General features: G+C 41.8%; 4 protein-coding genes across 5 annotated transcripts; 2 read left to right on the top strand and 2 right to left on the bottom strand.

Moving 5' to 3' along the window:
* Window positions 1-25,343: 25,343 nt before the first annotated feature.
* Window positions 25,344-27,823, bottom strand: LOC143016670 (cerebellin-1-like). The gene is made up of 4 exons (XM_076171111.1): window positions 27,730-27,823; window positions 27,047-27,226; window positions 26,483-26,614; window positions 25,344-25,648 (listed from the first exon to the last, which is right to left on the bottom strand). Exons 1-4 carry the CDS (start codon window positions 27,821-27,823, stop codon window positions 25,344-25,346), a joined length of 711 nt encoding a protein of 236 aa, XP_076027226.1.
* Window positions 27,824-31,146: 3,323 nt separating this feature from the next.
* Window positions 31,147-36,576, bottom strand: tppp2 (tubulin polymerization-promoting protein family member 2). Its single transcript, XM_076171165.1, has 5 exons — window positions 36,495-36,576; window positions 33,986-34,108; window positions 32,362-32,553; window positions 32,097-32,250; window positions 31,147-31,891 (listed from the first exon to the last, which is right to left on the bottom strand). Exons 3-5 carry the CDS (start codon window positions 32,550-32,552, stop codon window positions 31,700-31,702), a joined length of 537 nt encoding a protein of 178 aa, XP_076027280.1. The 5' UTR covers window position 32,553; window positions 33,986-34,108; window positions 36,495-36,576; the 3' UTR covers window positions 31,147-31,699.
* On the top strand, window positions 35,498-41,835 carry LOC143016704 (tripartite motif-containing protein 16-like). 2 transcript variants are annotated; one of them, XM_076171164.1, is made up of 7 exons: window positions 35,498-36,148; window positions 36,532-36,627; window positions 36,851-37,084; window positions 38,083-38,239; window positions 38,338-38,394; window positions 38,534-38,587; window positions 39,027-41,835. In XM_076171164.1, the coding sequence occupies exons 1-7, from the start codon at window positions 35,573-35,575 to the stop codon at window positions 39,578-39,580; spliced, it is 1,728 nt and encodes a 575-aa protein (XP_076027279.1). In that variant the 5' UTR covers window positions 35,498-35,572; the 3' UTR covers window positions 39,581-41,835. The 2 variants fall into 2 exon arrangements, with proteins under 2 accessions (XP_076027279.1, XP_076027277.1); XM_076171162.1 differs by having other exon boundaries at window positions 38,080-38,239.
* An 11,181-nt stretch (window positions 41,836-53,016) lies between these two features.
* caly (calcyon neuron-specific vesicular protein) lies at window positions 53,017-55,956 on the top strand. The gene is made up of 4 exons (XM_076171040.1): window positions 53,017-53,145; window positions 54,143-54,262; window positions 54,355-54,468; window positions 55,714-55,956. The coding sequence occupies exons 1-4, from the start codon at window positions 53,017-53,019 to the stop codon at window positions 55,954-55,956; spliced, it is 606 nt and encodes a 201-aa protein (XP_076027155.1).
* Window positions 55,957-71,635: the final 15,679 nt, after the last annotated feature.

Raw genomic sequence — 71,635 nt, 5'->3', positions numbered from 1 at the left:
GTAGACAACCTGCAATGCTAACTTCATAATCCGGTCTATAATGTAAACATCTTAATCAGGGCACATGTGTTTGGTTGATATGCATTTCTTACGTTGATGTCCTTCTTTCTTTCTTTCTTTCTTTCTTGAATTGAATTGAATTGAAGTAAAGCCTTGCCACTGCCCAGACTGAAGTGGAACTATGTAACCCTAAAGATGGAAGAATCAGTTCATTAGTGCACAGCATGGCCGAGACAATGCAGTACAAAAATAATATATGTTATATGACAACACCGATAATGAAGCAGTCTGGAGCTGCTGCTGTTTACCATCAACTCCATGACCTGGAACAGTTGAGAAGGCAATTAGACAGCGTGCATAAGAAGGACGGCGTAAAAGCCACAACACTGTGAGACAAACGGCAAATTGGACAAAGGATGCAGGGAGGAGGTAGAGAGAGAAAAAGAAGAATGGAGAGAGAGAGAGAGAGAGAGAGAGAGAGAGAGACGGATGAGAGAGATGAGAGGCGACGTTATGGGCTGGAAAACTCAGCACCATGCAGGATGTCAGTCAGCAAGTTTTTCCACATACTGGGACACATTCCAAATCTGGCTACAGTCTCTCTAAGGAGGACAGACATGACGGATTGTGTTCCAACAAGGAAGAAATGTAGCCTTTTATTAGCCATTTAAGGGAATATGCAACACATACAGGAGGGATGAAGAGTTTCCAAGGTGGAAACACGGAGAAGCCACAGGGAAATATACGTTTCCTTTGCTGCACGGTCTTATCAAGGTCATTTATATATAACAATGGGTTAAAAACACCACCACCACCTTCTGCTGCTGTGTGTGAGCAGTAGTAAACACACTGGGACGTGTTCCAGTGCTAGCATCACATCTCATCCAGCAGGATAGAGATGCAGCCCGCCTCTCAGCATTTATACAATCTGGGGCACATTTCCAAACGAACCCCACACACTCCCAAAAGTGAAAACAAACATCCAACATGCCGGTTATGTAGTTCACCTCTCACCGCTCTGCTGTGGAACTGGGAAATTCTTCAAACGCACATCTATCTACCTCACATCCACCTCACCTTGGACCTTTCTGTGGCCCCTGGCCAGATTCTGTCTCGGGGGGGCCCCCCTCAACATCCAACTATTAATCTGCCATTAGAAAACCCATGGAATCACAACAAGCACACAGCAGTGACTTAATAACTCACGCAAATGACCAACAATCGAATAAAAACGTTAACATTATTATACATTATTCCCCTCTAATGGCGTCACGTAGGCAACACAGCAGGAGTCTTCCTCTTGAAGTGAATTCTTCTTGGGTGCTACAGAAAGAGCATTTACAGGCTTATTTACATGTTTTTGGGATTGGTACAAAGTTAATGCAGTGCAAACGCAAACGAAAAACATGAAAGTCCATCCAGGATCACTGAACCTTCAAATCTGGAACGTGAGCGAATTATCATATATAATCCAAACTTTGTCTCCATGCCATTATGCATCCATCTCCTCACTCTGTCTTTCTGCTTGACTTCTTTGTGTGAAGGAAACGTGTTAATCATTTTATTTCTGTCAAAGCCTCCAGACACCTGCCCATCTCTCTCCATGGGGTGTGGCAGATGAATCCCAAATCAAATCCAAACCACAATCAATACAAACCAAACCCAGTGTTCCCTCCGGTGCAGGCACAGTCTTGTGGAACACTTGGACTCTGTGATTCACTCCCAACCAAACACAAATCCAAACTAAACCCCCTAAGAGTCCTCAAATGAAATGACAAATCCCAGTCGCTGTCTGGAATTGTGCGCTCACTGTGTGACACATTTCAAATGAACCACAAGGCAATACCAGTCAACAAAAACCCTTTCACCTCCTGAAAGTAGAGCTCCAATACAACAACACGTCTAAAAAGTTTGTTCTAATCTGGCACCTTAGAAGACTTCATTTAGTAAGTAAGTTCAGTGAAGTTAGAAAGCTGTGTGTCATTTTTTGTAGGCTGCCAATGGTGCTGTGGTGTAGCATGACCATGTTTGTGTCTATGTTAGCTTGATAGACAAATAGAGGCAAATAGAATCATGTAACGTTGCACTTGTAACCTGTCTGTGCCGCCTTCCAGTGCTTCCCTTTGGTCAGAGAGTGACTGGCGTGTTTAAAGAGGTGCAGTGTCGTCAAACAGCTGAAGGAGACAGGTTCACGTCCTTCAGCGTTCTACAAAGGGCACGCAAATTGACCACAAACATAACCATAACGGTTTGTGTCATATAACAAAATGATGTGAAGCCACGTGTTTGTGCTTTCAATGTCAAACTAAAGTCTGTGCCTTATTATCTCATATCCACTGCTGTTAGTGCCGCACAGTCACTACAATGTCACTACAGTTGCAAGCAGATGCTGCGTTCAAGTGCCTTTGGAAAGGTCCTCATTATCAGAGAGCACACTTGAATGGCCAAATGAGGCGTTTAAGGCAAATGAGACAGCTGGATTTTACATGACACAGACCGAGCCAAGGCGAAACATTAGGTGCCAACATTATGGGCTATGCATATTTAGCCAATGAACTTACTCAATTACAACAGCGGTAAGTGTTGTAAGGGAATATGCTTACTTGGCTTACCTTGACGATGTGGAGTCGCTCTGAGTGAAATATTCGCCCTTTTGCTTAATTCTAGGGTGAATTAAGTTTCCCAACAAAAGTATGGTCAGTTTTCACCCTTAACAAAAACATGCTGTACATTTTGCTTTTAGTTTCGCTTCCTAAGTGTGTTAAGGGACACACTGGCTGCCAAGTCTATAATTGGATTATGGCAAAGTTGTAGTGTTTGGCCGAACTCTTGCGTCTTTACTCCTGGGCTATCCACCCACTTCCCACCCCCATCTCTGTGGCAGAACAGTATCATCCATGTGGAAATGTGACCCTCCGAAATCACAATAATGTTGATTCCTGCAGGACCTAACTTTATAGATAAACACAACGCAGACGATTACCCTGTCTGGGATATTACTCTGTCAAACTGGGAAAGACTCCAGACTTCACCACAAATTGCAGGCTTGGAGCCAGGAGGAAGTGAATGGAATGTTTTTTTATTCTATAAATCAAAATAACCTCCTGTCCGGTGCATCTAAGTTAAACTCTTAATGAGATCTATTAACAAAAGCATTTTCTCTAGTTACAACCCAAATGTACTTCACTAATATAAGCCTAGAGATTTAAAGGGGGATCAATAAGAACGCATAAATACTGTATTTGGTGGTCTTTTGTTGTTGTGCGTCACCAGAATCTACTCTCTGATGGCTGCCAGCTTGGACACACTCCAGTGAGAGGGTGATAAAGTCCAGGGACAGCATCCAATTTAACGGCCATACAGCTAAGCATCCATGAATATACGGTCACACCGATGTGTGTAGACACAGTTTGACTGTCCGCTACTAAAGACGAGCTCAGTTGAACAAGAGATATGCGGACAGAATAAAAAGTGTAAGGTTGGTAAGTTGGTTAGAAGCTGATTTCCCACGAGGTTCCATGTTCGTGTGACTTTGTTATCCGTTTCCAGTGCCTATAAGCCTCGGCTCCTGCTGGCTGTTCAATACATCTGAACCAGGCTATTTGGAAAAAACAAACAAACACACACACGCGCAAATACACACATATGCATGCATGCTCACACAAACTACTTCATTACTTACTCTGGAAATGTGTGTGTGACTCCTGAGTGCGACTGCAGCTACTGTCAGAACGGTTCATTTGAAGTGCAGAGTGAACTACTGCACCTATGCTAACGAATGCTAATGAAGAGACAGAGACAGGGACAGGAAATGAAGAAAAACAGAAATGGGAAGGGAAAAGGGAGAGAGCATCAAAATGATACAAAAACAACTGAAGTCTAACAACTTTGATGTGTCCAATGGTTTCTAATGACGGTGCTTGGATGGAGGTGTTTGTGTGTGTGTGTGTGTGTGTGCGTATGCGTATGCGTGTGCGTGTGCGTGTGTGTCTGTGTGTACTGGGGGTTAGAAAAATGCCTAACTAACTAAATTATAAACTGACTCAAACCCAAATATGGAGAAACGATTCTTTTTTTTTGTGGATGACTTAAATGTGACAGAATGACATGTTTCTCATCTGTGGCTTTGCTGATCGATGCTTTGTATACATTTTGCAATTCTGTGACACATTGTAAGACGTTGACCTTAAACACTGTACAAGTCGTATCCGGACAAATAGGCGTGTCGCGTTGTCCTGCTGCGTGGAATAGACTTTGTGAAGAGAAGATGTTGAAGGGTCATTTGGAGGGCTATTAACATGAAGCCCCCAATGAATACAAGCCCCACGTGAATGCAGTCAAAGTGTGAGGAGAAAGGGGTCAGTTCAATACAAAGGCCCAGTTAGTAGAGAAATATTAGCAAGGGATCTCCAGTCATTTGTAATAAATACAGAGATTACAGTTTGCCATGTCTGTAATTCTTCAACTCAAATTGTCAGTTAAACCTTCCTAATAGATTTACCTTTTAGACGACACTAATCCCATCCTCTGTCGCTGAATGAGGATTATTTTCTTCCCACACTCTGCTTGTTTGTTTATGAAAAAAGGCGAAGCACAGTGTGGCTGAATGGTTGTGATGGCACGTCAATTAAAATGATGCAGTCAGGTGTCCTGTTATAAGGAGATGATAGATGAGGTGAGAGACGGCACGCAAATCCAGGTGTCATCTGTCAGAACGGGCTTATTCTCTTCCCTGATAACTTGTCACGCAACATGAGGTCGTCCTCTCCTGTGACGATAACATGGCCGTGTGCTGTATGTACTGTACCACACATCTCTCACATAGCTCATAAGATGTGTCCCTTGATAGATTCTGATCCTATCATAGCATGATCTAACTCACAGGTGATGGATTTATTGATATTTCTTTCAATATAATCGACTCTCAATTCAACAAAGAGATTTCCTTGTGGCGTCGCTGCGTTTCTAAGGCTGTCTGACACAATCTGCCGTGGCCGATTTGACATCGTAATCCCAGGCAGAACGGTTTCCATCTGAAAGCCTTTTTTGAGTTTGGAAAGAGGTGAAAGCCTGAGGGAGGTGAATCGGGTGAATGGGTTGGGTGCTGAACTCGTTCCAAACCACAATCCTGGTAACTGATGTGTGAGCAGGCACATTGTCCTGACAGAGCTCTGTGTGCCTGTGCAGCTTAAGTTATGACTCAAAATCTCAAATGAATGCCACCAGAAAAGGAGAGGCGACATTCCACGTTAATAAAAAATCCAACACATGGCCACAAGTTATTAATGTGTGTAAAGGAGACTAATAATAAGTTGTGTTTCCTGTTCCTTCTTCATATCCCAGCCTTCCCTCTGCTATTCCATATTAATCACACATTCTCTCCTCATATTCCCAATATTTCCATGGAGAATGACGCGGCTCCCGGCTGGAATCAAATGGTTGACATCTCAGATTCTGCAGGCACCTGAGCGTCCTGTATGATTTAATTTTTTCTTAATTTCCTCTACGCTGGGTGAGGGATTATGTGCTGGAACTCACACAGATGTAAGTGTGAGAGGAGCGCTGATGGAGGCATCAGAGAAGGAGACATCTGTGTCCTGTCAAATAACATGCACACACACAATATTTTATGTGAAGTCAGGGAAACAATGGAGAGATTCACACACACGCACACACACATGCACACTGCGCGGCCACGTATGATAAATGTCTGTTTCTGCAGCCTGTGTGACCCACATGAAGTGGATTCACACTACTGCGTCTGCGTCTGGCACTAACTCACTGAAACACAGGCACATCCTCTCTCTCTTCCTCCCACTCATCACTGCTTGTGTAATGTATTCACTGGATCTTAATCACTGCCCTTAAAGTATTAGCCTCCATTTTTTTCCTTTGAGTTCTTGAAAACATTGCAAAGCAAACAAAACATTGTCTCCAAACACATCTCCACTGTCTTCTGCCGCGTTCCTACTCTGAGCTTGAGGTATGTCACTGAAATCTTGACTATTCGCCCTACGTCTATTTATAGTTGTGTCTGAATCTCAGTCTCTGCACTGGAATATGTACAGAAATATCCTCTCTCTGCAGTAAAACACAATCACATTCCCTGCTGCCTCCCGGTTCTTTCTCTCACTATTCCTGCAGCTTCCTCCCTCTGCCCTGCTTCTACTGTATATGCACTGAACATGTTAACGTTCAATCATCTTCGCAAACTTCACCTAACCGTCGCCGGCTGATGCCTTTCGTAGTTTACCCATATAATCTCCCCTTTCAACGCAAACATCCATCTGTGTTACCTTCAGAGGAGAACAAGATAAGGGTTACTGTTAAGTAACGCTATTATTATTTTCTGAAGTAAATGCAAAATATAAAGCATAATTTCAAGCAAGTACCCTACAAGTAAGTTTATTAACAGTATAAAGTAACAATGATATTTGAATTTAACTTCACAAATCGGGTAAATGATTAAACAATGACTATAGATGACAAAAGCTACACAGTACAAAGTTTACAAAAATGCATGAAGGTCGGAGATTAATAACATTCCTGTAAAACATTAACACTATTACTCATTTTCACCTCAGGAAGCTTATCAGTGGTAATGTATAACTCTACCGTTTCACCTTTTGGACAGGGAGAAAATGGCGTCCGTGGCGAAAAAATGGAAGACTAGCTGACTGACACGTTCCTCGTAATGTTATCAAAACTACGGTGACAAACCAAAGAATAGAGCTGCCCAGATGTTGGACTTTCTTCACCAACTCCTCGTTATGTTGGTTCTCTGTTGTGCGCTGCTGTACGAACAGTTTACAGTTGACTTGTCGCAGCTTTTTATTGGGAACAGCTGCCTCCTGGAAACTGGGTTAATGAGAGCAACTAAGACAGTAAATGTGATGCTGTAAAGCTAAATAATGAGCTAAAAGAGACTAAAACCTCCACAGAGCACCAAAATGGGCGATAATTCAGTAGCTCCGTCTCTACTGGCAACCCTGTGGCGCGACTGAGGTGATTAATTATGTCGAGAGTATTGATTAATGCCAGTTTTTAAGGAATGAAATGTGTCGCTGTGCCATTATCTCCCCTATGAATCTCTTTCTCAGATCCTTCACCTGGAGCTACATGGCTGAATTTGACAGGACATGACACCACCCATCACTCCATCATCCCCGTAGTAGCAATGTCTTAGTTCATCTTCATCACTCCCTTGTTTCTCTCGGTCCTTCATCATTTTTCTCTTTCTTTTACATCCTTCCTCCCAAAGCTTTCATTTCCAATTGAAGACTTTGCCGCCTCTCCTTCCATCTACTTTCCAAATCCTACTTTCACCCCACTAAATCCTTCCTTCCTTCCTACCTTCCTTCTTATATATCCTCATTCCTTCTCCCTGACTTAGTTCTTTCATTCCTTCCCTTACTACCTACACTTTCCCCAATTTCCTTAGACTTTTCTCCCTGTTTTCCTGCCTTTATGACCCATTTCATCCCACCATCTCTCCCATTCAACCCCCCACCTTTTCATCACTCTCCTTTTCTTTTTTTCTTTCCATCATCTGATTTGTCTTCTCCAGGATTTCTCTCTCTCTCTGTCTCTCTGTCTCTCTCTCTCTCTCTCTCTCTCTCTCTCTCTCTCTCTCTCTCTCTCTCTCTCTCTCTCTGTCCCTCCTCTCATCCATACTAAGTCTTTCCTCTGTATGCCTTATCCTGTGCTGGGTTTATTCTTATCCTCCCTCCCTCTCTGCTGTATTGCTATGTTCTTCCCTTGCTCTCCTAGGTATGCTACAGTTAAACCAAAAATCTACCTTCAGCTCTCTCCTCCGGTCCATCCGACCTTCCTGCTGCTAGTTTTTCTTTCTTTTTTAAAATGTTTTCTACATTTTTATTCCCTGCTAGGTTTGCCTGCACTCTTCGCCCAGCCCGTGCTCCTATCTTTACATCATCTTCATCCCTGGCTCTCTGCCCATAGTGTAACAAGAGACCAATGCTCTCTCTCGCTCTCTCTCTCTCTCTTTTGCTGTGGTGGTGAGACTGCAGAAAGAAGACTGACGCTTTAAGGTTGAATAGTGGGATGATGCTGCCACCTACTGGAAAATAAATTATACCACATCTAAGAAGAAACAGCCATCACATTTGACTTTGGTCACTGAAGTGTTCACAGTCCTAGGCCCTGACCCCGCTATCCACGACTGGCAGCACTGTATCATTACATTACATTCCATTACATCATTTTACACACTATCATTTTTAAGCTCCTCACTTGCTCCTGGGATGCTGTTTGTTTACTGAAATTTGCCTTGTTACATGTGCCAACGATCATTTCTCTCAGTTTTCAAAAAGGCCATGATGCTAAGATATAGCTTTAAACATATTTTAACACATTGAGAATCGGAATCAGTAGAATTCGGCGACATCTTAAACCATGCTATAAAGTTCACAAACACCACAATGCAAATTCATTTCCACATCGCTGTGACAGGAATCACAGCTGTGTTACTTGGTCTTGAGCTGGGTGAGAGATGGGTCAAAATAAAACAGCTTATCTGTGCTGAGCCCATTCACACCTGAGCCCTGTTAGAAATGACCCGGCTATAAACTTATTCTGCATGTGTGAACGGAGTTATGGAGAGAGCAGTTAGGCCAGAGAATGTTGTTTCCTATCATTCAGTTCAGCTGTTTCATGACAGCACAGCACTGCCATGACTGAAAGCAGTGATGGGTGCAGCCAACATTTAGATTAGATTAGATTAGATTAGATTAGATTAGATTAGATTAGATTAGATTAGATTAGATTAGATTAGATTAGATTAGATTCAACTTTATTGTCAATGAGCAAGTACAGGTACAAGCCATGAATGCAGTAGCTTATGACAACGCCTCAGGTAGTAACCACCGTGTGCACTGATACCTGATGCTAACTACTGCTAGCTGCCTAAGTAAGAGCTCTCTAACAAGCACATAGAGAGAACTGTTAACGTACAACGTACTTCCAATTCTCTTTGCTTTTTTCCCATCTTCACTTTTGTTAGTTTTCGTAAATCTTAACTTTGTGTTTCCTTCCTGTAATGCCCTCTTTCTTGAGCTACTCTTTATGCTAAGTTTACATGCTTTCCCTGGGTACTGCACATACTTGTTCCTGTCTATTTCCAGTTCATGCTTGCCACACGCACAGATAAACACCAAACTCCCATTTAGTCAAATGAATCACACACATCTACAGGTTTTGCAAGTAAGCAAATCTCCTGTGGGCATCATTTGATTAGGGAGCATCAGGTGAAGCTGTGTGTGTGGTGTGATTACAGCTGGACCTCCGTCATTCTGGAATAAACCTCATTTTGTCACTACCAAAGGTTTGTATACTTTATCTTTTGAACAACAAATAGTTTGTAATGATAGTTTTTTGCAATCAATCAATCTACTATAAATTCTACATTTTATATTCACTTGTTCACATTTGTTCTTGTGATGTTTGGCACTAATGTGGCGCAAAGTTGATCTGAGAAGTAAATTCAGTGATGATTACGTGATTCTGGAGGCATTTGGTTGAGATGTGAGTTACTAAGTTTGTGAAATCAAAAACAATTTGAGTAAATGAATGTGAAATCACATTTTATAACCTGAACCTACTTATTATCTAACCCTTTCATGCACGAATTATGAAAGCCCCAGTCAGGATTTTTTTCCCCTAGTGTTTTTATTTATCTTTAGGCATAAAAAGAACAAATAAATTTTTTTTATTTTTTTTTTTACACCAATTATTTAAGGAGTTACTGAATTTTCCACTTAAGTGGACAGTGTGCATCTAAGGAACAGAAACAGAAAACGTGTGTATTTAACAAATCAATGAATAAAATGATATTTTTTTGGATATAAACATTACAACATACATAAATTATAATTAATTTATTCTAATAAAATCTGAAAACATTTATTTATATCCTAAAAAGTTACTGTAGATGAAACATTTTCAAGAAGAAAAATTCTTGCATGAATTGTAGTCACTGACGCGCAATGTCCACTACAGCGGACTACACTCAAGTGGACATCGTGCATGAAAGGGTTAAAACACAACAGAGTTTATGCCTGCTTGTAACATTTTTGTTAACACGTGTAAGTTGAAGAACTTTAGTTTTTTTTTTTTTTTTCTTGCAGCATTTTCTGGCAAACATGGACGACTTCACATCAGGAGAAGGAAATCAATCAGGGATTTATTCCTGTTTGCACTCTCCCATCTATCTGTATACAGTGACGCCTTATTTGCTGATCTCTCTGCCAGTTAATGTTCGAGTGCTGATGCTGATGATCTCGTCCTCAGTCTTCTTGACAGACAGAATGGAAGTGTTTGAGTTCCACTTGGTCTTCACAGAGCTACTTTTTGAATTCCTGGCGGCATTGGTACTCATACTAAGCCTCTTAATGGAGAGTTCGGGACTTATGATACTTTATAAGCTCTCAGCCACGACATTCATATGCAGGATGAATTTCCAGTGTTGTATTTGTGTTGAGCGCTACTTTGCTGTGGTGCATCCTGTGCTGTTCCTCAGGTATAAACTCCTCAGGTACAGAATGGCCTGTTCTTTTGCTATTTGGCTGGAAACCATCCTCCTCGCTGTCGTCCAAATATTGTCTTATAGTGATGAGCTATACGTGGGCATTGTTGTAACTTCTTTCATTGCTGTGTTTGTTGTCAACACGTTCTGCAGCTTATCAGTTCTCTGGGCTCTCAAACAGCCCTCACCAGGTGAAGGAGAGAGAGAGGGAGCCAATCAGCTTAAGAAAAGGGCTTTCAATATAGTTCTGCTCTTCCAGGTGACCACAGTGATCGGCTTCATGCCCTTGATTGTTCTGCACCTTCTGGTTAAGATAATGGATTACAACACATTTTGTATCTCACAGGCCATTTCTTTTTCACTCACAGTTTGGTTTGGCCTTACATATCCTCTGCTTTATCTCCGTAGGGCTGGGAAAATACCTAACATGAAATCATTAATGTGTAAATGATTTTATGGAAACATTCAAACACTGAATAGTCCTCCAGTCATCGTGTTAGCATCAGTCCAGTTTGTACCTATAGCTGTAACATATTAGCTATTTTAGTTTTTGACTTACAAGGTTGTCATTAGTTTTCTTTAAAGAAGCCTGCAGTACTTTTGTTTATTGTGATGATTATCGTTAATATTACTTTAAGTTTTCTTTGGAATGTCTCTTAATGCTAATGACATGATAAGTTTAAGTGAAGTTGTATAATTTCCCACGGCACGCCTGATGATCTCTCACAGCACACTGACTGGCACCCCGGTTGAAAAACACTGGTTTACAGCATAAAAAAATCACATTTGAAAAAAATAAATGCTGATCACCACAAAGGGGCGTCTCTGAGTCACTTACATCCTCAAGTTCCAGACTGCTGCTTTAGACTGTGTGCACAGCTGGTGTTCTATTTCTTTGTTGATAGAAGAGCAGTGAATCCCAGCACAGCTCGGTTTTACCGACGTACTCACGTTCAACCACATTAAAGTGTGATGATCCAACTGGTGGTCCAACTGGTACTTCATTTGAAGCATGGGGACGTCTTCAGCTAGCCACATATGTGCTCCCCGCTTGGGAGGAGCAGCTTTAAGATCAGGTCAGGTCACATGCAATTCCCAATGTTTATCACAAGTAACTAGTAATTTGTCTCGCACCCCCTCTTACACATCACACACACAAACACATGCATTACAGAGGGGGTTCAGGGCAGCCGTTCTACGGCGCCCCTGGAGCAGTTGGGGGATCAGTGCCCTGGAGGCAAACTGGCTACTCCCCAGCTGCCAGTCCACTTTCTTGGTCCACACACGGGGACTCGAACCGGTGCCCTCCAGTTCCCAGCTGAGTCCCCTATGGACTGAAAGTACGTTAGGAAAGGGAATGTTATTTCCTATCATTCAGTTCAGCTGTTTCATGACAGCACAGCACTGCCATGACTGAAAGCAGTGATGGGTGCAGCCATCATTAAACTTATGACAGCCTCTCACATAGGAACCACTGTGTGCATTGATACCTGATGCAAACTACTGCTAGCTGCTAATGGTTTAAGTAAAAGCCCTCTAACACAAACACACAGAGGGAACCGTTAATGTACAAATGTAGCATCTTACTTCCAATTCTCTTCTCTTTCCTTTTTTCCCATCTTCACTTTTGTTAGTTTTCTTAAATCTTAACTTTGTGTTTCCTTCCTGTTATGCCCTCTTTCTTGAGCTAATCTTTATGCTAAGTGCACATGCTTTCCCTGGGTACTGCACATACTTGTTCCTGTGTATTTTCAGCTCAGCTTGCCACACGCACAGATAAACAACACAAATCCATTTAGTCAAATTAATCGTACACATCTACAGGTTTAACCAGTAAGCAAATCTCCTTTGGGCACCATTTGGTCAGCGAGCATCAGGTGAAGCTGTGTGTATGGTGTGATTGAAGCTGGAGCTCCATCATTCTGGCATATTCCTCATTTTGTCACTACCAAAGGTTTGTATACTTTTTTTACCTTTTGAAAATCTCATACGTTTGTAATGATGATAGTTTTTGCCCCTCTGTTACATTTGATCAAAGTTATCAATCACATCTCAGTTTCTTGGCCATCACCTTTATTCTTCATGATCATGGAGGCAACAATTGCCTACGTTAAATTCTGCATTAGAGATTTTTTTATATTCACTTAGTGACATTTGTTCTTGTGATGTTTGGCACTAATGTCGCACAAAGTTGATCTGAGAAGTAAATTCAGTGATGATGACCTGATTCTGGAAGTTTGTGAAATCAAAAACAATTTGAGTGAATGAGCATGAAATCACATTTTATAACCTGAACCCACTTAGAATTTAAATACAACAGAGTTTATGCCTGTTTCTAACATTTTTGTTAACATGTGTAAGTTGAAGAATTAAATGTTTTTTTTTTTCATTTTTCCTTGCAGCATTTTCTGGCAAACATGGACAACTTGACAACAGGAGATGGAAATCAATCAGGGATTTATTCCTGTTTTCAGTCTCCCATCTATGTAAATGCAATTCCACCTTACATGCTGATCTCTCTGCCAGTTAATGTTCGGGTGCTGATGCTGATGATCTCGTCCTCCGTCTTCTTGACAGACAGAATGGAAGTGTTTGAGTTCCACTTGGTCTTCACAGAGCTACTTTTTGATTTTCTGGGGACATTGATACTCATACTCAGTTTTTTTAACAAGAGGTTAGTTCTAGTGAAACTTTTTGAAGTCTTGGCCTTGACATTCATAAGCAGGATCAATTTCCAGTGTTGTATTTGTGTTGAGCGCTACTTTGCTGTGGTGCATCCTGTGCTGTTCCTCAGGTATAAACTCCTCAGGTACAGAATGGCCTGTTCCTTTGCTATCTGGCTGGAAACCATCCTCCTCGCTGTCTTCCAAATGTTGTCTGATAGTTATGATCTATTCCTGGGCCTTTACATTACTTCTGTCATTGCTGTGTTTATTGTCAACACGTTCTGCTGCTTATCAGTTCTCTGGGCCCTCAAACAGCCCTCACCAGGTGAAGGAGAGAGAGAGGGAGCCAATCAGCTCAAGAAAAGGGCTTTCAATATAGTTCTGCTCTTCCAGGTGACCACAGTGATCGGCTTTATGCCCTTGATTAGTCTCTTACTTCTGGCTAAGAAAATAGATCACAACACATTTTGTGTCTCACAGGCCATTGTTTTTTCTTTTACAGTTTGGCTTGGCCTTACATATCCTCTGCTTTACCTCCGGAGGGCTGGGGAAATACCTAACATGAAATCATTCATGTGTAAATTATGTTATGGAAAACATTCAAACACTGAATAGTCCTACAGTCATCGTGTTAGTATCAGTCCAGTTTGTACCTATTGTTAACTATCTGCTGGCTTTGTATCTAAGGTACTTCCTGCTTCCGATTTATGATATAACGGACTAGTTACCAGCCCTCCTCCATCCTTTACCCCACACACACAGCTTTGAGAAGTGTACTTAGCCTCAACTGTAAGTGTGTAGATGAAAAATACAATCACTTAAATTTTGATAAAATTTGCTGCAATATCTATCTGTAACCTATTTTCTATTTTCAGTTTTTCAGTAAGTTTGTTATTTGTTGACCTGAGATGAGCTGGCAGTCTTCACTTTTCCATCCTGTTTTTTGTCATTATTGCATAATGTTTTCTTTGGAAAGTCTCTTTTGTTTATCCTAATTATGTGAAAATAAAAAATAAAATGTGCAAACTACACTCTCAAACTGTGGATACTTAACAAAACCTTCCATGGGACGATTTATGCATTGGTGTTCAAAGGCTTAATATTAAAACTACAGTTAGCAATCACATTCGTTTTAATTTCCTAGAAATCAATGAAATCCGTACACAAATCTATAAATGTTGTGTTCTTTCAAAAAAAAAGCTGTCTGTCCGGCACTTCCTAGTGTCAGAACGGATTTAGAGAACTCCTGTGAGCCCCAGGCGAGAAGAGCAGATTTGATAGATTTAGCCGAAGGTGCCACTCCTTCATCCAGACTGTAGGAGAAAGAGCTCTCAAAGACAAGGACAGTGAGGAAACTGTTAACATACAAATGTAGCATTTTCCTTCCTCTTCTCTTCTCTTTTTATTCCCATCTTCACTTTTGTAAGTTTTCTTTAATCTTAACTTTGTGTTTCCTTCCTTTTATACCCTCTTCCTTGAGCTACTCTTTATGCTAAGTGCACATGCTTTCCCTGGGTACTGCACATACACCACTTACTGCACTTTGTTCCTGTGTATTTTCAGCTCAGCTTGCCACACGCACAGATAAACACCAAACTCCCATTTAGTCAAATGAATTGCACACATCTACAGGTGCTTCAAGTAAGCAAATCTCCTGTGGGCATCATTTGGTCAGCGAGCATCAGGTGAAGCTGTGTGTGTGGTGTGATTACAGCTGGAGCTCCATCATTCTGGATGATCCTCATTTTGTCACTACCAAAGGTTTGTATTCTTTATTTATCTTTTGAAAAACATGTACGTTTGTAATGATGTATAGATGTAATTTGTTCTTATGATATTTGGCACTAACGTGGCATTGAGTTGATCTCAGAAGTAAATTTAGTGATGAATAAGTGATTCTGGAGGCATTTGGTTGAGATGTGAGTTAATAAGTTTGTGAAATCAAAAACAATTTGAATGAATGAATGTGAAATCACGTTATTTAAACTGAACCTACTTGTAATTTAAAACACAACAGAGTCTATGCCTGCTTGTAACATTTTTTTCACACGTGTATGAATACATTTTGTTTTATTTTTCCTTGCAGCATTTTCTGGAAAACATGGACAACTTCACAACAGGAGAAGGAAATCAGTCAGAGAGTGATTCCTGTTCTCACGCCTCATTTTATCTGTATACAATTCCGCCTTACATGCTGATCTCTCTGCTAGTTAATGTTCGCGTGTTGATGCTGATGATCTCGTCCTCTGTCTTCTTGACCGACAGAATGGAAGTGTTTGAGTTCCACTTGGTCTTCACAGAGCTACTTTTGGATTTTCTGAATACATTGACTCTCATACTCAACCATTTTATCAAGAGTTCGGGACTTATGATACTTTATAAACTCTTGACCACGATATTCATAAGCAGGATGAATTTCTAGTGTTGTATTTGTGTTGAGCGCTACTTTGCTGTGGTGCATCCTGTGCTGTTCCTCAGGTATAAACTCCTCAGGTACAGAATGGCCTGTTCTTTTGCTATTTGGCTGGAAACCATCCTCCTCGCTGTCGTCCAAATGTTGTCTTATAGTGAAGAGCTATTCAAGGCCCTTTTTGTAACTTCTGTCATGGCTGTGTTTGTTGTCAACACGTTCTGCTGCTTATCAGTTCTCTGGGCTCTCAAACAGCCCTCACCAGGTGAAGGAGAGAGAGAGGGAGCCAATCAGCTCAAGAAAAGGGCTTTCAATATAGTTCTGCTTTTCCAGGTGACCACAGTGATCGGCTTCATGCCCTTGATTATTCTGAAACTTGTGGTTGGGATAATGGATCACAAGACATTTTATGTCTCAGAGACCATTTTCTTTTCTCTTACAATTTGGCTTGGCCTTACATATCCTCTTCTTTACCTCCGGAGGGCTGGGGAAATACCTAACATGAAATCATTCATGTGTAAATGATGTTATGGAAAACATTCAAACACTGAATAGTCCTACAGTCATTGTGTTAGCATCAGTCCAGTTTGTACTTGTTGTGTAGTATCTGCTTGCTTTGTGTATGAGGTACTTCCTGCTCTTATTTGCACTATCAATGATATAATGGAACAGTTACAAGCCCTCCTCCACCCTTTACCCCACACACGCAGCTTTGAGGAGTGTACATAGCCTCAACTGTAAGTTTGTAGATGAAAAATACAATCAATAAATCTTGATGTAATTTCCTGCATTATTTATCTGTAACCTATTTGCTATATGCAGTTTTTGTTTTACAAGTTTGTCATTAGTTTTCTTCAAAGAAGCCTGCCGTACTTCTGTTTATTGTGATGATAATCATAATTATTACCTTGAGTTTTCTTTGGAATGTCTCTTAATGCTAATGACATAATAATAAAGAAACACACTCTCAAACCATCGATACTTAACAAAATCTTTCACTGGTCAATATATGCATTGTTAATTTATAGGCTTGAGATCAAAACTACAGCTTATAGCATAAAAAAAAATCACATTTGGAAAAGAAAATGCTGATCAACACAAAGGGGGCGTCTGTGAGTCAATTGTATCCTCAAGTTCCAGACTGCTGCTTTAGACTGTGTGCACAGCTGGTGTTCTATATTGTTTATTGGGAGAAGAGCAGTGAATCCCAACACAGCTCGGTTTTACCGACGTACTCATGTTCAACCACATTAAAGTGTGATTATCCAACAGGTGGGCCAACTGGTACTTTATTTGAAGCATGGGGACGTCCTCAGCTAGCCACATATGTGCTCTCTGCTTGGGAAGAGCAGCTTTGGAATATTTAAAATAGGTTAGGACAGAGAATGTTGTTTCCTATCATTCAGTTCAGCTGTTTCATGACAGCTCAGCACTGCCATGACTGAAAGCAGTGATGGGTGCAGCCATCATTTAACTTATGACAGCCTCTCACATAAGAACCACTATGTGCACTGATACCTGATGCTAACTACTGCTAGCTGCTAATGGTTTTAGTAAAAGCCCTCTAACAAAAGCACACAGAGGGAACTGTTAATGTACAAATGTCGCATCTTCCTTCCAATTATCTTCTCTTTTTATTCCCATCTTCACTTTTGTAAGTTTTCGTAAATCTTAACTTTGTGTTTCCTTCCTTTTATACCCTCTTCCTTGAGCTACTCTTTATGCTAAGTGCACATGCTTTCCCTGGGTACTGCACATACTTGTTCCTGTGTATTTTCAGCTCAGCTTGCCACACGCACAGATGAACACCAAACTACCATATAGTCAAATCAATCGCACACATCTACAGGTGTTTTAAGTAAGCAAATCTCCTGTTGGCATCATTTGGTCAGCAAGCATCAGGTGAAGCTGTGTGTGTGGTGTGATTACAGCTGGACCTCCATCATTCTGGAATATTCCTCATTTTGTCACTACCAAAGGTTTGTATACTTTATTTATCTTTTAAAAAACACATATGTAATAATGACATATAGATGTAATTTGTTCTTGTGATGTTTGGCACTCATTTGGCACTCATCTGGATGAATACGTGATTCTGGAGGCATTTGGTTGAGATGTGAGTTACTAAGTTTTTGCGAAATCAAAAACAATTTCAGTGAATCAATGTGAAATCATATTTCATAACCTGAACCTACTTGTAAATTAAAACACAGCAGAGTCTGTGCCTGCTTGTAACATTTATTTGACACTTGTATAAAAAGTTGATGTTGAATATATATATATTTTTTTTTCCTTGCAGCATTTTCTGGCAAACATGAACAACTTCACAGAAGGAGACAGAAATCAGTCAGAGAGTTATTCCTGTTATGACTCTTCCATCAATCTGTATACCATGACGCCATACATTCTGATCTCTCTGCCAGTTAATGTTCGAGTAATGATGCTGATGATCTCGTCCTCCGTCTTCTTGACAGACAGAATGGAAGTGTTTGAGTTCCACTTGGTCTTCACAGAGCTACTTTATGATTTTCTGGGTACATTGGTTCTCATACTAGTGTTTTTTATCAAGAGTTCGGGACTTATGATACTTGTTAATCTCTTGACCATGACATTCATGAGCAGGATCAATTTCCAGTGTTGTATTTGTGTTGAGCGCTACTTTGCTGTGGTGCATCCTGTGCTGTTCCTCAGGTATAAACTCCTCAGGTACAGAATGGCCTGGTCTTTTGCTATTTGGCTGGAAAATTTCCTCCTCGCTGTCGTCCAAATGTTCCTTCGTAGCGATGAGCCACAATCCAAGGGCCTTCACGTTACTTCTGTCATTGCTGTGTTTGTTGTCAACACATTCTGCTGCTTATCCGTTCTCTGGGCTCTCAAACAGCCCTCACCAGGTGAAGGAGAGAGAGAGGGAGCCAATCAGCTCAAGAAAAGGGCTTTCAATATAGTTCTGCTCTTCCAGGTGACCACAGTGATCAGCTTTTTGCCCTTAAGTGTTTTATTATTTCTGGATGGCATAATAGATCACAACACATTTTGTGTCCCCCAGATCATTTCTTTTTCACTCACAGTTTGGCTTGGCCTTACATATCCTCTGCTTTACCTCCGGAGGGCTGGGGAAATACCTAACATGAAATCATTCATGTGTAAATGATGTTATGGAAAACATTCAAACACTGAATAGTCCTACAGTCATTGTGTTAGCAACAGTCTAGTTTGTACTTATTGTGTACTATCTGCTGACTTTGTGTATGAGATACTTCCTGCTCTTATTTGTTCTATTAATGATATAATGGAATAGTTACCAGCCCTCCTCCATCCTTTACCCCAAACACACAGATTTGAGAATTGTATTTAGCCTCAAATGTAAGTGTGTAGATGAAAAATACAATCAATAAATCTTGATGTAATTTTCTGCAATATTTATCTGTAACCTATTTTCTATTTTCAGTTATTGTTATACAAGTTTGTCATTAGTTTTCTTCAAAGAAGCCTGCAGTACTTCTGTTTATTGTGATGATAGTCGTAATTATTACCTTGAGTTTTCTTTGGAATGTCTGTTAATGCTAATGACATGATAATAAAGAAACACACTCTCAAACCATCGATACTTCACAAAGTCTTTCACGCGTCAATGCATGCATTGTTGTTCATGGGCTTGAGATCAAAACTACAGCACAAAGAAATCACATTTGAAAAAAGAAAAATGCTGATCACCACAAGGGGGCGTCTGTGAGTCGATAACATCTTCAAGTTACAGACTGCTGCTTTAGACTGCGTGCACAGCTGGTGTTCTATTGTTTATTGGGAGAAGAGCAGTGAATCCCAACACAGCTCGGTTTTACCGACGTACTCATGTTCAACCACGTTAAAGTGTGATTATCCATCAGGTGGTCCAACTGGTACTTCATTTGAAGCATGGGGACGTCCTCAGCTAGCCACATATGTGCTCTCTGCTTGGGAAGAGCAGCTTTAGAATACTTAAAATAGGTAAGGACATTGAATGTTGTTTCCTATCATTCAGTTCAGCTGTTTCAAGACAGCACAGCACTGCCATGACTGAAAGCAGTGATGGGTGCAGCCATCATTTAACTTATGACAGCGTCTCACATAGGAACCACTGTGTGCATTGATACCTGATGCTAACTAGCTGCTAATGGTTTAAGTAAAAGCCCTCTAACACAACTGGGTACTGCACATACTTGTTCCTGTGTATTTTCAGCTCAGCTTGCCAGACGCACAGATAAACACCAAACTCCCATTTAGTCAAATGAAATGCACACATCTACAGGTGCTTCAAGTAAGCAAATCTCCTGTTGGCATCATTTGGTCAGCGAGCATCAGGTGAAGCTGTGTGTGTGGTGTGATTACAGCTGGAGCTCCATCATTCTGGATGATCCTCATTTTGTCACTACCAAAGGTTTGTATACTTTATTTATCTTTTAAAGAACACATATGTAATAATGACATATAGATGTAATTATTTCTTGTGATGTTTGGCACTCATTTGGCATTCATCTGGATGAATACGTGATTCTGGAGGCATTTGGTTGAGATGTGAGTTACTAAGTTTTTGCGAAATCAAAAACAATTGGAGTGAATCAATGTGAAATCACATTTCATAACCTGAAATTACTTGTATTTTAAAACACAACAGAGTCTATGCCTGCTTGTAACATTTATTTGACACTTGTATAAGTAGTTGATCTTGAATACATTTTTGTTTTTATTTTTCCTTGCAGCATTTCCTGGCAAACATGGACAACTTAACAGAAGGAGACAGAAATCAGTCAGAGAGTGATTCCTGTTCCTCTCCCATAAATCTGTATAACATGACGCCTTACATGCTGATCTCTCTGCCAGTTAATGTTCGGGTGCTGATGCTGATGATTTCGTCCTCCGTCTTCTTGACCGACAGAATGGAAGTGTTTGAGTTCCACTTGGTCTTCACAGAGCTACTTTTTGATTTTCTGGGGACATTGACATTTTTTATCAAGACTTCGGGACTTATGATACTTTATAAACTCTTGACTATGACATTCATGAGCAGGATGAATTTCCAGTGTTGTATTTGTGTTGAGCGCTACTTTGCCGTGGTGCATCCTGTGCTGTTCCTCAGGTATAAACTCCTCAGGTACAGAATGGCCTGTTCTTTTGCTATCTGGCTGGAAACTTCCCTCCTCACTGTCCTCCAAATGCTCCTTTGTAGTGATGGTAAACTATCCATAGGTCTTTCAACTACTTTCATTGCTGTGTTAGTTGTCAACACGTTCTGCTGCTTATCAGTTCTCTGGGCTCTCAAACAGCCCTCACCAGGTGAAGGAGAGAGAGAGGGAGCCAATCAGCTCAAGAAAAGGGCTTTCAATATAGTTCTGCTCTTCCAGGTGACCACAGTGATCAGCTTTCTGCCCATGATTGTTCTGCACCTTGTTGGTTCGAAAATAGATCACAACACATTTTGTATCTCACAGTCCATTCTTATTTCTCCTACAGTTTGGCTTGGCCTTACATATCCTCTGCTTTACCTCCGGAGGGCTGGGGAAATACATAACATGAAATCATTCATGTGTAAATGATGTTATGGAAAACATTCAAACACTGAATAGTCCTACAGTCATCGTGTTAGCATCAGTCCAGTTTGTACCTATTGTTAACTATCTGCTGGCTTTGTATAAGGTACTTCCTGCTTCCGATTTATGATATAATGGACTAGTTACCAGCCCTCCTCCATCCTTTACCCCACACACACAGCGTTGAGAAGTGTACTTAGCCTCAACTGTAATTGTGTAGTTGAAAAAGTCAATCACTTACATTTTGATGTAATTCGCTGCAATAGTCATCTGTAACCTATTTTCTATTTTCAGTTTTTCAGTAAGTTTGTCATTTGTTGACCTTAGATGAGCCTGCAGTCTTTGCCTTTCCATCCTGTTTTTTGTCATTATTGCATAATGTTTTTTTTAGAAAGTCTCTTTTGTTTATCCTAATTTTGTGAAAATGAAAAATAAAATGTGCAAACTACACTCTCAAACCGTGAATACTTACCAAAACTACCATGGGGCCATTTATGTATTGCTGTTCATAGGCTTGCTATTAAAACTACAGTCAGCAATCGCATTCATTTTAATTTCCAAGAAATCATAATGAAATCTTTGTACAAATCTAAAAATGTTGTGTTCTTTGAAAAAAAAAAAAGCGGTCTGTCTGGCATTTCCTTGTGTCAGATCGGATTTAGAGAACTCCTGTGAGCCCCAGACAAAAAAAGGTGGGGCTTATTTCTTCAAAACTGCCTGCAGTACTTCTGTTTTTTGTGATGATAATTGTAATTATTACCTTAAATTTTCTTTGAAATGTCTCTTTTGTTTATGCAAATGTTATGATAATATAGAAACACACTCTCAAACTAACTATATTTACCAAAAACTTTCACAGGTCAATGATGCATTGTTGTTCATAGGCTTGGCACATTAGATTTTTAAATAAAATAAATTTGCATCACAAGCTTGTCCTAGATGGGAGTCCGTGATGTTAACCCACATACAATATTGAAATCTTACATGAATCTAAAAATGTTGTGTTCCGTTGAGAAAACTGGTCTCTCTGGCATCTCCTTGTGTTATATTGTATTTGGAGAAATCCTGAGAGCTCCATAAAAAACTATGCTGATCACCACAGGGTGGCGTCTGTGAGTCAATTACGTCCTCAAGTTCCAGACTGCTGCTTTAGACTGCGTGCACAGCTGGTGTTCTATTGTTTATTGGGAGAAGGGCAGTGAATCCCAACACAGCTTGGTTTTACCGACGTACTCATGTTCAACCACATTAAAGTGTGATGATCCAACTGGTGGTCCAACTGGTACTTCATTTGAAGCATGTGGAGGTCCTCAGCTAGCCACATATGTGCTCTCTGCTTGGGAGGAGCAGCTCTAGAATATCTCAAGTACGTTAGGACAGGGAATGTTGTTTCCTATCATTCAGTTCAGCTGTTTCATGACAGCACAGCACTGCCATGACTGAAAGTAGTGATGGGTGCAGCCATCATTTAACTTATGACAGCGTCTCACATAGGAACCACCGTGTTTACCTGATGCTAACTATTGCTAGCTGCTAATGGATTCAGTAAGAGCTCTCTAACAAGCACACAGAGGGAACTGTTAATGTATAAATGTTGCATTTTACTTCCAATTCTCTTCTTTCCTTTATTCCCACCTTTGCTTTTTTTTTGTTTTCCTGGACTTTAACTTTGTGTTTCCTTCCTGTTATGCCCTCTTCCTTAAGCTACTCTTTATGCTAAGTGCACATGCTTTCCCTGGGTACTGCACATTCTTGTTCCTGTGTATTTTCAGCTCTGTTGCCACACGCACAGATAAACACCAAACTACCATATAGTCAAATTAATCACACACATCTACAGGTGCTTCAAGTAAGCAAATCCCCTGTGGGCATCATTTGGTCAGTGAGCATCAGGTGAAGCTGTGTGTGTGTGGTGTGATTACAGCTGGAGCTCCATCATTCTGGCATATTCCTCATTTTGTCACTACCAAAGGTTTGTATACTTTATTTATCTTCAGAAAAACACGTACGTTTGTAATGATGTAATTTGTTCTTGCGACATTTGGCACTAATGTGGCACAGAGTTGATCTGAGAAGTATATTCAGTGATGATTACGTGATTCTTGAAGCATTTGGTTGAGATGTGGGTTAATAAGTTTGTGAAATCAAAAACAATTTGAATATACGAATGTGAAATCACATTTTTTAAAACTGAACCTACTTGTAATGTAAGTGCTTTGCGTGCTTGTAAAAAAATCTGTTGACACATGTAAGTTGAAGAATAAACATTTACTAAAAATTTTCCTTGCAGCATTTCCCTTGCAAACATGGACAACTTGACAACAGGAGAGGGGAATCAGTCAAAGTGTGAATCCTGTTTGCACTCTTACATCTTTATTTATGCAACTCCTCCTTATTTGCTGATCTCTCTGCCAGTTAATGTTCGAGTGCTGATGCTGATGATTTCGTCCTCCGTCTTCTTGACAGACAGAATGGAAGTGTTTGAGTTCCACTTGGTCTTCACAGAGCTACTTTTTGATTTTCTGGGGACATTGGTACTCATACTAAGCTTTTTCAACAAGAGGATGGTTCTAGTGAAACTTTTTAAACTCTTGGCCATGACAATAATAAGCAGGATGATTTTCCAGTGTTGTATTTGTGTTGAGCGCTACTTTGCTGTGGTGCATCCTGTGCTGTTCCTCAGGTATAAACTCCTCAGGTACAGAATGGCCTGTTCCTTAGCTCTCGTCCAATTGTTTTTTTGTAGTGATGATCAACTATCCATAGGTCTTCACGTAACTTCTTTCATTGCTGTGTTTGTTGTCAACACGTTCTGCTGCTTATCCGTTCTCTGGGCTCTTAAACAGCCCTCACCAGGTGAAGGAGAGAGAGAGGGAGCCAATCAGTTCAAGAAAAGGGCTTTCAATATAGTTCTGCTTTTCCAGGTGAACACAGTGATCAGCTTTCTGCCCCTGATTGTTATGTACCTTCTGGTTGGGAAAATAGATCACAACACATTTTGTGTCTCGCTGCCCTTTATTTTAGTTTTTACCATTTTGCTTGGCCTTACATATCCTCTGCTGTACTTATTGTAAACTATCTTCTCGCTTTGTAAATGAGGTAACGTCCTGCTCTTACTACTACTATCAATTTTGAAATGGAATAGTTACCACCCCTCCTCCATTTTCACCCACCACAGACATCTTTGAGAAGTGTACTTTGTCCAAAATTCTGTAAATGAAAGGTTTTTGTGCAATTTGCTGCAATTGTTTTTATCTTTAACGTATCTGCTATTTTCTTGTAATTTACAAGTTTGTAATTTTTTTTCTTGACATGAGCCTGGAGTTGTTGATTTTCCTTCCTTTTTTGTGATGATAATTGTGATCATTTTCCTCCGGTATGTGATGTTAATAATCAATCTATGTGAATCAAAATCCACTAAATTTTTCGCCATTTCAACAGTTTTGTTTGTTCATTTTGGGACAGTTGTCATAAAGTTTGACGTGTAGAAATTCTGGATCAAACCAGACAAAAGTGTTGTCCTTGTTTGTTTATTTTGCTCAAGGTTTTTCTATTATTGGTTCTCAAAATTTGAGCATGGCTCATTCTTCAAAAAAGTGCCATTTCTCATGATGAATGAATAAATCTTCTGTAACCAAACCTGATGTGCACTGACGACTTATGCAAAAAAAAAAAGAAACATCAATCCACCTGGTCCTGGACAACAAACAATATTAACATTTTGTTCAGGAATTTCAAATCAAAGGTGAGTTGGAATCGGAGGGAGGAGGGGGGTGATTAAGTTTCATCATTGCATGTGATAATTGGAGGACTTTTAGGTCTTGGTGGAGGTTTGCGCTCTAATGAGAGTTGTTTTAGATGGAAATGTTCGTCAAATGTTATGTATGATCACAACCCAGCAAGCCTCACAAAACCATCACACTAAGAACGATAATTGCATTTAATCTGTTACATTAAAACTGAAATGCCCTGAATTATAAGTACCTTTATTAAACATTACAAATTTACAGTTACGGTTATATTATAAAGATTAACGTACATAGCAGTGAATACATTCTTTGAAATTCATGGTTATCTCTATATTCTTTTCAGCTTTACTTTTTACAAAGGACCAGTTGTGTGTTGTATTTCTTATTGGCAAACAGTGGAGCAGATCATTACTCAGGCAGACTCGGGTAAATGAGGAAACCAGAGAAGGTGTTTCTGCCCTGTGAGTCTCCACACAGATGCCTGCCGGTCCACAGGGCTACATACACCTGACCTCCTTTCTCCATTTGCAGGACAATCGACTGGGAGCTGCTGTCTTCTGAGTCCTGCCTGTTGTCCTCCCATGTAGACGTCATCACCTCTCCGTTTTTCATCAGCTGCACCTTATAGTACATCCTGTCATCATAATTGGCCATCTTGGAGTACACCGTGAAAGAGAAGGAGTAAAGTCCATTGCAGGGAGCAGTGAATATACCTGGAGGATAAAGTTTAGAGTGAGAGTTAATGGATTTTAGGAATACGTATGTTAGGTTGTTTAAATTCTTACCAATATCCAGAAGTTTCAAGAGGCAGTGTCACAAGAAGATGTAGAAACCAAAAAAGACGGAACGGATCAGAAGCCGAGGCAGTAAATTATTCATTATTTTTAATCCGATGAATCCCAAATTCCAGAGAGTAACTTGGGAAACCAGGTGAAAGCAATTATCTGATGTAAGGTTACAGGCTCAGAGAGCTCATGAGAGATCATCGTGGAGAATAAGACTCACCTGGGTTGATTGGCTGCTAAGCTTTATAAGGTTGTGTCAGGTAGTCAGTCTGTCAACCACTGTCTTCTGGATTTATTAAGAGGAGTTATTTGATTTTGATGCTATTTTAGCTGCGCAAAAAATAATTCTTTCAAAGGATCTTTCTCTTTTCGTCTGAACCTTGAGCAAGTTCATGATAGTAGACATACTGACCTCTTTGAATTCTCTTCACGCACTGTATTCTCAAAAGCACATTTGACAACAATGTGTTTGTGGGGTCAATTGTGACACATGGTATGTTCAGGCACTCATCAGAAGATCGTAAATACCAGTTAGAACTGTTCAGTGCTCCTCAGAAGACGCTTCCAAAACAGGGAATTGTAAACATGGAGATACAGAATATCACCATAGTGCTTTTGTGATTGTTTTGTTTTTATAGAAATGGATAGAAATGTTTCAGGCATTGTCTGTCTGAGAACAACAACAGCATCACCCCAGCTTGTTGGTAAACTTGTGTGTTGGTTATACTTCTCCATTCACGTCTGTATGACATCTGGGCTTACCAAGGCCAGGGTTGTAGCCTCTGCCATGGTTGAGGTAGACATCACTGTAGGGAATGGAGACTCTTGTAGTAAAAGGGCCAAAGCAGGTTGTTCTGGGACTCATGGAGGCTCTGAATGCAACCCGCATACCTCCTGAGACAAAAAGGGTTAAGCACAGTTGCAAAGATCAGAAAGAAACATCTGACTTTCAAAACTTGATAGATTTCAGTGAAACTTGGTGGGCAGGTTGGACGTGATCCAGTGCCCGGCCTGATGGTGGGATTATAATATCTGTCAACATTTAAAATAAACATTAACCTTGGAACCGAGGGAAAACTATAACATTAACATTAAGATTCCATAAAAACTCCATCCAGGAGGTTTCTATAGGTAAAGGTAAGCACTGTGGCAGTACTTTTAAAAACAAGTACTTCAGTACTTTTACTTAAGTAAACATCTGACTGTAGTACTTTTACTTGTACTTGAGTAAAATTTAACAAGCAGTATCTGTACTTTTACTTAAGTAATGAAGCTGTGTACTCTGTCCGCCTCTGATTATATGTCTTTGCCCAGGAGCTGGGTTACCTGTGACATCGTTGATGCTGTTTCCCAGCTGGTCTATATTCTTTGACAGGCCCCACATCCTCAGGAAGGTCTGATCCTCTAACTCAGAGAGCTGCTCACTGGCACAGGTGCAACCTCGCTTGCTTCTGAGCAAACACTCACAGTCCCACTTTCCGCACGGCAGCTCCCCCCCCCACGCTCCTGCCAAAGCAAAAAGAAAGAGACAGGGGAAGTGGATCCTCAAGTCAGCTGCTGCTGGAATAAACATTGTTGCTCCAGATATAAAGGAAAATGACATTACATTACAATCATTTTGGCAGACGCTTTTATCCAAAGCCACTTACATTACATTACCACCCTTTGCAGAGGGGGGAGCAATTGAGGGTTCGGTGCCTTGCTCAGGGGCACCTCGGCAGGAACTCGAAACCGGCGACCCTCCGGTTCTCAAGCGGAAGCTCTACCCACTGAGCTACTGCCTCCCTACCCTTTAAAATGTAACCTTTACTTGGTGTGTTTTCTACTCAAAACAAATGTCTGGTTGATGATTGGAACAAACTATAGAAATATATATAACAGAGTATATAAGAGTGTGTCCACATTATTTTCAGTCTCTAGCATCTGAATCTAGATTAAGTGTGTTTTTATATAATTCTTCCCACATAGATTTTTTAACCTGATATTTGTATTTGTAGTGGATGATTTACCTGCTGCCGCTTTCAGGCTGTTGATGTCACTCTGGGATCCAACGCTGTCCCACAGCAGGACCAAAACTAACACAGTGCACGGCGTGGCTGTCATCTTTAGAGAGTAAAACAGTTTACTTAAAGACTTTACGGAAAGGCCTTGACCTGGAAATGGCAAAAACATTTCTTACATTTTTGTGATAATTATTTAAATTTTGTTTAATTTTTAATAATAATAATGAAAACACAAAGCATGTTCATGCAGATTTCTTTCCATTCATGATAAGGTTACACTGGTGAACAACACAATTCTATAAATGTGTGTTATCCAGTTTTCAATGTAAAGTATCCAAAATCAACTAAGGTCAAACAAGCAGCTTATCCAAAGAAAAAATGTAAAATAACAATATATGTTCAGGGCTAATCTTATTGGATATGATTCACAATAACAATGAGTTGCAAGAAGAATTCAAATGATTGTATTTCACTCCTGGATGAGACATCCGTTACTCACTGCAGTATGTCGGCAAATCTCCAGCATTCACCTCAGCAAACCACAAAAAATCCCCAAGAACGATCAATTAGAAAATAGAAAGGGCGATGAGCTGAAAGTTTGCAGCAGTGAGAGCCGGTAGGAAATTCTCCCTTTTTAAATCAGTTATATTGAACACTCAGGTGGGTGGAGAGATGTTTGTCCTGCTCCTCAGGATTGGTGTGAACTCTGGGGCCAGCATTCAGCAGGGATAAGCCCCTGGTGTACAGCAAAGGATAGTTTCCCATGAGTGTATGCATAGCTAAGGTGTGTATATGCGAGTCAGTGGGTCAGAGGTATCAAGTGAGTTGATAAGATCACTCAGGTTGTTGTTTGAGATACGACAGCTCAACCCTGCCTACCGCATTATTCCACTGAACTGGAAACTGATGACTCTGGATCAAAGAAAGGCCTACTTTACTTCTCCCTGGGGTGTGCATGTGTGTGTTGCAGTTTGCAATTCGAAGCAAAGGATATTCAAGACTATGATCGTTTCACTCTCCTTCGAATCAACCAATGAGATGTTTATGTGTGCTAGATTTTGGTTCAGTTTGATTTCACGGAGCAGACAATTTAAGTGAAACAATATACATCAACAAAATCTGTGTAAGAACGCTCAGTTTGCTCAAAGGTCCGAAATGTGTGGGGATGGAAGTGATCAAGTAATTCAGCTGCATGAAACATGGTACAACAACAGGCCTGATACACTGTAACTTCCTGTTTGTAGTCATCAGCTGGCTCCTTGCAATGCACATAAAAAGACAAGGTAACCTTCAACAAGTTAATATGTGAGTGTTTGGATGTGTGAGGTAAGATGAATATGTTAGACTTATACTGTGAGACTTTCTCACACCTTTAGTTTGATTTGTTTGGTTATGACTAATCAACAGTGTTGTTTACTGAGCCACACACCCCAAGACCGCTCTGGATCTAGATCAATCAATAGATCAAAACATGACCCTGTAGTTGATTCTGAATTAGGTGGACAGAGGTGTCAAGATTATAGACACAAGTAATTAGTAATTAGAAGTGGACCTCACAAAGCAGAAATTAGCTTTGATTTATTTGATGACACATATATAGACGCTACAATAGTTCCACATTGATTTAGGTGCATCCATTGTGTATTGTGTGACTCGTCAGTGAGCATGAAATGGCATAGAATACGTGAACTATATTCACTCTAAACCCTGCTGATGCCTATCAGCTCAGGCCTATAGATTGTACACATGTGCTTCTTTCAGGCATTATCAGATGTTCCCTCAACACCATTGGTGTCACATCACCAGCAGAACCCTCATGTCCCTAGCACTTTATTGTTCTGCAGCACAAGGATTCTTTATGTTGTGAAACTGTATCCAAGCTGTTTTTGAACTAAGCAGGGCGGGGAAGGGGAAGGATGTTATATCTCAGAGAGAGATCTATTGTCGTTTTTATTCTCTGTTTGGTGTTCTTTACTTTAAATAGTTTAATGTAATGTAATTGTTGTATTCTATCGAATCTTCTGCTTTATCGAAGCAGCCATAAAAAGTTTAGTTTCCCCCCTGTTGATCTTAAATGATCTTTATCCTTACTGTTTTGCATTAGTTGGTCAAGTGGCATGACAGATTCTTCAAAAAGTGCTGTGTCTCATGATTGAATTTGTCTACTGTAACCAAACTTGGTGGTGTGGTGGGAATCTGTCAGAAAATGACTTGGGGAAAAGCACAAATCTGTGATTTGGTAAGGTTTCATTTCATGAACCGGATTCCAGACCAAAGATTAGCATAGAGCGCCTCTCCCACTGAGCCGCAGTTAAGAAGCTGTGCAGTGGCGTTGTATAGATTACATAGATAAAGACAAGGCAGACAAGGCCATATCTGTTTAAGACAGAGGCATCATGTAATGCTTAGACTCAATGAATGGTACATTGTTGAGATAGATATGATGACGATTCAGTCAAGTTACAATGACACAATGCTATGCTGGCGTAGTTTAAGATTGCGTAAGAACCCAGTGACCGGTCAGTATTTACATGGAGTACGAGGTAAACCTATCAAAAGTCACCAAACAGCCACAGCAAAGTCAGATGTGTCCTGTCAGTAAACAAATGGGATTTTTCCATGAAAGTGGACATGAGACCTCATTGCTCGTGCAAAGAATTAACCATAAATCGACCTAAATTGTGGCGCTATAACCAATGTTCCCTCAAATTTTTCATGTGTCTGGGCATACACACAAGGTCCTTGAGCACACTGAGGACCACTGTGAGCAACATCTGAGGGGGGGGGGGGGGGGGGGGGGGGGGTTGCTGTCCGCGATCGGCGACGGGGGGGTGCTGTCCGCGATTGTCGCGTAGCGTAAGTGACACCTGTCACTCACTGAGTTACATTGCAAAATGCTACAGAAAGAAGGTTATTGGTCTAATTCATTTACAGTTTATGTTGAATTTTATTTTATGCGCAGCATAGATTTTCTTGTGCGCTGAGAATGTGCGAGTAGTGCGCGATTGCGCACGCGCACACTTAGAGGGAACATTGGCTATAACCAAAGTAGAATGAAAGCTTTGTTAACTGGAGGACTACTTGGCCATGATGGAGGTATGCTCTCTCTGAGTGGCTACTAGTTCCTGAATTGTTTAACTCCTGCACGCTCTCAAACTCTCACATGCACTATCCAACTTGCACACACGCACTTATGTCCTTAATTTTGCTGCAAAGAATAGGTATTAAATGAAGTGTAAAGGCCATACTTTGAGCATTAAGTTTGGCTTCCTTTGTTAATGCAGGATAAGGCTGTGGTTTTTGCAGTCTGTCCGTCATTTCCTGTGAATACACATAATAACCTATGAATAACTTGACATTTTTCGTTTTGAACAAGTTAATAAGTATTTATTTGTCAAAGCAAAGCAGCACCAAGGTGCATGAAGAGTTAAATAAAAACAAAAGATTTAAAATAGTAAATCCAAATGCATGCTCACTATTGGTTGAATGGCTAAAAGGCACTAAAATGTAGGCATAAGGGAAGTGCAACAAGTTTAGCAAGTGATGATTTATTGCCAATACTAAAGTCACATTTATTGATAGAAGCTAAATTATCTTTAAAGAGGCACAAAGCTGAGTGTAAGAGTTTTTCAAAGCAAGGGGGCTTGGGGGCATGGGCTAAGAGTGCACTTTCCTGTTTTGGTCTCTGTGGTATCAATGAAAATATATACACCAATTTGTCATGCTAAGGCCACGTTTAAAAATATCTCTGTATTGATACTTCTATATTACTATATATTCTTTCACTACCTTTTGGATTATTTTCATTAAAATTACTTTTAACTCACCACATTTGTTGTAACTGACACATTAAAAATGACCTACAGTATTTCTGTATTTGTGTTTGGTAAATTCCCTTATCTCTTTCTCTACAAAAAACTTTAAACTGCCCATATTAGACTTATTGGCATGACAATATTCTCATCTGTCAACAGGATTATGCATCTTTCACTTTTTCGTCATAAGTGCCGCTGCCTTTGTAGGCTCCCACGTAGCCGCTGGTGTCTTGCATGTCCACACGCCCGGCCTTTCCTTTTCCTTTGCCCGAGTCATCAAAGCGTTCCTTGTGGGACCCGGTGTACTTGGTGGCATCAGTCAGTCTGTCCACTGCACCTGCCTTTGCCACTTTCTAAACAGAAGGACAAAAGAAATACGGTGAAACTATGACCAACAAAACAAGACAGACAGCTTTAAATGATTTGATAATACTCGTGATTGGTTAGTACTGTACGTTCGGCAACCAATTACAGTGCGTCTACATGAAACCCTGCAGTGTTAGCTTGGGTGCTGGTACTAAATGACTACACCGGCTTTATGATGTGTCAAATACTCACAGTGACTCCAGCATTCGTGGGCTCTTTCCCCACGATCAGACCATAGAGCTGCTGCAGTGCCTCCTCCTGGCTCTTCCCTTTGAAACGCTTCGGAGCCAATTCTGCCATGGCCTGCATGAACTGCTCAAATGTAACAACGCGAACTGTCTTTGCCCTGAGGAAACCAACAATCATAAATGTCAAATGTCACATGTTGGCTTCTGTGTGTGTGTTGGCCTGCTCAACCTAAAGTTCCTTTGGGACGAAGTTGAAGTTGAGATCTTACTTGACTTTGCTGAAGACGATGTCGACGTCTGTAGTGGTGATGTTCTTGCCGTCGATGATGTGGCAGTCCTTACACAGTTTAGCAAAGTTCTTGCCGTTCATCTCCTTCCCCCTGGCCTTGGTGTCACCATGAATGGCAAACTTCTGGAATGACGCCTCCACATCGGCTGCAGACACTGAGCCTTCTGCCATGCTGTGACACAAACACAGGATATACTTTTGTTTGCTTCATCAGCCACTTATACTTGATGATTGGTCCGCACTTTAAACAGGATACTTTGTCATTGTCGGCTTTAAAAAGTTGCACAAATTTGTATACTTAATCTGTTTATTTATTCGCTTCGATTTCCTCTTCACTGTAAATGTAGCTCTGCTTGGACTAAGTTCTGCTTACAGTGTTTTGCACACGATCAGTTAAGATCACTTATTTAACTCTAGAAGCCTATAAGAAAGAAATTGCATTGCTTCCCAAAGTGTGTGACTCCAAATCGACTTAAATATTTTACAGTGATGTCATGAGACTAACAAAGTTACAGCATTGATGTCATCCAAACTTAGAAAGTGACAACATATAAACCTCAAGGACTTCAATGAAATCATCAGTATCGATATGAAATATTTTTTAACTGAATTATTCCTGAACATCTTTGGCTCTAGCATGTGAGGAAAGAGAGATGTTCTCTCTTTGGAGGACGTTCCTTCACCTTCATAAGAACAAGAGGAAAACACAAATTTTTTAATGTTTCTATTAGCTGATTGACTGTGCCTGCCAAGAAATGGCTGCCACAATGGTCAGTGTAAATGAGCATCTCTCTCTCTCTCACAAACACACACACACACACACACACGCATTCACATCCATCACTGACTTGGTAATGCCAGTGAAGCTGCTCTCTGAAGCCAATTTAATTCAATCAGCTCACTTTGCAAATGGCAAGAACTTGCTCCCTGTTTATTTCCCCTCGTCCCCCCTCTCTCTCTCTTTCTCTCTTTCACCCTTTCTCTCTTTCTCTCACTCACTCACTCACTCACACACACACATACAGATGGAGGACATTAATTAGGCCTGAGTAATGCAAAGTGAAAGAGTAGAGCAGGAATCATTGCATCTATACACAAAGGCCCGTTATGAGAACTGCTGTTACTCTACAATGCAATAGAATCTATGTCAAATATGCAGTCAATTATTACATTTGCTTATTGTAATGAAGCCCTGTAGCAAAAGCATCAAGCACCTGCTTCTCCACGAAACGAAACACGCATTTTACTTTGACTTTTTATCTTATCAACTGTAGCTACTAGATACGCTCAGTCAGGCATGAATATTTTATAATTGTTGAATAAATGAACATCTACAGCTCAGTCACTATCAATTCTACAATACAGAGTGGACGTAAATACAACAGCTAAAGACGGTAAACACAATTTAGCACACGGATCGTTTGACCTTGTAAATACATCACATTTCTGCACATGCCATCAGCATCAGCATTTTTCTGCCTGCAACATAGAGCAAAATGACTGTGAAATGAAAGTTCCTCTGCTATGAGCACTGTGCTTTGAGATAACATTAACATCAACATTATAACAGCATTGCTACAAAGCCACGGTGACGTGAGGTGTACCTGCTGCTTTAAATGGGAAGATGCTGAGCAAAGGTTCAGGGAAGTCCTGATGAGCAGCTACTTGATCTCCTCCTCTTTCTTCTTTTGCTTCTTATACCTCTTCCACTTCCTGCCGCTCCCAAGCTGCTTCGCAGTGACGGCAGGGATGCAGAGATGCAGAGAGAGGGAGAGACAGGGAGGGGGGAGGGAGAGAGTACCAACCAGCACAGTCTATGACATCATCGGCATCAGCAGCCAGCCTCTCTTGTGTCTATTCAGTCTCGCTGGTGTCGCTCTGTCCGTACTTGCTTTATCATTTACTCTATTTTGCTCTGTGTCATTTGTGTCTCTTTTAACTCATTTATTCCATTTTAATTCGACATTTCTTCATATTTCTTCATATATCAACCACGTGTTCAAGAATATAAGACCAGGATTATTCTCCATGCGCCTCCCCTTTGCTTCACTAAGCCTGACACACACACTCTCTTGCTCTCCCTCTCGAGCTGTCCTCGTCACAACAGCCCTCTTGTGTGAGCAGACATGAGAGCGGCCCTTCAAAAAGTCTGAGCCACAGCCAAAACAATTGACTTTTCACTTCTTCACACATTAGCCTAATCTCATCAATTAATGACACTTAATCAATCTGTCGAATCAACTACTCTATTCCACCTTTCATTCAGGCCCAGTTGCGAGTCTGCCTGACTAACAAAGACACAACTTGTGCTGTAAAGTGTGTCAGTGACAGATTTACATCTGAACTATATTGCCTCCTCTGTTTGGTCTACACAGTGCATTCAGGCACTGAGTCACCTTAAAGATCTCCACTTCAATGTCTGACATGGATGATCTATTAAGATGAGAATGGACGCGTCTCAAAGTGGTATATGAAATATTTGACCTTGGATTTGAAACATTTCCAGTTTTCCCTGTGTCTCTGGGTACCTGCTTACTACTACACATTGTTTTGTTCACAGGACAAACGGGATGGACTGTTTTGACATCACAAGCCCCCATGAAACTCCCCGGCAAGGTCACTGAAGGACGATGTTATTCCCACTGGTACTTGAAAATCCCTCGTCCTTAGCAACAGTGGGTTTTGTGGAGAAATTAAAGATCAAACACCAGCAGGATGTTGAAATATCTGACATTGGTGTCCAACTCTTCACATTAGAGATATGACCTTTTGGAATATTCTTTCCATCCTTATCTGACTATACTTATCTGAATATTATTATTATATATTATTATTATTATTATCATTATTATTATTATTATTATTATCATTATCATTATTATTAAGTATATTAGGTTTTGATCTCAAAGACAGACGTGGGTAGTAATGTGATGTTTTGCTGACAAGTATACGTTTCACTGCAATCCTGCTTGTTGAGCACATTCCTTCATGGTTTCAGGTCTCTGTACTTTCACCCAGATGCTGTAAACTTTGTTATGTGGGAAAATATCACCTGTTTGTTTATAGTAGAAACAAAGCCTCCACTTTAAATATCAGCAGAAAGCAACCCTGACTGGTTTGAGCGTAGTTGATGTTTTCCTTCTTGGTTTGCCGTAACTGATACTGAGTCGCATTCTCTCATCTGAGACACGATGGCCGAGTCTGGTTTTCCTTTTCCACTGGAGCCTTTCAGCTGCCCACTCTGCACGGACATGCTCAGAGACCCAGTTACCCTCCCCTGTGGTGACACTTACTGCCTGGATTGCATCAAGATCTACTGGGACCAGTTTGACCATATGGGGGTGTATAACTGCCCCCAGTGCCGTACAACCTTCACCCCAAGGCCCGCACTCAGGCGTAACGTGCCGGACGTAAGCATTGAACCACTGCGGCAGCCTCCCGCGCTCACCCCTTTCCCCGACCTGCAACGAGAATCCTTCTGCGATTTCTGTGTAGGTCGCCGCAACAAGGCCGTCAAGTCCTGCCTTATGTGCCTGGCCTACTACTGCGAGACACACGTCAAGCCACATTACGAGTCGTCTACCTTCAAGAGGCACAAGCTGGTGGATGAGACCGGCCACCTGGACAGGAAGATCTGTCCCCAACACGAGAAAGGCCTGGAGCTGTTCTGTCGCACTGACCAGATGTGTATATGCGTGTTGTGTACGGTCAGAGAGCATCGCAGCCACAACATCACCTCAGCAGAAGAAGAACGCATTGAGAAACAAGTGAGTTTTTTGTGAGTCTTTCACTGTCTGCCCAACATATCGTACCAAGAAATGTATGTGTCATGAGTAGGGCCACAAAACTTGAATCCTAAAAGTTATTTAAGTAAAAGTATAAGTAGTATATCTTAATTGGCAAGTAAAGTAAAAAATAGAATAGAAAATGTCCAGGTGTCGATTCTTGTAATTGTATTCTGGAGGAGGTTTGTGCATTCAGATCAGTTTAAAAGGGTAATGGAACGACAGAAAAAATAAAAAGATTAAACAAAGAATGAGGATGAGGATGATGGTAGGATGTTTCTCTCAAAGAAGCTGCTGAATCCAAACAGATCATGATCAATAACCGTACCTGTTGGTGTGTTAAGTTCTTCTTTCTTCCCTGTCAGAAAGTGCTGGTGGTCACCCAGTCTGAGGTCCAGCACATCATTCAGGATAGGATGAAGGAGTTGCAGGAGCTCAAGCATAATGTTGACGTTCTCAAAGTAAGATGAGAGGTTTCCATACATGTCGCTGTCTACAGGACGGCAGAATGTCCACACTGGTTCATTTGTCTCATATCCAGGTTACAGTACAGTTCTGTCAGTGTTCTGTTGGCTGGCTATTGTGTAAATACAACTTTAAGACACAGTAAATAAAATTAATTACACAATGAAACAATTTAATAGCATTAAATGTGAAGAATAACTAGAACTCCTTCATTTTTAGAGTGCCGCCCAACGAGCGCAGACAGAGAGCAACAAGACATTCCACGAAATGCAGCAGGCGGTGGAACGCTGGCACGCCGAAATCAATCAGATGATAGAAGCCAACATGAAGGCGGCGATGTCCCAGGCTGAGGGCTATGTGGAGCGCCTAGAGCAGGAGATACTGGAGCTGCAGCGCAGGGACGCCGAGCTGAGACAGATCCTGGAAACGGAGGACAACATTCACTTTCTGCAGGTGCTGCAAGAAATATCAGCTGCTGTGATGCTATACATTTATATATACTGGTATAGTCTGGTTTGTGTCCTTCTAACTTCCTCAGGCTCTCAGGCAGAGAAACCATTCAAGTATTTTCAGGCCTTCAGACTTCAGGCTTTCAGTCACCCATTCTGTGTTTTCAATTATTTCATGGCTTTTCAGATATCGAGAGTTTTAAATTCTTCCGATTATTCCTCATCTAGCCCATTGTATAATTTTCAGCTGAGAAAAGTAGTTAACATCTTCATCAATTCGCTGGTTCTTTCTTATGTTCTGTCCTTTTTTGGACCATATTACATCTCCACATTCTGGAACTTCTTTTGGTTCTCACGGTCCAACCCGTTTTCAGATAGCAGTTACAGTTTTTGTGTGAGAGCCAGTTGTTCCACATGTGGTCTTCAGGCAGGTTTTCTGCCTTCAGACTGACTCAGATCTGTGTCTCTGCTTAATTGGCTGCACCTGTTGTTTACAAACAATCTGCAGCTTTGAAGGCTTCAGGCTTCAGGCAGGGTTTTTTTTCAGCATTTTCCCATACTTCATTTTTTTTCAAATGGTTGAAAATGCCTCCCATTTTAATGTTATTTCCCCTATTAAAATACATTCAAATTTTCCCCAGGCCATTCATACTTCCAGGCCTTTCTTCATACTTTCAGATACAGAAATCAATCAGACCTTCACACTTCAATCTTTCAGGCACTTCTATATTCTGCAAAACCTTTCAGCAATTGCAATAACAACACATTTCTTGTTTGATATAACATTTGGTATCACTTCTGATTCATGCATGAATGCACTGTGTGAAGTTGGAGAAACTAATAGAAGTTTCTATGTTTGAACTAAAAACACATTGAAGCTCTGGCCAAACTCCTGATCATTGACCCGCCATCATAGGAACTATGCATATGGTCTTAGGTCTTTGCTGAAGCAGCACCAGGGTTTGCGACGTGTCCTATTCCTCTTCTATTATTGTTCAGCAGAATTTTCCCACACTGTGTATTCCACCTGAGCCCATGGTGCCCAAAGTTCTGATCAACCCTCAGTTCTCCTTTGGAGAGATGAGCAAGACAGCCACAGAAATGAAGGAACATGTGGATGACACCTGCAAGAAGGAGTTGAGCAGAATCTCCAAGACAGGTTGGTCCTGTAACATTCACATAAAGGCTAATTATGACATGAGAGCTATCCATGTGTGCGGCTTCAAGCCAATATAACGCTCTATATTATCTTCACAGTAAGTGAAACTCCTGTGTACATCCTTTTGCCAAGAAACGGGGACAAACGCCTGAAAGGTAGCCAATATTCAGCTCTACTTTGACGTACATGTGAAAGTAAAGGTTCCGGAGTACAAAAGTTGAATTATAATTCACCTTGACAATTTTAGATATTTAATGTGATTTTGAGCTTCTATTTTCCATTCTGTTCTAACAGTTCCCTCCAGGATAGATTTCCACGAGCCAAAAACCAGACCAGACTTCCTGCGATGTAAGTAGCGTGGTTTTTGTCTTCACAATGTGCTTCATTATGTAGTATGGTTGTTGATTTGGTAAACAAGATCCAGATATGTTACATGTCAAAACTTAAGTCAGGCAAGACACAAAGGACACAGGAGAAGAGCTTTGGCTTTGGCAACGCTGTAAAGTTATTGATGTAAATTCCTCAAGGCATGGTGATTCAGACTGTGTTTTCAGGACAGAGCCCCAAAAGCAACATTTGTCTTTTGTGGCTCTCATAGGTGCAGAGCTTGACTCTGGATGGTGAAACTTTGAAATTAGCTCATCTTCTTAGGGAGGAATCTCCTGAAAAGACACAAGCTTATTTGATGACACACATTGTTTTCACAGAATGAAATGAAATGATGCTCATCACAAGTTTTGTAAACATAAATGATCAAGACTTATTCCGTGTTTCCTTCTTTCTCCAGACGCCTGCAAGATGTCGTTCGATGCAAACACAGCGTATAAAGAGCTCTCCATATCAGAAGGGAACCAGAAGGTCACCCGAAAGAAAACCGTCCACTTTTACCCAGATCACCCGGAGCGCTTTGACGGCTTCTCCCAGGTGCTGTGCAGGGAGGCTCTGACTGGTTTCAGGTTTTACTGGGAGGCAGAGTGGAGTGGGGAGTTTTCTGTAGGGGTGGCCTACAAGAGCATCAGTCGCAAAGGGAAGAATTCTCACAGCCTACTGGGCTACAATGACAAGTCCTGGAGCCTCCTGTGCTCAGACTCTGGCTACTCCGCCTGGCACAGCAAAGCAGACCAAGACCTCCCTGCTGCCCCGCAGGCTTCACGTATCGGTGTGTATCTGGACTACGCTGGCAACACTCTGGCATTGTACTCAGTGTCAGAAACTATGGAGCTCATCCACAGATTTAAAGCCCAGTTCACTGAGCCTTTGTATGCTGGGTTTGGTGTTGGCTCCTCAGTGACCCTCTGCCAGCTGAAGCACAATACAACAACACACTTAGCACCTTACTAAGATGAACAAGCAGTTCATCTTAGTAAGGTGTTATAAATTTTGTGTTGTAAATTATGAAATTGAGAGTGGCCTTACTGTAAATTCCTAAACAACAACCAACATTACCAGTACTGGTTTGAATTTATTGTACATCCTGTATGTATGTAATTGGCACGATAGTAAGCATGATTCCATTTGCCAGTGCAAGTTTGAGTTCTATACATATTTAATATAGATAAGTGGCAATTCAATTTCAGCTATTTAAGTGTGTTATTGTTTTTCCCATAATATATACCATATATATATATATAACTGTAATATATATAGTAATATAGAGTATATATAGTATGTAAATTGTGTGTGCGATTCTCTGCGATATGGCGGCTGGACACATTGGTCATGGTTGTGTGTTGTAATTTTATCTGCTCAGGCTAAACTGTTGACTGTTGACTGTTGAACTTTGTTTGATGTGTGCTGATGTGATTGTAACAAACCTCTGCCAGTCAATCAGAAGCCAGTGTTTGTTCACAGCAGGGGTGTAAATATGAAAGTGACAAATATAAAATCTCTGCTGAACTACAGATCACCTCACAGATTAGCTTGTCATTGATACAAAAATACACAAGTTGGTGTAAATATTCTCTTTTTATTTCCTTACAGACTGGTTGGACATTAAAACTTTCAAAAAAACTAAATTTAAATCTTAATATATCAACCTATTCAATCATAATCTTCATGGCTAAATGAAAATGCGTTTTATTAGGTTAGGAAAGATATTGTATTAATAAGTGGTCATCATGTTCAAATATTACACAAAAGCCTGGAATAAATATGATCGTATAAACAAAGACATCAACAATTGCACTTTGAAACATGATTGTGTTGTTTTCAAGCAGTGTTCAAAGTTTGTTTACAGTGTGAGTGAGGACACTGAATCAAAAGGAGATCAAATGTGCCAAGGATTTTCTATTTATTTATCTATTCAGTTTTGTGTATTTTTCTATCTTTTTCTCCACTCAAGTAGAAAATCAAAACTCTATTCTCTTAAATGTTTTTACATTGCAACATAAAAACCTAATTCAGTGAGAAGTCATAAAGTAAACACTTAACAACAAATGCAGTTTGTTGAAAGCTTCCCTACTCTGTGGAGGTAGAGGAGAGGCGGGACGAAGCCTGTCATGATGAAGACACAGCCAGCAACTACAGAAAACTCATTCCTTGTCACATTCATTGTCATTGAGCGCACACACCCTGACACCACCATGGGGATCTGAGACAAAAGTATATACACTAGATTGAAGCAAATCATCTTAAAAGCTCTCTCCTTCATGCTGTTACAACTTTTGGCCTTCCCGTCCCCTGGTGGAGGGCGCTTCAGAGCACGGAGAACCATGAAGCAGCAGTATGACATCACCATGAACATGACCACATAGAAAGCTGTTATGAAGGCGAACAGTTCTTTTGGGGACTTCAGAACTGAATTCACAATGGACAAGGCAAGCACCATCAGCCAGGAAATACAGCACAATGCTACCCTGTACCTCAAAGGTTTACACTTGAGGAAGACGACAGGATGGACCACTGCCAGGTACTGCTCCAGGCAGACAAAGGTCTGGTACAGCGGACGGCTAATCATGGACATTGTGCGGCAGAACATAATGAACGTAACAACGGCATATCCCAAAGGCGAAAACTTCAAGAAAAACAAGACGCCAGAGAGACAGAGGAACATCTCGGACACATTTTGATGAAGGGCAAAAAAATCAGATGCAATCTTCTCTTGTGGTTCTCTCAGCATGAGACACAACGTGTACATATTGAAGGGGAGATTGACAACAACATTTGTTGTTTGTACAATAATAAGGAGAGTTTTGAAGTCTGGCAGCATCTCTGTGCGGTTGAACTCCATTCTGCACCCGATGACAAACAGAGAATTAGCATCAACCCTGGACTGATGAATTTGTCAATTGATTTATGAACTCATAAACATGAACATATGAACCTGGATGTAGCTGGGGAATATTATTCTGTTTGTTTACGTTTGCTGCATTTCTGCCTGGTTTCATTCATTGCAGTCTTTATGTTAACAATGATTACAGTTTTAAACACATCTTACACTATCAAGGAAGACTTAACAATATGTTACTATATATTATATTACAATCAATTCTACTTTAATGTAAAACAAATATACAAAACACTTTCATTGAAATGCATGAATTATTTTCAATCTATCCATTCTCACTTGTTTTGAAATAAAGCAAAATCTTAGACAATTCAAGGCTTCTCTTAATGACTGGTGATGTGTAAATAAAGTGAACTTACTTGCTTGTATACTTTGCATCAATGAATGTGTGTGTACTGTGATTGATGCTCCTTGTAGTTTTCTGTCAAAGACGATGAATAATAATACAGAATTATCCAAGGATCTTTATGATTTTTTTTCAATGCTTTCGTTAGCTCAGATTCATCATAACTGAATACGTCGTATTAAATTGTAATCAAACAATTCAGCATTTTATTAGTTCTGGTTAATTATGAGTTAATATCATTATTTATTTTACTTTGACTTGATTATAAAATCTTATTTCTCCTACCTGACACGTGTAACACCTCCGTCCCTGCTGTAAAGTTGTGGTTTCAGCATTAGGGTCCACTGTTTTAACCACTCATTCACTTTTCATACAGTGAGGACGAGGACAGGAACAAAGCTGAATTCCAGCTCACTGTCTTACAGCTTTGAAATGAGCGTTTCACCCTTTATCTGATATGATAAATGTTCAATAGCTTCTTAAACATATAAAGCTAATATATATAACCTCTCAATACTCAAGTTTCTTTCCAAAATAAAGAGTTTAATCATCAATTCCAAAGAAAAGACCAAATGCTGAAATCTGTGCCACATTTCTAGAGACCAAGTGATCCATTTCCCTTAAATCATTCAACACTATTTGAATGCAATTTACAAACTAGATAATAGAGATTATGTAAATGTGTTTACAAAGATAACATGCCAGGCAGGAGCCACACATGATCGTGTATGGGGGTGGGGGTCACTTGAAAATATACGGCACATTAGCACAACAATGAGTCATATTGGGAATTTTTGCATTTGTTGTTGTAATCTTAGCTCAGAGGATTTGCAAAGGAAATGATCCGAATGTTCTGTTTTACATCTTGACCATGTAACAGAAAGAAAGCACGGCCATGACACTTCATGCAAACTCACAGGTGTCTGAGTTACATGACTGGCAAAACGCGTGTGGGACAGAGCATGTTAGTAGTGACAAAATGGACTAAATGAGTCCACAAGATATTTTACGGTGAAGAAAGCCTGAGATGCTCTGTATGCAAAATAGTGTAATGTTACCCACACAACAAGGCTTTTTGAACATCATGCTGGACGGGAGTGTCATGTCAGGGCCTGGACAGCAGGAGAGAAGAGGCGGGACACACTGTCTGCCCCCTGTCATCCTGATCCTGCTGCCAATTGTTAATTCTGTGGTATATTTGATTATATCAAATGCAAACCAGGTGATCCGAGCAGGTGAGGCTCATGTCACAGCTCCGCCTGCCTGCAGCTCGGCCAGTTCTTCACCTTAGGTTTGAATGTGTTACGTAAGTAATTTCAGTTTAAGTGCTGAATTTGGATTGTGTTACTTGTGACTTGTGTTGTACTCTGGACATAAGAATAGTTTCATATTGATAAGGACCTGTAACTGTGAAATCAACTACTGAATGCCGCCTCATTTTCTTTATAGAATCAAAATGGACAACCCCTTTGCAGAGAACGGTTCCTACTATAACCCATTGTTTGACCCGAGGATGGAGCTAATAGTCAAGTTTTCCTTTTCATTCAACTTTAGCCTGAGTGTCCCTCTGAATGCATATGTGGTGTGGCTGATGCTGAGGGGAGCCGCTGGGACGATGGCCTCAGACTTCTTCTCCCTCAACCTGGCAGTGACTGACCTTTTATTCTGCTTAAACTCTATATTGCAACTCCTTGCTTTTGTCTTGAAAAATAACATTTGTTATAGAGTCGCTATATTCTCATTTGGTCTCGTCTACACAGCCCATCCTCTGTTTTATTGCCTCATCTGTGTGGAACGTTACATTGCAGTGGTCCACCCTGTAGCCTTTCTTAGATACAAACCTCTGAGATACCGTGTGGCCTGTTCTTGTGTTGCCTGGCTGATGACTTTGATGTCCTGTATCTACCTCCTGCTGATAATCGACAAGACTCAGCACCTTTATACGTTCTTCACCCTGAACGTGTTTGTGTTGTTTGTGATGCTGTTCTGCTGCCTCTCAGTTCTCAGGGAATTGAAACGCCCTGGACCTGGACAAAGGGAAACTGAGAGGAAGAGCAGTGACAAAACGAAGAAACAGGCCTTTAAAATCATTTTGATGACCATGATTATAGTGTTTTTTCAAGTGATTCTGTATCTGATAGGTATTCCATTGCAATGTTGCCTGGATTTGACTGATTATGCCATAGCAATTACAGTTTTAGTCAACTTATCCTTGATGACAGGGTTTATCCAGCCGCTCTTCTATCTCCGCAAGACAGGAAAACTCTGTTTTAGGAACGCACTATAAAACTACACCAAAAGAGGGAAATATGCACATTTACTGTTTTGTTCTTTCTTTACATTTACATTATATGGGTTTTATCAGAATGAAGTAACCTTGATCTCTTATTTTTGTTCTCTTATTAAGTAGTTTAGGTGACATATTGTAAACAATTCTTTACTATACAAGGACATCAATTTGTGCCTTCATTTTTGTAGTTTATTTGATCATATATTATAAAATATAAATATGTTTTTGATAAAAAAATTTAAATCAATCTTTAACTTGATAATAAATTTTTGAAAGTGTTTTGAAAAAACAAGTTATCCTTCTTCTATTTATTTTATTTGTTTGTATAATTTTGTTCTAAACCTTTCTGAACATTTATTGAAAATAAAAATACATTCAATTCAATACATTCATATCAGCTGCTGCTCTTTATTAGCAGCGAGTTATGTTACTTTGCTCTGTATTAGTTTGTATTCAAGTCTGTTTGTTTTTATGTTTTGCTTTTAAAATTTTGAATCATTGTAAGTACAAAAATATGGCATTTGTTCCTTTGAGCAGCATCCCGATCATATATCCTGTTCATGCTGGCTCTGCCTCTGTTCAGGGGTCTCTGTGGCGTTAGCGTACCGTATCTCACTTACATTTGTCATATATGTCCTGGGGCTTTAACGGGAGGATTGTGACCCTCACAGTGATTTCCTCCACATCACCAACTCACTCTGCTGAAGGGGTACCAGACCTCCTAACCTGTAGTCTGGTACCCTTGGCAGGCTGTTGACTCTGGAGCTGGGCAGCTGATGCACAATGGGAAAGAGAGCTGACTAATGCACCGAGCCTGCTGGAGTCCATCCATCTCATCTCAGCTGCAGTGTTTGAGTGTGATGACTTTCTTTGTGTGTAACTGTTCATTAATTGACGCGGTGACCTGTTTTAACAGTCTCCATATTTGTGTTTGATTAATTCTGACGGACTATATCTATACCATATAAAACTGTATCATGCACCAATCATGCATTATGGGTTTTTTATACTGAAAGTACTATATTTTACAATGATCAATCTATTTTCTTCAAATCAAGTTTAATTCCAATCAATATTAATATCTATAATGAAATATAGAATATTGCAGTTTTCCTGATGAGTTGTGCACTCAGAAGTTGAAGCTCGTCCCTCACACAGCTGGTTTCACTGAGGCAGCACAGCTGAGACAAATCATCACAATGAGCAGTCAAATACAATCACAGCAGAACAAACACTGCAACACTAATCTTGACACTCTGGGCCTGTTGGTGACGTCAGGACGTTTTCTGTATTTACATTGGAGCTTTGTTTGCTGGACGTGTTGAACTCAATGTAAAGGGATTAATTTAATTTTTTCCCCCAAGTGACACAGTTTTTTACCTCCTGTGCACAACTATTGCTTCACTTTCACGCTCACCTTAAGGGCCAAGCTTAGACTCTGAAGAATAGGTAAGAAACATCGTGTGGTTAGATAATGAGGTCCTACTGCCAGGAGATGGAGCCATTTTCACCCAAACCAAACATTTGCTTTCACACTGTAGATGACGTCATACTAGCGCCCTGTTTGTCTGCAGTGTACTATGTATGACTCCTGAATTCACCGAGGAGATACTTGTGCACTCAGATGTCCTGTCAGTCCAGAGCACAAACCTGTAGCCTGAGTGTGTTCAGCCTGAGTGTGTTCAGCCTGAGTGTGTTCAGCCTCAGCCTGATATGTATCAACATGCTGGAAAAACATACTGTAGCTATAGCAACATTTATTAAGAATTTTGTTTAGAATGTTTATATTAGACAATTCTTTAAAAAAAAAATCTTAAACCACAGACCTTGTGATTTTTGCAGTTTTGAGATGGTAAATGGAAATCAAAGTTGGGACTAAAACTTTCTCTGCTGCAATGACTATGTAGCTCACAAAACACTAGGTGGCAGTGTTGTTAAAGATTGAACGGTTTCTGTAATATCCATACATTTCACTGACCCTTATGTGATAAATAATGCATTTAGTTTACCAAGCAATGATATAGACATATGTACAAATATGTAGACAATGTATATTGTTGTGAATATGTTTAGATGGATGACGGAATGCTGTTTCCAATATAGTTTAGCGCTCTTTCCTCAAGTTCCAACAATATTCATACTAGTAATCTCATCTCAAGTCTGTCATTTCTGACTCCGAAACATGAACAACCTCTATAAAAGCATAACTCTACTAAAACTTCATTCCAGAGCCATATGAAGTGACACATGATCAGATCCAACACTACTTTTGATGTATGTGTTAAATTCAATGGTGGTGCTTTGATAATAATAAAAATGTCAAGATACTTTGTAAACATAATTAATCTCTCCTGTTAGTGTCAGATGAATTATGCAGCACATATCCTAGTTTTTTTTAAACCCCTTTGGTGCTTTTAAGCTTTATGATTGTGCTGGAGTCTTGAATTAGAAATTAATGTACGGTAACATAAATCTTACATTTCTTAAGCTCATGCTGCAATGCAAACCTTATTTTCCTTTCAACAATAAGAAGACGCACCTGGTATGATACAGTGAACAATAATATGGCTTGAACCGCACAACAAAGTTTGTTTAAGAAGGAAACAAATGGAACCTAAGAGAGAGAGACAGGCAGTGAGGGCGGGAGAGATTTGATGTTTTTGGAAGGAGGGGAGTGTGTGGAGGGCGATGTGTTTGTGTGAGAGGATAAAGTTTGCGTCCACAAAGACGGGGAGAGACGGGGTGACGGATGGCTGAGATATGACCAGAGCGGACAGGGACAAGATATCAAGGTCAGAGCTCGGCACCTTCACTCACTGTGGTTCTTCCTCAAATGAAGGCGAGAGGCAAATCAACTGTAATTAGTATTAAATATGTCCAAATGTATTAAGCACTAATTGCAAGGGTACACAGAAAGACAAAGACACCGAATGACACTGATCAATAAAGCAGTATACTCCATATGTGTTGGCTTATCCAGTGTAACCTCATGTACCTTAATGACGTTATTAAGCAAATGTTCAGTTTGTTGTGTAAAATGTATGAAAGGAGTGGAACATACAGATTTTATATATTTGAACAAAACTATTCATGTTGAATGTTACAAGATAAAAATAGGTGTGTTGCTGTGTACATATTAATCAACTACAAGAAAAAAAGAATTGTGCATTAATGTTAAGGAAAAGGGTAAATGAGTTTGAGCAGTGTGTGTGCAGTTGCAGCTGCACTTGAGTATTGTAAATACTTGTTTGCTTCATTGGTACTTGAGTACAATATAAGTATTCAGGGTATTATCATTAACTTGAGAAAGAAAGGAATAGTGAAAGCGTGATGCACTGAGAGCTCAGGGCTTGTATTTTTGAGACGATGGTTATTTGAAGTCTGCTACTGTCATAACTGTTTATGATGTTTGTTTAAAGTTTTATTCAGATTTTTATTCAGTGTCCATGTGTGGATTGTTTTTCTTTTGCAACTCTTATCACATTACTTTGAAGCATCTTACACACCTTGCCAGTGTCCCAGGAGCTGAGTTTGTCCTTGTTTGTGGGTAGACATAAATCACTCTGCACTTTTCAAACCACTTTAGTGTTTTTTGCTCAATTTTTTTTGTTCATTTTAAAATTCTAAACAAACAGACCAATTATGACAAAACATCAAATTAATAACTGTTTAAAAGATATTAAAACATTCAAAGTTAAAGATTGCTTGATTTTTAATTGAGGATTGATTTTGCAATCTATTTAAATATAAATGCATTTTCTGATAAATCATATGCGACAATTCAGTATGAAAATGTTGTACAAGCGCCAACATGCAAAGCTATATAAACATACATACACTCTCTCTCTCACACACACACACACACACCATTACCTCCTCCACAGCCTAATTGATTCTCATTTTAATTATGTGAGGACCCAGACTGCGTCTCTCTTCTTCACTGACAACAAAACCCGAGCAGGCGAGCAGTCTGCCTCTCACACTGTGAGGATGACACCTCCGTCTCCTTAAAGAGGAAGAACTATAGGATCCACTTTGATGTCACTCCCCCGCAAAGGAAAGGTCAAAATAATAAATGTAGGCCCAATTGATGGGTTGGCAGGGGGGCGTGGGGGGCTCAGGGCTGATTTTTGCACGAGTGCCCCCCTAAAGCCATAATGAATTCATACAGTCAGGCATAACCAAAGAGGAACCAGCGTGAGTCCTCTCGCCATGAAAAGGTTGATCTAAATCTGCAGAGCAGCCTGGCTCCTTCTTCCCACTCACTCTCCACCCACCCGTCTCTCTCTCTCCTACTTTCTCTCTCTCTTTCTCTTGCTCTCTTTCTGACTCTGTCTCACACACATCCATCCATACACAATAGCTTTCCCCTTTTTCTCTCTGTCTCTGTCTGTCTGTCTCTCTCTCTCTCTCTCTCTCTCTCTCCCTCTCTCTCTCTCTCTCACATACAGTATACATATGTATCACTGCTTGATCTGATCTGTTTACATCTGCTTCACCATGTGCAACATCACAAAGTACAATCAACATGTAGATTACTTTGTACATTAATATTGGAGCATTACAGATCATCTGCCCCTCCAGTACCGTGTCCTTCTTCGCCCCACATTGACAGTACCTGCTTGTACTTCTTAACTAATTATTTACAAACTGTCCCCTTCAGTGAAACTCTGTCAGTGTAGGTCGATGCAGCTTCCTTTTAGAAGGAGGTCCAGGCTTTATTGCATTTGATCATCATCTGATATTCATGACAATTTAGATGTATTTCCATCCATCCTTGTTTACCTGGCCTTGTATGTATAGCCTATTTGAATTTACTGCATTGCTATTCATATTTGTTTTTGACCGTTGTACAGACTTATTTATTTATACTCCCCTCCTAGTTTATCAGATTCAACAACATACGGGTCTTGAACAAACACTTTATTGGATCATACCGGACCACTGGTTTATGGCGTGTCTAGCAGCCATTAGCCTTCTGTGCCCTGAACACATCGGTCGCTCCATAACCAAGTTAAACCCACAGAGAACACATTTTACTCAGGTTTCTTCATCGTGCGGCCATGCTGTATTCATCAAAGGAGCATAAGATGATGTGATGATACAGATGTGCGGCTTTGACTTGTCTGTGCAGAGACTTGATAGCAAAACATTTAGCAGTTTAAGCTTGTTAAAATTCCAGATGTAAAAAATAAATAAAACTGTGTCTTTAACCTTTAATCCAGTGAGGAAACCAGTGAGAATCAGAAGAGCTTTATTGCCAAGTAAGTCACTTCACTTACAAGGAATTTGTTCTGGTCGTTGGTGCGATCAACATATAAGAGCAACAGTAAATCTACAGTAAAAAAACATACATCATTATATACAGAAAATAATTTAAAACAATGAGCTTTATACACAAAGTTACATTATTGGTTCATTTTCTGATTCATTTTCTGCTTTTGGTCATTAAACTAGTAATTGTCCTAAAGTAGTGTACTGGTAAATAAAATCTGTGGCACAATCACACAAATGTAGTCTATGAACATGCATTGAATGATCTTGTAGTCAAAGTATCTGCAGAGGCCTGACTGCACTCTGACTGTTTGCTCCTTTCACACAATAACACATCTAGATCCCATAGTTTATACTGGAAATTTGATTTGTATAGTTTAATGTGAACAATGTCTCAACAAAGTTCTTATCAATACAAACTAACTTGCATTAAATTCAGTGTGTTGTTGTGTCATAATTGCACCCTGTGGCTGGACTGCACTGACTCTATCTGTGTTCTGACTCCATTACAGATATTAAACTTTCTAAACACTTAAAAGCCCCACAGCTTTTTCATCTACAATGCTTCACTGTTTACCACACAGAATTACACATTGGGTTTTTGGCGACGTTTCTCATTTTCTTTGACTTGCTAGATTTATAATCTATATTTTATAATCTATATTTCAATTTCAATACATTTTAAGAATCTATATTTTTCTATCTCATTTGTACTTTTGTAATTTGTACTTAATCAACCTTTCTGTGATGTCTCCCCTCACATTTTTAGATTTGTTTTCGGACGACAGGACGAACGTATTCTGGGAGAAAAATAAACTTCTCGATGTGTTTGATATATTTATTTATAGAACGTCTTCCCTCGCAGTTTAAAGTCATGACATAAATGTGAAGCCCGTCACGTCCAAAGAAAACGGCGATGGAAGAAAGTCAGGGAATTAAATAAAAATCCCAAATAACAAATTGATTAAAATAAATATCTTTCTGCTTGAAGAAGCGAGAAAATCGAGATTTCTGACACAATTCTATTTGCAACGCCTTTGAAAAAAAAAGTAAGATAAAGATTAAATACACACTTGACTGTGGTGATCGATCATTTCTTGTCTCTGCGTAGTCAAAATAACTTCACTTCACTGTTAAACTGTCTCATGAGGGAGATTTTACAGTGCAGTGATTAAATAAAAAACAAATTGAATGAAATACTCAATAATATGACTGCCTGTCCGTGTTGCACTGACAGGGGCTTCTGTTTCCTCCGCCAGGGCCGACCGGCCGCAGACTTTTCGTGTCCCCGAGTTACACAAACTCAAACTCCAGCTTTAGTTTCTGTTCTGCTGTTTCGCCATCAGCTTCGGTCCCTGACGCGCGTTGAAGATGCGCGTTCACGGCGCGCCGTCACTTTCCTCCGGAGGACCGAGCGGCTACGGGCTGAACTACATGCGCAGTCCTGCCGTGAATCACACATCACCACGGCAACCGGAGAGCCCACCGAGTCCGCCGCCGCCGCCAGCATCAGCGGAGACCGACCGAGCCGATCAGCAGGCGCACGGCAGGAGCACAGAAAAGCGCAGTAAGTCCACATTCTCCTGTTAATGTTGTTGTTATTGCGGCGGTGACGCTTTGGATGAGACGCAGCCTGAAATACAACTCGGAATGCGAACGATCACGACTAACCGATACCGGTCCGGTTGATTCATAAATCTGCTTGGGATATTGGGGGTGAATGGATGAGTCTGATCACAGCTGGATGGTCACACGCATGTGCAGAGCTGAAAGAAACGGCTACAAAATCACATATCATGTGAAGATAATCAGAATGTTCAATATGTGATTGAGGATGATGCAGGCGGTCACACATGAGGCTTTATGATCGATCCCCTCATGGTTCCTGCTGATTCCTGCTCACACAGGCTGTGCGGCAGATCTGCATGAGCACTGAACCCTGAACAACTTGAGAGGCACAAACATCCCGTTATTCACCTTTGGCCACTCTGGCTCCCCTCCTCTCTGTGTGTTATCATGGATGGGATGGAGGTGCACACACTCAAGCCGACACCCCGGCGTTGGCAGGATTAGACGCTGAATATTCTCTGGTATGAAAGCTGGACGTGTGCAGTGCGTCTCTTCCGTTTGCTCAACATGTTTTGGTCGCTCCACTCATTCGTTCATCACAGATTCGGGGTGATTCATTGTTCAACACACTCTGCTCCCTCCCCACTGTGGGGGTGGAAATGGTGTTCAGCACTGATGACCACCCAGCCGCCCACTCGTGCAGCCATCAAGGACACCTGTTTATACAGTATGTAGCTTAAGGGCAACGCAGACGGACATCATTTCACCTTTACATGTCATTTGGACCAGCATGGTGACCAGATTGCGGTTGCTAGGCGAATCCAACACAATCCACAGTTCCAATGTCTGTCTTCCACAGACTGTAGCTCTGGTGCATCATGGCTGTGAGTCACTGGTGTGGGTGAGTCCGTAGGGAAGGTGTTGTGTTGCACTGTGTGAACGAGATAAGTGGCACCTCACTTCTTGCTTCCACATTTAGACCATGTATTGACGAGGGGTGAAAGTCGCTGTGTCAACAGTGCGTCACATCACCAAGTCGCTTGTAACCGTTAAAGATGGTTTAAGAAACGACAAGGAGGAGAGATGTGAGATGAATTGGTACGATACAATAGCGATAGAATCAGCCACAGGACATCTTAATTCCTTCAGTTCATGTTGTTGCACTTTGCAGGCCTTGTCTGTTCATTAGTTTGTGAGGTATCCTGCGATCCTCCATGTGCAGGATGTGTTGCTGCTTGGCTGCCTCCTAACATCTTAGTCATTAAAGGAACAACAAATTGAAAATTGCATCTGGAAAATGCCAGAGTAGCAGTCTGAAGTTAGATGATGCAAGTAAGCAATGAGCCAAAACACACAAGTACCTCAGCAGAATGCAAATGAGTGTTCTGGAGCGGCCCGGTCCGGTTCAAAGGAGACCTTAGACTTAAGTAATGAAGAGGAGCGTTAATGCAAGAAGGTAGAGGGATACTGACCAGCTGAGGTTGGTTTGTCAGGAGGAATGCTCTAAAATTCCTCCTCGTTGTTGTGGCGGTTGTGATCAGCATCTACGGATCACACTCGGTGGAGGTTACGGGTACAGCTACCAAGCATTAGCACCAGGCTCACATGCTGTTAGCCTCCAGGACTATGAACCGTTGAACCGCATGTTCAATAACGACACCAAAACTATAATCGCCTGTTTGTGTCGCTAGTTCAGGCAGAATGGTTTTTGGTTTGGATGAGTAGTACTGTCCTTTGCTTGTCATTGTACTATTTTTTTACTTTAACCCTTGTGAGGCTAGAAACCACAGTCCTGCAGTAAATCAGAGATACTTCTATTCTTCTGATGCGTGTTGCTCAGTTCCTCATCCTGCCGTCGCTCCATCCACCGTCTTTCTTTCATCCCACTTGTTCACTTCTCTGTGCCCTTGCGTTGGCGCTCTGCAGCAGCTGTCACCAGTCGGTTTCCAAGGTGCAGGGTCTGAGTCGGCGTAACCCTGTCTGTCTCTCCCCACTCGCAGATCCAAGCAGCCATGGTGAAGCTGGGCAGCAATCTGTCTGATAAGCTGGAGAAGCAGCCGTCTGTGGATGATGGCTTTGATAACATCCCCCTCATCACGCCGCTGGAGGTTAACCAGCTCCAGCAGCCTTTCCCAGACAAGGTATGTACGGCCCTGTAAGCCTGTGTGTGTGCGTTAATGGACCTTTTCCTTTTTTCCCTGAATAATTTGCACATGGAACCGTGCGTTAAAGCTGGAACGGAAATGAGCCATCAGACTCGAACGTCTGAACAAAGCGTGAAATGGAGTTTGGCGCCTTCACGAAGAGTGTGCGAATCGAGGAACTAAAAAGATGGATCCTGCATCCTGAGGTTGCTGATGTGCTTAGCTCATTTATTAAGCAAACACTCAACAATTCATAGCCGTACCTGATTACTGAGACCCAGAAATTGGGAAGAAATTAGCATACAGTATTTTATATTTGTCAGAATACTTGTTTGCTAGTTTTTAAAGGATCAACATGAATAAATTTGCATGTTTCCTCTTGGACTAATCTCTCAATCGTACTTGTTGCTGTGACAAATCACATAAGTGAACGTGGTTGATAGAAATTCTCTCCAAACTTTCATCCATGTTTCTTCTCCTCTATCGAATGTTCCTGCCGCATCGCTTCTGACATCGCTGAACAGAAGGGACGCTGGCGCTGTGTGTAAATATGCTCCTGGTGCATAAACCTCCACGCTGAGTCTGTGGTAGCTTCCTCTCTCCAGTCTCATCCCAGGTTGAAACCTTGGCATCGTCCCACGCAATCCAAGTACATCTTAGAATGCATAATACGAGAAGAATGCCCTTGGAAACATACTGCGGTTGGACAAAACACTCTGCAGCACAGTCTGTTCCACTGCATGATTAGATTGTGGTGAAACATTACCATAAACATACAAACAAACTCTTAAGTATTGACTAAAGCTGACTTCTATTACAAATGATGGCCGTGTATTTTTAGACCAATATACCGTCGCATTTTCAGACCACAGTGGCTCCGGTCCAGCAGCTTTAGCACCTTTGTCCTCAACGCGAAGGACGCCATTCATCAGTTGCAATACAACACGCGTCAAAAAATGCGGATTTCAGTAATGTTTCATTGTTTCTAACGCAGGTGATCGTGAAGACAATGACACAGTACCAAGTGCAACACAAGAAGAAGAACAAATTCTACCTGCCCAACATCAGGAAGCTCAACATCAACTTCTACAACGACGTTTCAGAGAAAGCAAAGGTAGGACACACTGAACATGGGAGCATTTCAGGTTCTGATCAAGTGCTGTTATAGATGATGGTGTGTGTGTGCGTGCGTGTGTGTGTGTGCAGATTACAGGTCTGATCCTCATCACTTTGGCCTTCCTGACAAGTCTGCTGCTTCTGCTCATGTACAAAGCCATGTGGTACGACCAGCTCACCTGCCCAGAGGGTTTCATCCTTAAGGTAGACACACACACACACACACACACACACACACACAGAGGAGTTACCCTTGGATAACTCAGATTCGGGTTGTGTTATGCAGCTCCAGGGGGTGTGTGGGACAAAAGGGACTCGCAGGCTTCATTACAGCTCGTCTGCTGCTTTGTTTCCCGGCATTTCCTCTGCCACTGCTGGAGGATTCCCTGATTATTGGATCTCGGAAATTCAAACCTATTATCTCCCTGCAACGACAACACCTCGGAGGCATGTTGTGAACCAAACCCAGCAATGGCGGTGGAAACGATAGAGCGGTGGAGAGAAGGAGGGGCGGTGGGGGGGCGAGACAGAGACCACTTTCTGGTCAGGCAGAGATTGGGAAGCCCGTCTGTGAATCGGAGGGGTCTTTAATTAGGACTGAGCGTGACTAAACTGTGATTAAAGGCTTAACAGTGAGCGGGGAGGGGGGACAGGGAAGGGAAGGGAAAGGAAAGGGAGGAGGGAGGGGGAATCTTCCGGCGAGGCTTTTGAAGTTTTTGCCGGTTACAGTTGCTCTCAGCATTTTTCCCCCGCTAATGCGTCGTTGGAGACACGCAACAGGGCAGAGCGTATAGAGAGCAGAGGGTGGAGAGCAGAGGGCGGTTATGTCGCGCTGACTTTGGGAAGATGGCGTCCACACACCGTCCGTGAGGAGAGGTCAGGCGGAGGATCAACCTTAAAGAGTTTCAATTTATTCATCCTCTATCTATTGGTGGAAATCATTCATCACCTAAAAATGTAAAAGTAATGTGACTTCCTAAATCCAGGACACGATGGAATGGTACAACAGCTGAAATGCAATAATTCATATCAAGTTATTAATTATATAATACAAAACATTAATTCGACGAAAAACCAAAACAGAAAACAATACAAGACCTGTTTCACACTGAAGACCTTCTCATCTTCAAGGCAAACTGTGTGATTGTGTTTTCCGTGCACACTGAGTGAAAACATCCCTCCACTTTAGCTAAGGCGGACGTTTCTGTATATAATATAAAAATCCTACAGTCTCACAAGGTGCAGATGCTAAATGTCCAAGAAAACGCATGAATTAGGAGTTTCTGGGCCTCCTCAAGTTTTCAGGGAAGTTTTGCATCTTTGGCAGTTTGTATATTTCATTAACCAGATTGTAAAAGTGAAACATGTAAACTGTGAGACTGAGCAGTTTATCACCTTAAAAGTCAACGTTGAAATGGAAACCGTATCCTTCTCTTCCTGTGGTAACAGCAGAAGCACTGCAGCCCGGCGGCTCTGGAGATGTACTACACGGAGCAGCGGCAGCAGGAGCCCGGCGTCCACGGCGGCTCCAGCGCCGGGCTGTACGCCACGCTCAGCAACCTAAACCAGGTCAAGAGGACCGGAGCGGCGCTGCCTTCACCATGGTTACCAGTCATCAGTGCTCTGAAGGAGGCTGAGATGGCCAAACGTGGCAGCGAGCCTCTCAAAGGAGCGGAGGAGGGAGAGGAATGAAGAGGCTGGATGGAGTGGGAATGCAAGAGTGTAAAAGAAGTAACGTGTGTGTGTTTGTGTGTGTGTGTGTGTGTGTGTGTGTGTGTGTGTGTGTTACTCTATAGAACGTTATCGGGAATCATATCGGGCTCCTCAGGACACTCTAGGCACTTTCACACCAAATGTTTGTAACGAAATGAGAAACTGTAACAATCTGGAGCAGGAGCAGGTTGCTGCAGCGTAGTAGTGTGAGGATTATGGAAATTAGAGCAACACAAACACACAATTTACCTTCTGGTGACAATTCATCATCCTAACCTACGTTTCACACCACCGACATCTATACAACAGCAGAGCAGAATGCCCTGCGCCCATATTCACACTTACAGCTAAACACTACACACAGGTATAAGACCATTCAGTGACGTTTGGTGTCATGGGCCAAGTGTCCTTCACCCTGGGGGAGGAGCTAAGGAAATGTGAAACAAAGGAAAGTTTACGAGTTCTTGCAAACAATAACCAGCAACCCAAGTTTGGAATTAAGATTCTGGTGTGTGTGTGTGTGTGTGTGTGTGTGTGTGTATGTGTGTGTGAGGTATAAGTATACGCATACACACAGATGTACTTGGTGTGTATTCACAGTGTGTACTCGTCCCAGCGTTCGTCAGAGAAAGTTGGAGGTGAGAGAAGGAAAGCGAGGTGAGAAGAAAAAGGATCACAAGTTTTAATGAGATTACTGCGACTTCCACCTCATCCGTCGCTCAGTATGTCTAAAGTGAATGTACGAAAGTATGAAGTCGTCAGCCAATGTTCTCACGATTCAATCATTCACTCACAGAACCCTCACAAGTGTGTTTTCATTCTGGTTACAGTCAGAGGAAGCTGCTTTTAAACGTGTGGCATACACACTGGAGATGATTCAGGCAGTGACTCACACTTTCTTCCATTATGCTGCAAGCTCCCTCAAAAACATCAACTTTCAACTTCTTATGACACAAAAATCTTGCTGCATTCTCACATGTTTTTCTTTTGATTTCTCTGGATTGTAAGTATTCTTGCCTTTGTAAATGGACGTGTACAGTAAGAACGTTCAGTCAAAGATCCTTATATGAATGTTTGAAGTACTGTAGCTGCTCTCGTCATGCCGTAGGTAGAATTAGTCTTTACAATGTACTACCTAAAATCTTTTGTGGTCTTAATATTTTGCTATTTATTTACTCCTCTAAGCAGACGATGGTCTATTGATCTGTACAGACTTCTGTGTGTTTCTCCCATGTTTCTACATCTTGCTATGTAAGTATGAAGAGTTTCATTCCGATGTTAAAATGTGTCAACATTCCCAACTTGAGTCCCAACTTGAAGAAACGGATCACCCAAAATGATCCGACATCCTCCAAATTCCCCCGACCGTCAGCCTTTTGGGCCTTTGGAATGAAACTCTCCATGCGAGCGGGAGGAACGTGAGCTCACAGCACAGCTTGTGTTCTGGATTCAAGTGCCAAGCGTTTACATCAGACCCATCTGCTCTGATGTCACCGTCAGACAATAAATGACTCAAGTGTGGAGTTCTCTCATTCACGGCAGGCGTGATGATTTAGACTCGCTACCCTCAGTCTCCCCTAATCCGTCTTTATCAGATGATGACAAACACAACCTGTTTGCTGGGTATTTTTTAAAGAATTTTATGAAAGGATTCTCACATTTCCTCTTTGTGTTTTGGTATTAGGTATCCTTCACTCTAACAGACTGGTGTTTAAATGATCTTCCTCTCTTTTTTTTGCCTATATTTGATGTTTGACACCATCTTTACATCTGCTTTCTGGCACATAACCAACAGTTTAACCCCGAAACAAACCACATGCCAAACAATGGTTTCATCTCTGAGACTCAGGAAACCAAAGTGTTGAGTTGAGGTGAATTAAACAGAAATAATTATACAAGACTTTACCACCTGAGCCGTCTTTAAATGTCTGCAATGACTCCATCCTCCAAACGACTAATGTGAACATCACAAGGGTCACCTGAACTGTTTGCTGGGTCACTACTGTATGTTGAAGAGGAGGGAGGAAGACTTGGAGCACTTAAATTAATTTTGGTGATAAATCCGACCCCTCACCCGACTTAGCAGCCGTATAACTTCCATGTCTGTCCACTGGCCCGAGCCTTTGTCTCTGTTTGTGTGGAGATGTGCTCGTGGTTTAGATGCTTTGCTTTGTTTTAGTGTTTACATGCTCACGGTGTCTATCTGACTTCTACCTACTGGTGTCAGTGTCGGCTTCTTCTTTCACTAAATAGTTTGCAGTCGGGTCGCTCAAGTCCTTTTTTTTTTTTTTTTTAAATGGTCCATCGCACAAAGACGATCAGTATGCATAGAATTCCAAATATGATTCATTCCATCTCAAACTTAAGTTTAGCTATTCAAAGCCAAGCCACATCCTCTCTCTCTCTCTCTCTCTCTCTTGCTCTCTCTCTCTCTCTCTCTCTTGCTCTCTCTCCCTCCCTCTCTCTCTCTCTCCCTCCCTCTCTCTCTCTTTTTCTCCCTCTCTTTCGCTCTCTCTCTATCTCGCTCTTTCGTTCTCTTGCTCTCCCTTTTTCGCTCTCTCTCTCTCTCTCTCTCTCTCTCTCTCTCTCTCTCTCACTCGCTCCTTTTCACTGGGTTCACTGCTGTGAGCCTGTCTGCATCTCATTTGCACTCACATATTTTCACACCATCGCTCCAAACCCGGGGATGTGTGAGAGTGTGTGTGTGAGTGTGTGTGCGCTCATCTTTGCTACAAGTGCATGTGTGGCTATGAAATCATAAAACTTCAGTGTGTGTGTGCTCACATACTCTATGTGTGTCATCGTTTATGCCTCTGTGTGTTCATGCTTAGACGTGTGTGCGTGAGTGTGTGCACGTGTGTGTGAAAGTATGAGACCCAGCTTCCCCATGCTTGTTAATTAAAGCTCCATTAAGGCCTGTTTGGTGTATTTTCCTCCCCACGGTTCCTCGGTGACATACTTTGTATGTTGTTGGCCTTGGGCATGGAACTAAATAAAGTGCTAAAAAGTATTTATTAGAGCATTTACAGACCCCATGCTTGGTCAGGGCAGAGCATGTTGTGCCAAGAAGGCTTAGATTCAGGGCCGGGGGAAAATCATGTAAAATCACCCGAGTAGTCACGTAAAGGCCGCCAGCCCCATTTCCCTCCTTTATAGCAGCAACAGATCTCACAGTAAAATAGCAGGTTGGCTTTTTAATTTGTCCTGACCGCTCGGAGTCCCCCTTCCATTCCCTTCCCTTCCCTTCTCTTCCCTGCCCCAGCATTCCCCCGAAGATTGGGAGGGAGGCTGTGCCAAAAGTAATTTAACCGTTAACATCCCCCATAATCAAATTCCTCTGAGCCCTGATGTCACTCAAATAAAGGGAATGAAGAGGGGGGGGGGGGTAAGTGCTCTCCCACTACACACACACGCACACACAATTTAATTTCTTCAACTTTATTTTATTTAATTTACTTATTTAATTTTCTTTGGGGATTTTCTTTGAATTCCTAGAATTATTTCCCATAGTTTTCCAGCAAAAAACTTTGCAAATTTTTGATATTTTAGAATTGAGATGTTTTTCATTTCATTTCTAAAAAGATTTAATTATTCTATTATGGTTTGTTTATTTTTTTGAGAGGCAAGAATTTTGTAAAAACTTCCAAACCATTTTCAGAAACAATGTTGTCTTTTATTATGAAGGATTTGTTTTACAGCGCAGCTTTGTAATTCAATGAAAAGCTCAATAACAAAAATGACTTCAGTCTCCAATGCTGCGACTGAACACACTCCTGGAGACGGAGGCCAAAGGTGTAAACAAAGCGAAGAGAGAGAGGAAAAAGAGGCGAAAAGGACAGCAGAGCAACGCGGGGGAAGGCAGACGGAGAGGAAGGAGGGAAAAAAAGGGATGAAGAAGAGGGAGAAAGAGCAGATGAGAGGCGGGCCGGGCCTGGGAAGGGAGGGGGCGAGGGTGGTGGGAGGTTGAATCCCGGCTGACCCCTGTGTCTGTGTGTGTTGTTGTGTGTCTCAGTGGGTTTCCTCTGCCCTGGCGCCAGCTGGAAATGCCTCCACTAAGCAAAGGCAGTACACACATCATCCTCCATTCACCCCCATTCACTCCCCTTTGATGGGAGTAACACTATACATGCCCACAGCGCCTCCCAGATCCTATCAAGCCTGTTTGAAGGGGGGCGGGGGGGACGGGGGAGCAGGCGGGGGGCAGCTGATCATAACTTATCGAGCCCTCGGACACATTGTCATCTATAGGTTCAATACCTGCAGAGCCACTCGGGAGAACTGAGAGGGTTTTGTAATTGGAGTGATGTTGTTAGTTTTCTTGTTTGGGGGGTTGAGGAGGTGTGCTGCCACCTAGGGGTCATCTCCCACGGTTGCAGAGAGGAATGTGGGACGTCTCCTCAACTGACTCCCTTGCTTTGATAAACCTATTTCAGTAGATTGTTTTCCTCAGAGCCATTAGAGACACTTTAATATGTTTTGTGTTCCGCATATGAGAATCACTCCTGGCTGAAAATAGCTCCGATGCTGCGAATATCAGATTAGACACAGTTGCTCTTTAAAGTCCCGGTAAGATCCTCATGATGGTGTTTTTAAAATGACTCAATAGCCATGAAATTAGTCATTAGCTTGTTATCCGGCCCTCATGCAACAAACCACCTCGCCAGTAAACAATTATCCCACAGACAGACCAAGGTAGAGGCCCAAAGCTGCAGCCCAGACCTGCTGCCAGGGAGGAAAACAAGCCGCTTTGTTTGCCTTCGCTTTGTTCTGTCTCAAAATTGTCATTACTCATAGACCAAATCATTTTACAACATCCTGCAATTAAACTTTACGCTAATGGGTTAATGAGACAAATGGAGTTTGAATGCTGGGAGTTGGTTTCTATTAGCGATGGCTTTGCAGGGGACCGTACGCTGTTGCACGCTCGCACACACACACACACGCGCACACACACACACACACACTACTGTTTTGCTCTGTTTCTGTCAAGCTCTCTTTCACAATCACCCACAACACAAACACACAATCCAATCAGCGTACACAGTCACATGCATACGTACCCGACAAACATTCCCTCCCTCTCTGTATCTCCCTCTCCTGCACACACACAAACACAGGCGTGCGTGCACACACACACACACACACACACACACACACACACACACACACACACACACACACACACACACACACACATATAAACACAAACACAGAGAACAGGCTGCTTTGATTTAGGGTTTTGCGGTCCCAGCCTGGTGAAGCCTCAGACAGGCAGCGAGGACCAGAGCGGAGTGAACCCCGATTCAGTCTGAGCCAGACTGTCTCTGTTAAGTTTCAAGCTGAAACCCTCCAAATTGGGTTTAATCTGTGTTTTGCTTTGCCAATTATCGACCCGCAGGGCTGCATGGCAAATGGGGATGAATGGGCTTTAGATGAGTTTGGTTGAGAGCGAGGTCACGGCGTGATTAATGGTGATCCACGAATCCGTGACTCGGCCAGATGAGTTATTGGCCGGCACACATGTGCGGGGAAAATGTAAAGCATGATGCAGCAGAAATGCAACATGAGCTAGACGGAGACTGTGTGATGACCGAGCAGAAACGATGGGACAGAAGTAAACACAGGGGACGTTGACTTTCTATGGACAGGAAACAAATATCTGTATTCTGCCTCATGGAACATCAGGACTGCAGTGTTGATGGAGATGGGTACACTGACCTGAAGCCCATTAATCACCATTAATGAAAACCGAGGAAAAGTGAGGAAGAGGAGGATGACATCTCATCTTCATCACCTCCAAATGTGTTCAGCTTGTAGGAATGCCAACATCAAAAATCTCCCTATTAAATGTCAAATAACTCAACCCTGGGTTTCATCATTGATCGTTTCCCGGGTTGTTACAGACGAGGACACGTTTGTGTAACTTGTTTCACATCGTCACCTTTATATTCTTTCCTCGCTGACACGTCTAGCAAAGCTGAGGTCTACAGTGTGAAGATGATGATGATGATGTTACCGAGTGTGTTTGCTCTCTGTGAACTTTATCATTTGAAGTCGTCACATGTGGGCTGTCTCAACCTCTGATAAGGTTTTGTGTACCCAGCCTTAAAATGATTCAGGAAGTATAGTTCCGGTACCAATGAGGGTCTTGGTGTCTCGGTGTGACACAAAGTAAAGAGCCCGAGTTCCTGAATAAGTTCCTGATAGGAGTGGATGCTGAGCAGCTCCACATCAGCTCACATGTCATAAAATGATCAGAGATGGATTGGGTTGTGTGAGCTGTAGGCCATAAGTGGGAGTGTCCGCTAGTGAGTGCTAAGGCCAATCCTAACACCAGAGGAGGGAAAGTTATTACTTTCGGAATGTCGCAAGTCTCAAGTTTTGCTGCCCAAGTCGCAAACAGGCCATTCTGTGCTCCATGCTACATTTAATGCCACAGTGATCTGAATGGGAACAGTTGATTTACATAAACTGTGTGTTGTGTTTTAGATAACGTATACAATTTTGAAAAAAAACACGAGGATATGATTCAAAAACCTCATATTTGTGTCATCGCTAATCTCTGTTTTAGAGACGCGATCAAGTGTTTGAGTGACTCACAAGGCTGGAGTCAGTCGTAGCAAGTCGAGCAAATTTATGACTGAAGTCCAAGTGGAGTCTGCGTATCTCTGCTAGGATTCTTGGCAAAGACCCTAAAACCCCCTAAACCTCACTGTAAATATCCTCATAAGAGATGTCATGTCTCCTCCGGCCCACAGGGGGTTAATTCCCGACATGTTTTCACCCCTCACTTCGCCTGACAGCGGTCGCAAAAAAACAGCATACTTTAAACAAAAAACAGTAAATTTAGGAGCGATGATGAACTACTGTCAACAAATAAGGACACTATTAAAGCTGCAGCGACCCTCTGGCCGCACGCTCCTCTGGAGGGGAGAGGGGGCCAAGAATAAATTGCCTGTCTGTAGTCATTTGAACGCAACATTTAGCTGTGATTTATGTGAAGGCAGAAAAGCATTATGAGAAAACATTTTCCAAGTGCAACAGCTTGCAGCAATTTACATTATATGGGGGGAAAACCGCCGAAACAAATATTTGACTGGCCTCCATAATGAAATGGATATATTTATACACACTGAATTGAGTCAAAGGCTCTGTAACGAATGCACGGCTTCAACCAAAGGACCTCTCTGCCTTCTAGTAAACATCTCACCGATGCCACGGGGGCTCGGAATGAAAGTTATTAGAGCCATAATTCCCCCAGCGGGCCAAGAGATACACAGATAATCCACACGATGAGAGCGGCGATACAGGAGAGGGAAGTCAGCGAGGATTTACAAATGAGATGAAAACGGGTTTGGCTTCCCTTTCCTCATTTGTGTTTGGAGTGTTAGGTACTTCTAAAAAGGCAACGGAAACACATTCACCGCATATTTCTCAACAGCAGAATACACTGTTTATACTTATGATAACAATTGTGAACACTAAATATCCAAATCTGAAATCTGCATACAAAGTAGTTTTTGTAGATGGAATATCTTTTGTTGATGAAGAAATGCAGATGTTTGAAAGGGACACACAGCAGAACAATCACTCCAGAAGATACTACAGAATGCACACACACACACACAAAAACGCCCACACACACACACACACACCAGTAAAGGAAGGCCCGTGCCAGCCTGGAACCTTCAGCAGAGCCGACCCATGTTTCCACAGGTTTGGGTGAAGCTCTTACGTAAGAGGATGCAGATTCCTGGATTTCCCTCGATGACCAAATCCCTAAAAGCGTATTCATGTTCTCCATTTGTCTTGGATTTAAAAATAGTGTTCCCAAACAAAACCGAGGTGGTGTGTGTGTGTGTGTGTGTGTGTGTGTGTGTGTGTGTGTGTGTGTGTGTGTGTGTGTGTGTGCTGCGTTTCCTCCTCTTTGGTTCCTTGGTGTGAGTCCCAGCAGCTTCTTGGGACCTGAACATGACTCACTTTTCCAGCACAGATCTGGGTTCTTTGTTGAGGACATCTGGTCTGGTCTTCTCCTGGTTAGTTGTGCCCCTCTGCTCCATCTAACCAGAGACCCCACACACCTAAACTGGATCTTGGGAGCAGCGGTTCTTCTCTGAGCTCCTCATCCAATCGCTAAGTGGAGGCAGCTCTCGCTTGATACAGTCTCGCTGCTCATGCTCTTCTGTAGCTCATGAAGAAGAACATTTAGCAGTCATGGACTTGAGGCACTTTGCTTTTTCCACGCTGGCGAAGAAACTGACTTTCTGACCAACTTTTGATTTCATCAGTTGTGCGTGTGAGAGTCCATCAGCAGACGGCTCGATGCTGAATGAGCGTCAGAGCAGTCGGACGATGCTCAGCTCTTCATCAGCGCTTATTCTGTGAAAGCATGTGAAGACTCCCCGACACCTTGGGGAGGAACCTCCTTTCCGTCGCTACAAACGAGAGAATACGATGAGTTCACCGTCTTGACTGCAGGGCCGTTCTATCTCAGTGTGCAGGCGACACCAACAGGAACGCAACACCCCTGATTAATATGTCAGAGAGAAAATATTTTAATGACTTACAAATGGGCCTGAGTGCGCCCATCAGAGCGCTCGCTGCCCGCTGCCATTTAGGCTCAGTGAGGCTGAGACTTACTGGCATGAGGCAGCACATACGGCAAATTCTTAGACATCTAAATTAGAGGGGGCCTGGAGTGTCGTGGCTCGGGATACATGTGTGTAACCCCTGTGGTCTCCCGGGCCCCCTTCCTTCAAATCCGCATCTTCCTTAATCAATCCCAAATGGAGCTTTCCCTCCCCGACTTAAGCGATAGCGAGCGAGAGAGGAAGGAAGTCATTGCATTCGATGAGAGCCTTCCATTTTTTTTTTTTACAACCGCGTCACATTCTATCCCCCCCGCACATAAACGCAGCAACTCTAACAATTACCAACGCTTTCATGTGCCCCCAGCCAGCGCTCGCTTGTGGAAGGAGGGCCAATTGCTTATAATTAAGAGGTATTTGTTTAGGAGCTGCAGGGCGTTAAATCCTTCACACACACACCGTTCTTTTCTGTCCTACACCAGAAAACGTCTCGCCGGCGAAGCACAAAAGCATCACGGCGAAGCATAAATGTCCCCGATCGAGCGCCATCACGAGATTTAAGTGTTATCAGGGGGCAAGAACAACAAATACTCCTCAGGTTTGGATCCCATTACTGCACTCTTAATCTCATTTACACCTCATGCCACAGTCAAAGAATTCCACTCTCTGCCCAGCATATGCTAGTGATTATTAATTAGTGTTTTGCATTTGGGTAAGAGATCCAGTAAAATGTCCTGTGCTCATACCCAAGGCAAAGGCGCGCAATTAAACTTTACTATGTGTTTGTTTTTCACTGGGTTTTAATGTTTGGCTGATGCAACAGTTTGGCAGCGGCTGTAATTCCTCCTGCAGGATAAACGAGATGGCGTCGTCACGCTCTCACGTTTCCTCGGCGAAATCCTCAAGGTCAGCAGGAGGAAGAGGAGGAGGAAGATGAGGAGGTGAAGCTGTGTGCCCTAACGAGAGTCACGTCAGTCGGTTCATTAGTTCCGGTGCGGAGAACCGTCAACAGCTCAGACGTGAGAGCAGGCGTTGGATCATGAAAGAGGGGCATTGTGGGTAAGAAACACGTTGATGCAATCCATCAGAGCCAAGACACAAGACGCTTTGTTTCAAAATGAGTTCAGGCACAAATCACACAGAATATCACAGTTTTCACTTCCATCCTGAGTTGAGTGATAATGAACTGAATTCCATATTTGATCAGTAAATGTTTTTATGTATTCAGTCAATCTGTTATTGATGTGGAACTCACACACAAGAAATACTAAAGTGAGTATAACATAATTAGTTGTTTTGTGCTCATTTTGAAGGGTAATATTTTTAAAAAATCCCTGAAACTGGAGCTGAAATAGTGTGTGTGTGTGTGTGTGTGTGTGTGTGTGTGTGTGTGTGTGTGTGTGTGTGTGTGTGTGTGTGTGTGTGTGTCCAGAATCAGCTGAGGTTCAAAGTATTCATCACACTGCTGGATGTTTATTTGGATTTTTGTTTTGGAACAGCTGACACATTCTTCTGTCAGTCTCATGAGTTACCGTCATCTTCTCTGACGTGTGTGACATATGAGGTTCTTACACGCAACACGCTGATGTAACTTCAGCCAGCAGACGTGTGGACTGCAGTTTCTCACACAGGGGAAGTTTGTTGAGGAGAAATGAAGCTCTGTGTGATGGACAAACAGGTCAATTTTCTGTCCTCTTCCTTGGGGGCAACACACTCATTCAGTCTGATGGACAGAGAGTACACACACACACACACACACACACACACACACACACACACACTGTGAAGTCCAGTACACTCTTGTCTTTCTTCCTATCCTCCCTTCCTGCACTCACCACCTTTGTGTGTACGTATACGTGTGTGTGTGTGTGTGTGTGTGTGTGTGTGTGTGTGTGTGTGTGTGTGTGTGTGTGTGTGTAGCTCTGTGTGTGTGAGCAGTCATTTGGTCGGCTGACACGGCAGAAAACTGTCTGGGTCACAGAGTCAGCTGGCACCAGAGTTAATAGGCCCAGCCAGTGTGTGTGTGTGTGTGTGCGCGCGTATGAATGTGAACACACTAATTGTTTTGATGCATGTGTGTGTATGTTTTCTTCCTTCGTTCACTCTTATTGTTGTGTGTGTGTGTATGCAGGTACATATTGTGTGTGTGTGTGTGTGTGTGTGTGTGCGTGTGTGTGTGTGTGTGTGTGTGTGTGTGTGTGTGTGTGTGTGTGTGTGTGTGTGTGTGTGTGTTTGTGTGTGTGTGTGTGTGTGAGTCCTCCAAGGCCCCCAGCACTGCCTTGTCCACAATGAGCCGAGCTCTGAAACATGGAGCCGTGTGATGACAGGCCGATCGGCGGGGGACAATGCGCTGTAATTTGTGAGGGGCCTCGCCGCGAGAGGAATGATGGGTAATTAAGAGGAAGACAGAGAGAGAGACACGGGGGGGCGCGGTGACAGGCGACAGGCCATTGGCTGTGTGTGTCGACAGGCCGACAAACCCTCACTGCCTCTCCCATCACTGGTTGGTCCCTCGCTCTGTCTCACACACACACACACACACACACACACACACACACACACACACAGCGCTGTGTGATCGCTCACCCTGGCCCTTATTGTGAAGCATTATTTTAGCTTATGCTTTGTGTTCTCCTGGAAACAGCTGTTTAGTTTTGCCTATGTGAAGTAAACAAGCAGGACTTTGACATGTTTCACTTTGCTATTGTTTCTCTTACTTAAGTACAGGACTGGACTTCTCCTTCTTCTTCACACTGGCAGTCTGGAGCTCATCTTGTGTCGTTTCCTGTTGGTGTGACAGGATCGACTGTGATGATTTCTCATATAGTAACTGTGAAGTGTTTACATAGCAGCTTTAGCAGAGAACATGCTCTTCTCTCACTGCATCTATATGAACACTATGCTCTGATTTCTGTCTGTGCAAGCAGTGTAGGGGAAGCTACTTTTCAAGCTACAAGCTACTTCTGATTAAAATCAGTTAAGCTGTGACGAAGTTACTCGTTTGATAAAGAAGCTATCTACACTAAAAGCTGCACAGAGAAAAGACGTTGTAGCTTTGTGTTGAATGCATTTGTGTAGACTTCATTTCCCATAAGGCTAAGCAAGGCAACAAAGGAAGAGTGATGCATGCTGGGATATGTGCAGGGGCTGCTGGTGGTTTGAGAGCTCAGTGTGAGTGTGTGTTTTCTGTTAAAAAAAAACTGGACACACTGGTAGAGAGAGAAGAATAGTGCTGATGTGACAAGTAGCTGTGAAGCTTTGACTAAGCTACTAAGCTACAGCTCTGTGTGTTGGTGGTTTGTGCTGATTTCAATGTGATTACATGACATAAAAACAAAAACGGATCTATCAGCTTAATCAAATTAGAATCAAAGTTTTATCTTGCATGCAAACCTGTGATGAGCACAAACTGAGGTCTCTGAGAGGACCTGAACGTCTCACAGTGAGACGGGCAGACGCTGTGACATGTCACAGAGATCATAACACGGCATCCACTCCAGCTTCTTCCCTCCACGTATGACGGCCACATGTAAGGAGAAGCTGAACACGTTTACCATCTGCAGCAATGAGGAACACCTGTGACCGTGGACCCGTGCTGGATCAGATCTCCTGGAGGTGTGTGTACTTATTAATGCATGGTGATATGTGAACACTGGGGCACATGTAGTTCAGAAGCACAGACGTGTCACGGTCACATCTGATCTCAAAGAAAAGATCAACCCATGTGTGGAGGGCAATGATAAGATAGAGATAGAGTTTGCTTGTTGACGTGTTGTGCTTGTTTGTTTGTACTTTAATAGATTAGGGAGCTTCAGTTGAACACGGTTAAATCTTGAGGTTGATGCCAAGATAAATAACAGTGATGTAAAGTAACAAAGTAACTTCATTACAGTATTTAATGTTTTGGGAGAATTTGTACCTTTGCACAGTATTTATATTTTCAAACATAATTACTTTTACTTAAATTAAATAGAATAAATACTTTTACTCCCATACTGTTGTCAAATACAGCAAAGTATGGGTTTTGCAATTCATGGGTGCTGTCATGTGACGTTATTGGAGGGGGGCCTGAAAGAGACAGTACTTAAGAATGTCCTGCTTTCACTCAGTGTGCACGGCGGTGATGAATGAAGGGAGAGTAGTGGAGCAAAGCAGATTTCTCTTGACAATTTTGTACAGTAAAGCATCTCAAAGGCGTGAAACGTATCCCAGCATGACAAACAAAATGTAAAATCTGTGTATCACGCCTGAAACAAGATCATCAATCTGAATCATTTTGACGTCATAGAAATAGGAAACTGTTTATTTTAGTGAAATCATTTTGACATGTCAGCCTTTAATGTGATGAATGAAAGATGAATGCAGAGTAGAGCAGAGCGTCCGGGTGCTCAATCACTATCAGGGATGGTCAAATTGATTTATATTACAACCTGGCAACCCAAAAATTGTTCTTTGAGTAGAGGCTTAATGATGATCAATAAAGCCACTACATATGAACCCCTTTCAATGTCAGCCTGAGGAGAACCACTCCACATCAGTATTGGGCCATAGGTTGACAGCGGTCTCAAGCAGAGTTATGGTGTTATGGCCGTGTTCTCTCTCCTTCAAGCACGTCCGTAACGTATCACAAGAATGTGGCTCTTGCGCAAAAAACGGCTGTGGTTGAAATCCAATACATATAGAAAGAAAAGAGGCATTTAGCCTTCCAGAAAATCTCAAACATTTTCTTTTTCCTCTGCATTTCTTTCTTCCTCTTCGTTTCCTTTTCATCCTTGTGGCGTTTCCACCGCGTTACTACAGGGACCTTAACCGCAGGAGCAGATCCTGAAGGTACGCAGCACACAGGCTCCGTTCCCACAGACTTCAAACCCGTATCAGCCCGTGTCTGCACATCTCTTCCTTACATCTCCCTTGCAGTCTGTAAATCACCAAACCTCACTGCAGCGCCCATTAAATAAACCTGCTGGAGTCGCCGACTAATTGATAGCGTTACAATCTGAACCGGTTCAGAGTGGCACTAAATTGAAAACACCAGGGGAGGAAGAGACGGGGGGGATGATGGGAGTAGGAGAGAGGGAGGGAGAGCTTCTGAGGAAGTCAGAGGCCGACAGAGAGAGATGGGGAGGAGGACAAGAGGATGCTGACAGGAGAAATGCCCTACTAAGTACTAAAGTGTATTGAAGTGTATTGAAGTACTGCTGTGAGGTTGAGGACTTTCCGAGAGTATTTAATTTCCTACTAACTTGAGTTTGTCCACATTTGATCAGATCTGAACACCAAATACAAACTCTTTCGTTCTTTTGGTCCGATTTTCTCTCTTCTTTTCTCATGTTCTTCCCCCATTTCTTCCTTCCTTCTTTCCTTCCTTCCTTCAGTATGTCTTTCCTAACTAATCTGCAAATACGGGAAGATATTTTTCACGTTCCCCTTCTTCTCGGCTCACCTTTGCTCTTCCTCCTAATCAGTACTTTAACCTTGATACCTGAGTCTACTTCACTGCCAACAGACATTTGCGCAAAAGTACTAAAATGTTCAACTTGTGATTTACGTGTGAATCCTAAGTAGAGTGTATTGGTTCATTGAAGTGAAGGGATTGAGATTGTGTTCCAGCAGAGTCGGCAGGCTCGAGCAGGAAAAGCTTCTGAGGAGTTTGGAGGAGATACGGGGAAAGAGAGAGAGGGAGAGAGAGAGGAGAAGGGGGGTGCTTTGTCTTTGATCTCAGTGCATGTCTGCCGTGCTGTTTTCCTTCAAGGCTTCCTGGTAAGTTTCAGTAGACACCAGCGGTTCCACTCTCGGGGATCGGACGCTAATGGATCACTTAAAGGGGCCTTTTCTTTACGGCCGGGCTAAGTGTTATCATCTGGGGTTAAAGACACTGACCATGGAGCAAACTCCTGCCAGATAGCCGCTCCTCCGGGGATTACAGTAGGCCCTTTGCCCAAGTAAGGAGCCAATTGAGGGAAAGTGGTTCTCCTTCTTTGTTTTGTTTTGGTTCATTTATCTCACTTAGATCTCTCTCTTCTATCTCATTTGTTCTCTCTCTCTCTCTCTCCCTGCCTCGCTCTGTTTCTCTGCCCAGTACACACACACACATGCACACACACACGTGGGGGAATACCTTTCTAAATTTCCCAGATTGCTGTTTGAGACCATTTGTCAGTCGTGCAAGACAGAAAGCTGACGATGGATTCCAGAGGTTGAGGTGACCCCGTTCATATAGAAGTTTATCCGTGGGACCTGTCAGGCCTGACTGCTTCAAATGTGGTGCAGGGTCCGTCAGATAAGCATCACAAAGACAGAGACGTGCCTCCTAAAGTGATCATTCTCCGCCTGTGTTTTTGTTTAACGAGCGGTCAGAGGGCTGGATTGACAGCTCGTCCGCTCCCTCTAATCGAATGTGAAGGATTCCGTCATTAAGTTAATTGGCAGCTGGTTTTGATCAGGAGCTGTCAAACTCGCTCGGCGATTTTATGTCATAATTTCTGTGGTCAATTGGGAGAGCTTAGTGTTTGTCTGAACGCCAGGTCTGTGAGAAGGGTCAGTCACGTCCCGTCACCATGGCGCCCTGTGTGTGTGTTTGTGCTGAAACGTTTTTGATAACCATACAAGAAGGTGCAGAGAAATCCAAGATGTTCCAGTAGAACATCAGACAATCAGACATGATGATCTGCCACACACATGAACCTTTGTACATGTTGCTGGTAAACAGAGTCGATTGCGTATGAAAGTTAATATTGTGTTTGTTGTTTGAGATGGTTTTGGCTGTGGGCTATCAAACAGTTAGCTCTGTTTACAGTTATAATCATCTTTGTTTAGACAAGAGAATCCAGATATTCCATGCTGATGACCTTTGCCCTGAGGTGCAACAGCGCTGCAAACTATCAAACTGTCTATCTCTCCCTGCTCTACCAGTACCTGATCAGTGGATCCTTGCCAAACAGGGACCAGGATTGAGACCCGGGGCACCTGGGAGACGTTATAATAATTATTAAAATAATAATAATTCATCCAATGAGACGTATAGCTGCACCTATACTTGCTGAGACACAGACGCAAAGTACCAGTGTGGT

Source organism: Genypterus blacodes, unplaced genomic scaffold (genome assembly GCF_046128005.1).
Source record: "Genypterus blacodes isolate CSIRO-AG114 ecotype Tasmania unplaced genomic scaffold, CSIRO-AGI_Gbla_v1 ptg000240l_1, whole genome shotgun sequence".
In the NCBI taxonomy this organism is placed as follows: Eukaryota; Metazoa; Chordata; class Actinopteri; order Ophidiiformes; family Ophidiidae; genus Genypterus; species Genypterus blacodes.
The sequence above is the reverse complement of the archived record's forward strand: the minus strand, read 5'-3'. Positions and strand labels throughout refer to the sequence as shown.

Coding starts and splice junctions, on each gene's coding strand:
- LOC143016670 (XM_076171111.1), bottom strand. CDS start 27,823: ATGACAGCCACGCCGTGCACTGTGTTAGTTTTGGTCCTGCTGTGGGAC. Junction 27,227..27,729: donor CAGCCTGAAAGCGGCAGCAG/GTAAATCATCCA, acceptor TTGCTTTGGCAG/GAGCGTGGGGGGGGGAGCTG. Junction 26,615..27,046: donor CAGCATCAACGATGTCACAG/GTAACCCAGCTC, acceptor TTTTTGTCTCAG/GAGGTATGCGGGTTGCATTC.
- LOC143016704 (XM_076171162.1), top strand. CDS start 35,573: ATGGCCGAGTCTGGTTTTCCTTTTCCACTGGAGCCTTTCAGCTGCCCA. Junction 36,149..36,531: donor AAGAACGCATTGAGAAACAA/GTGAGTTTTTTG, acceptor CTTCCCTGTCAG/AAAGTGCTGGTGGTCACCCA. Junction 37,085..38,079: donor ACAACATTCACTTTCTGCAG/GTGCTGCAAGAA, acceptor ATTATTGTTCAG/CAGAATTTTCCCACACTGTG.
- tppp2 (XM_076171165.1), bottom strand. CDS start 32,552: ATGGCAGAAGGCTCAGTGTCTGCAGCCGATGTGGAGGCGTCATTCCAG. Junction 32,251..32,361: donor ATCGTCTTCAGCAAAGTCAA/GTAAGATCTCAA, acceptor TGGTTTCCTCAG/GGCAAAGACAGTTCGCGTTG. Junction 31,892..32,096: donor CCACGAATGCTGGAGTCACT/GTGAGTATTTGA, acceptor CCTTCTGTTTAG/AAAGTGGCAAAGGCAGGTGC.
- caly (XM_076171040.1), top strand. CDS start 53,017: ATGGTGAAGCTGGGCAGCAATCTGTCTGATAAGCTGGAGAAGCAGCCG. Junction 53,146..54,142: donor AGCAGCCTTTCCCAGACAAG/GTATGTACGGCC, acceptor TTTCTAACGCAG/GTGATCGTGAAGACAATGAC. Junction 54,469..55,713: donor CAGAGGGTTTCATCCTTAAG/GTAGACACACAC, acceptor CTGTGGTAACAG/CAGAAGCACTGCAGCCCGGC.